Source organism: Cavia porcellus, unplaced genomic scaffold (genome assembly GCF_034190915.1).
Source record: "Cavia porcellus strain 051 isolate PalLab524CR breed Dunkin Hartley unplaced genomic scaffold, mCavPor4.1 scaffold_2, whole genome shotgun sequence".
In the NCBI taxonomy this organism is placed as follows: domain Eukaryota; kingdom Metazoa; phylum Chordata; class Mammalia; order Rodentia; family Caviidae; genus Cavia; species Cavia porcellus.
Window position 1 is genome coordinate 101,319,491 of NW_026947485.1, and position 72,089 is coordinate 101,391,579.

At 39.4% G+C, this 72,089-nt stretch overlaps 1 long non-coding RNA gene across 2 annotated transcripts; it reads right to left on the reverse strand.

Annotated features, from left to right (window-relative positions):
* Positions 1 to 35,826: 35,826 nt before the first annotated feature.
* Positions 35,827 to 45,205, reverse strand: LOC134475239 (uncharacterized). 2 transcript variants are annotated; one of them, XR_010046284.1, is made up of 3 exons: positions 45,083 to 45,180; positions 42,615 to 42,703; positions 35,827 to 36,305 (listed from the first exon to the last, which is right to left on the reverse strand). It is a non-coding gene; the product is annotated as an uncharacterized LOC134475239 (long non-coding RNA). The 2 variants fall into 2 exon arrangements; XR_010046285.1 differs by lacking the exon at positions 42,615 to 42,703 and having other exon boundaries at positions 45,083 to 45,205.
* Positions 45,206 to 72,089: the final 26,884 nt, after the last annotated feature.

The window sequence follows — 72,089 nt, forward strand, 5'->3', positions numbered from 1 at the left end:
TGGAGCTTGCAGAGTTCATGCTGACGTTATCCACGGAGGGGAGGAATTGCAGTTAGGCGCTTTAAAAGCACCACGTGCTTACTAACCAAGGTCTCACGGCTGGACTGCCATACCCGCTGGAATAAACAGCAAAGAATGATTAAGCAAGTTGATGCCTGGCTCAGTCTGTTGGTGAGCAAACAGCAGCAAGGCTGCCTTTCTTCTAAACGGCTCTGGCGCCAGTTGTGTACTCATTCTCATTTTGGTCTCTGTTCCCCTTCTAGCCATATCTACAAGACTGAGTTAGTCTTATCTGGCTTTACATGTAATTGTGATCTTCATGCAATCATAGATCAGGATTCTTGGGCACCTCCTCTTCCCTCAGGAATGTGCTGGGTCTGGTAGGGTCAGGACTGCTGTGGGTAATTCTTTTGCTCAATCTTAGGAAGTATCTACTTTTAGTAGGACATACGAATTTTTTTTTCAGCACTTGGGGAAATTAAAGGGTGGGAATACCTTGCTGAAGCTATGAAAATCCTCTGGGCTAACCTTAAATTTTTGTGACCATGCTCTTTAGGAACTAAACATAGGTAATACCAGAGAGATGGGGTCTGGGGTTCATTAAACAGGTACACATAACCCTCCGTGACTCCTCCTTGTTGATCAGCCTGTGAATTTTGTCCCTAATTCTTCAACATCCTCTTCCTGAGTGTACACCAGAAGCAGTGCTTTTTTGAGGTTGTGGTTCAGGCAAAAGAAATCTGAAGTTATCAGTGGGGTTCTTTCCTTAGTTTATCATAGGCTGAATGCTCTCAGTTGCTGCTTTTTATCTCCAAGGTTAACACAAGACAGGGCATTTCTCTTCCAAGCAAGAGCCCCTCTGGTGACGTGCAGTCTGCTGCTGGCCACCAAGGGAAGCCCTTTTCCCATGTCTCCTCCCCACCCCTGAATGATTAGCATCCCTCTGGAAGAGTCCCTGCGGGCCCTGCTTCCTGATTATGAAAATGTCACAAACCTATAATAAAATATCCAAGTAAATTCCAAAGACAAATTCAAAGAAAGAGAAGGAAAAAGAACAAGTGAGAGATTAGCATTTGTCGTGTAAGCCACACAACACAAAATGGTGAAACTACATCACTAAATCCAGCCTATAGTGTTAAGGGACTTCTATATTCATTCTTTCATTCATTCACTCAAAGATAATGTATTTATCATGTTGTACTAAAAATAGGTATGGATATAGAAGCATGTTTAAAACATTGAGTGCTTCAGGGTTTGGGGTTACTGCATCAATCTTAGTTTTCTTTAAAAAAATACCAAATATTTCACTACTAATAATGACCTTCCCTTCACTCATTCAGTTACTTCAAACCTCAGGATATGGCTGCCCCAACCTATTTTTTCCCTGCATGTCAGGTTCTTGAGAAAGTCCAGGAACAGAACAGCAGATGAACCCACCCTTTGGGAGCACAACCGTGGTGCACCCTGGAAACTGCCTTGGTCAGGGGGAGCTAGGCTTCTGTGTGGGGTATGTGAGATCCTGCCTTGCAGTGCTTTGAGTTGGAGAAATCTTCACCTATGCCTACCTCTTCCATAGGGCAGGTGTCCCAGGAGTCTCTAGGATGGGATAGGACACTGTATGAGGATCTGGCCTGGCAGAGGTATCTCTGAGAAAGTAGATATTATTATTATTATTTTTTTTAAATCGGTACCAGGGATCGAACTCACGACTGCCTGCTTGCAAGGCAGGTGCTTATGCCGCTGAGCTAAATCCCCAGCCCCGAAAGTAGATATTATTACCTAGCTTGTTTACAGCCCTCAGTGCTGTTACCCCTCCCACCTACTCCTTCACCTTGACGTTGGATCTTTTGACTTCAAAGAGCCAAGCTGGCGTCTTGGTGATATCTACCCAGGGACGCTTTCTCTGAGGATGTCATTTGAATTGTCATCTTCTCTGAGTGAGAGCTGAGGTGGGCTGCCCCACAGCAGAACCCATAACCCTAGGCAGACCCCTGGCCTGAGCTGTGTAGCCTGTCTAGTACTTGGCTGGGACTCCCTTTTGCTGGTTCACCCTCAGGTGATCTGAGAAGCTGTGACAACTCTGAGCAGGACAGAGTTTCATCAGAAGGGTGGGGGCAGCAGTCTGTGGGTGCCCATGCCTCCCACTTCTCACCAAAACCAGCTTTAGGATACCTGACTGTCTCAGGTGTTTGGAATCTGGGACTCCATTGGTCATCCCAGAACAGGTATTTTAAGCCAGGGTTCAGAGGAGACAGCAGACGACAAGAGATATTTTCTAAGGAAATATGAATTGAGAAGAGGACTTCATGAGGTCTTGGAGACATAGGAAGGTGGTTCCAGAAGGCTAGAGAGGCATCTATGCCTCAGGGGTGAGAGGTGGTGGAGCCAGGCAGTGGCAGGGACAGGAGCCTGGCAGGACTCTGCTGCTGCTGGGGAAGTAGCTTCTAAGTTCCTGAGGAGAAGTTGTATCTAGGGAGGCCCTGAACGTCTCCATGTTGCTCCATAGAACCTTGCTTACTGTGTTTCAGAAAGGAGGGGTGAAAAATCCCTAGAGCCCAGCAGTACAAACAGCCCATAGACTCTGGCTCGGCATGGTGCCCGGCATTGCTGGAGCTCTTGCACTTGAAGTTTCAGGGAATGGCTGCAAGTCTAATAAAAATCTGACATTGACCCTGACTTCCTCCAGCACGGTATTTACAGCTGAGCATAGAGAATTGCTGCACTATTGATTGGAGCAGCACTCAGAGATGCCTCCAGACCCTGTGATGAAGGGACAATGTCACTGGCTGACTGGCTTATTTCTCCCCTTCTGGGTTTTGCTGAGAAATATTGAAATGCAAACTGTAGCTGGGGATTTCTGAGCACCGGCAGGCACGGAATACTGATGTTACTTCAGGTGTCATCTGGGCTGGGTCTCTCTGAGCCCACTTGTACAGAGTGGGTGGCACAGGGAAGTGTACTCTGGAGCCCTCTGCATCCTAGAATGAACACACGGCCTTCTCTTGTCCTGCTATGAGTTGACATTTGTAAGTTCAGCTCCATCTAAATCAGTGTGCCTCCCTTCTGGGAAAGTGTCTCTCAAGGGCCTGAAGTGGGCATTTAATAAAGACCCCAGGGTGGGTTTTCTGGGCAGACTGCTATTTCTCCACCTTCCCACTCAGAGATGACAAGGGCCATGGAAGGAGCTGGAGAAACCAGAGCACAGCTCATCCTCTGGCATGCTTACCTCCTCACACTTCTTCAATTGTTTATCAATGCTAATCATTTTCCCCACAATAGGTGTCCCCTGGTTTCCAGGAATCTACATAAAATGAATAAAGAGAACTAAGGAGAGGGAAACAGTTCATGTTTTAGTTATCCAAGTGACTTGAGGATGAATTTTTTTCTTGTGCTGTAGAAGATTAAAAAGAAGAAAAAAGAGAGACGAGACAGTCTTTTAAATTTTCAAAACGAGTTTCTTCCTCCTGTGCAATTATGTTTACTTATAAATGAAATGACATGATTGTGAGTATATGTGTATTCATATACTCTGCATAAATATATTTTGCATGCATGCTGTAAATATATAAAAAGAGTGGAGGGAATGAGCAAGTGCTAGGGGTGTATTAAAAAATTCCCAAATGCTTCCTGCATGTCATATATAACAGTTACATTTTTTTCCCAGGGTTTGGAGGAGGAAAAAAAGTGAGAGAAAATGAAATCCAGATTTGTAATTCCTAACAGGAGAAATGTGATCCTTTTCAATGTTTAAGTAATATTTCCTGTAAAACATATGAGGCCATCTGCAAAGCCGTTTCCAGACACATTTTGAAGCAGCGAGGGCAAGGGCAGGAGACAGAGGGAGCCCCAGCCCACCTCGAGGTCGGGGCAGCACAGGCTTTGGAAAGCAGGCCCTGCAATTTGGGAAAATGTCTCAGCTTCTGCATGGTTCAAAATTTGTTTAATTTACCTCCATTGTACATACAAGGAGCAGGCCTAAAAGAGCGAGCAGAAAAACCAGGACAGTTGCAAAAAAGGATACCTTGCATCGTGTGTTGTCTCTTCTATTGAGAGTGGGACACACTGCAAGACAGAGAGCACATTTCCTCTTGGGGAGGCTCTGAGCTGAGCGGGCTGAGGAATTCCCTGTACAACCAGCGAGAATCTGTTTGGCTAGACAGCGTGTGCGCCGAGGAGGCTTTCTAACTACTTAAGCTCTCTATAAAATTTTGCTTTATTGTTGAGCTCCAGGCTCACCTTATGATTTTGTATTAGTAAAATGTTACTGCCCTGGTAGAATAATCACTTTGTTTTCTTTATTATTATTTTATAATTTCTTTGTAAATGGTCTTATTTTTACAAAATTGCACAGTGTCTCAATAGTATCTTTCTGCTAGGAAGTTTTGTTTACTTTTGGTTATTGTTAAACTATTAATCTATAGATCCCATATCCAGGCCCAATGGCACTGATTATTTTCTCTCCTAGAGAGTTAAATATTCATGTTGGTACAAAATAACTGTAAGTAAACTTTACATATTCTGCAAGATCATACCAATGCATACCAAGGGATAAGTAAGTTTTTTTCCTTTTCTCTCAAAATTCTCACATAAACTTTTGCCTGATCTGATAATGTGATTTATTTTTTAATGAACAGCAGGGTGTTATATAGATTACACCTTTAAATTTTTAAATAGACCCTTAGATATGGAAACATTCTGTCAAGTGGACACAGTCACAAAAAAAAACTTTGATGCATATACCCTCATTTGAAAATGATGTCTACATAAATAAATGCTTGTAACTTGAAAAGCTTTTCCTCAAGACAGCAGATCCTTTTGCTGGGGCACTAGCTTCTTTTACATATGCGTTCTTTCCATTTGTTTTTCCCCTTTCCTTTTGGCCTCGTCTCAGAATTTTGATGACATTTTTTCCTCTGCTCACTCAGTTTTAAGGAGATGAGTCGTTAGTTTGAATTTATGGACAACTTCGGAATAATTTACTTCAGGATCGGGGTTGCACCCTTGTTCCGACAGCCTTCTGAACCCGCTGTGCTGATGAACACAGGGCGGTTATCAGGTCCCAATGCTACAGGGCTGAGGATCTGTATCATAGCTTAACTTCTGCCCTATAGCACATCTTTAATAGCTGAGAAGTGTGAAAATCAGAAGGCTCGGAGCTGATAGAAACCAAGTGCAAATTTACTGGAGGACTCTCGCTCGCTAGAGAGACAGTTGTTTAACACTTTCTGGCAATAAAAATAGTGACACTTCACTGCTCAGAGAACTGCCTTCTGATATTTTTCCAAGCCGTCTCCCACATTTCAGACACCTCGAAGAACAGATTTTTTTCCTTAGGATCCAGGAAGTACAGCATGCAGTCTAGGCCTCTGAGGCTAAGGAAGCCTGTCCCACACAGTTCACCCCAGCTCTTTCTTAGAGACACACGGCGCAGAGAAAATGCGAAGCTCCCATGAAGGCCTAGCAAAGGAACTGGTAACTTTTTTAATACTACATTTTCCAAGTTTGGTAGCCACAGAATCCTTTCTTTTGTAGGTCATCTGCTCCCGTAGCACCTGTGGACAGATGAGGATGTTGATCGGAACATTTTAGATGGGAAAAGTGCAGCGTAGCGACACCTTGAGTGTTAGATCACTTATTCATACAGCTACGGTCAGCATAGCAGGTAGATAATCAATTTCAGTGAGAGACATGCTATCACTATGGGAAAAAATGGCACTGATGGTGGCTGATAAATTATTGGAAGGATGTAAACTGCGTGATTTGCCATCACACTCTGGAACCTCCTCAGTAGGAACCTGTGCCTTCTAGCCACTTGCCTCTGTCTCTAGAGCATCTTGTTTTTTCCACTCAGAGCAAGATTCAAAATGTAATTGTTCAGATGAAATAATGCCTGAGATGACAAATACAAAGTTTCTTTTAGAGCAGAGCTGTAAAATCTGGAGATTTTGCTTTGTTTCAGGAGGAGATTTTATGAATGCCTACTGGTGTACTTTTCCTCCATGGTAAGGAGGCTACCTGGTGGCTGCACACTGCTCTGACCTGGGTAAAGTAGCCCATGACCTTTCCATCGCCCAGCTCGCCCTCCTTTCCTGAAGCACCCTTCTTGGGATAGACTGCCAAAAAATCACACAGTAGAATTAAAACTCACAAGTCTGGCTTGCTCTTTTCAAGTACACATGTGAAAAAATCTAGAATACTTATTCTTGTTTACTTTTCTCAAGTTTCTTGCTTTGAGTTGCTTAGAAAAATAAAACAGTGATCAGGCTCATGTTCCTTGAACTTCATTCCCCAAGTCTTGGAAGGAAGAGTCAACATTACACTTGGTTTGTCCTTGCTAAGAGACTTCTAGCCTGTCCCCCAGTTGGGCTGGAGTGTCTTCAAAAGTGGGGATGGGAGTAAATGTCTGGAGCCCTGGACATCACTGAGTGGGCTGTGGCCATCTTAACATGTGTCAGACAGGGTCAACCAGCAGTTTTAATACAGGTGCAGAGTAAACAAATGTAAACGTTAAATATGGTGATTTATGGCTGGCTTTCATTAAGTTCTTCCTTAGGAGGCGAGCATTTTATGGAACACTGGGGACCCCTAGAATGGGTCAGATGTAGTTCTAAAACAAGACATATTATGGCAGTTTTCTCACACATCCAGCCTCATGATATAGAGCCCAATAGAAAAGTCTACTTTACTTAGAAGGTGTCACCTAATTACATGGGTGGCACTTCCCAGCCAGGCGGAGTCAGGTGCTTCTAAAGCTGAAAGTGGTCCCACGGGTGCTGGGCTGTATTGGACATGAACCCAGGCAGCCGTCAGTACCTGCCTGCCTAGATTCTAAATGTGAACTTATGGTAATTAATTTTTAATTCTATCTTAATTTAGAAACTTTCCTCATTTGCTTTCAGGACCTGGAGTCTACTAAGCAGAGTTATTCCAAATCTCCATGACGCAAACTGCTAGACACAGTCCAGAGATCTAATTCCAGATGGCCAAAAATAAACCCTCCAGACAGAAGCTAGAAGTCCAGTTTCCATGAGGGGACAGACTTTTACCCCATCTCTACATCCATGCTTCACCACTCACCTGAAAGAATGCTCGCATAATATATCACAGTCATTTTCTATTTGGATGGACTCAGCAAGGTGGAAATATCCCTTTCTCTGTCCCTTCAGGCTCTGAGCCACATTCCTCCCCAACTTTTGAGGGTGGAAAGCTTTGGCTTCCTGCCCCGTGCCAGCCCTGGATAGCCCCTTCCTCCAGGGTCCTCAGGAGGCCCACAATACTGGCATTTCTTGCCTCACCCTATACAAAGGAAGGATAATCTTAATTCCCTTTCTTCTTCCTCCTTGACAATGATTCTCTGAAAGAGGAAGCTTGTGGCATCAAAAGAATGTGTACAAAGTTCATAAATGCAGAACTGATGGTGGAGGTTGCTCAAGGGTGAAGGAGGGGAATAGAGTATTTCTCTAGTAGTTATCATCTTTATTAATGGCAATGGGAGGGGTGGAAATAGGGTGGTGGTTATACAACATAGTGCATGTAACTGACAATGAATTGTGCACTCAAAATAGTAAATTTTATGTCATATATTTTACCAAATTGTTCTTCAAAAGGAGTGAATTCTAGAGTCCCAGCCCATGCCATCCCTGACTTTGTGGAAATGCCTTATCCTGAACAAAACCCCCCTCTCCAAAGGAAGTATCTGCTAGGGTCACAGCTGTTCCTCAATGTATTGCAGAGAAGTCTGGCCTCTCTTCAGCCCACCTGTCAATCCACTCCACATTTCTGCCAGACCTATAGGTCAGTCCAAAAGGGTAGGCTGGGGCCTGCAAGGCCATGGATAGCAGCCGGCTCACAGTGTGGTGATCCAGGGCTGATGGGAATCTTGCCTATGAAGGCACAAGTGGAAAACAATTTAAAAAATAATATGAGACATCCTGGCCTAGAGTTAGGCAAACATTGCCTTGGAGAATAAGTTTAACAATAAAAGGTACTGAAAACCACTTTCATATTGTCACCGTTGAATTGTTAAAGTTTGGTCTCATTATTCCTAATAGATAAAATAGTGGGAATCAACATAGCCTTTGGAAAGCCTTTATTTCCATAGCCTTGTCTGGAGTCCCTATGAAACATGTATTTGTGACATAGTGGGTAATGTGGTGATTAGGACAAGTCCCCACATCTCCAGGGCTCTGGTCATGTACATTTTGTTTTCTTCTTTCTTCTGGTCTGGTAGCTTCCTTCCAGCATAACCTGCTGCAAATTTATTAAAGGCTGTGCCTCTGTGGGGCTGGTGCTCAATTTGTCCCAGGTAGGCTTATCAGTGGCAGATTGCAAAATCCTAAGAAATGCAAATTTTTACTTGCCTTTCCCATGCTGGAGTAAAGTAAGGAGAGGGAATAAAAAAGGATTGAGGTTATAGAATATTTGAATAAAGACTCTGACTCAACCAGAAACCAAGTCAACTCAGAAAATGTGGCATGAGATTAGGCCTCCTTAATTAGAATGATAACAAATAACAGGACTATTTAAAGTTAGTAATACCTTTAAAAATTTTTGTTTTCAATAGTTTGCTTTCCAGATTCCTGATGCAGAAGCTTGTTTTAGGAATTGTTTTTGGTCCCACAAGTCAGCTAACCTCTCAAATGAGATTAAAATCTTTGGGTTTGGTAAAGTTTGCATAAATATTTTACATAGATCCATCTTTAATTAGGTTATAATGTTAGAAAGTGCCTTGCCGTGTTCTCTTTCCACAAATTAGACCTGAGCCCCACAAACAAATTAATTTGTGTCTCAGGGTTTTGACTGGGCCTCTTGGCTCCCTGAGCCTTCTCACAAGTACTAGTGACCCTCTGGATTTCAAATGCCTGAGGGTAAAAAGCAATTATAAAAACATGACTCTCCCAGATCAGCTTTCGCCTCTGCCTTGTCTCTGTTTTATTGATGGGAGATTGAAGGAAGATTCAAATCAGCCATCCTTCAATTCTTCACCAGCAGCAAAATGCAGAAATCATTAGCTTTTCCTATGTAAAAGACTTTGTCCTGCCTTATTATTCAAAACTGCTTGCTTGTATGAGTCAAAAAGGGCATGTTGAATATTTATTTCTAATTTTCAGCACTGGTAAATATTATATCGCTTTGTTCCCAATGTTCTTTTTATTTTGCAAATTTTATAGCAATTAATTAGTGCAGTGCAGTTATTAGCAATATCTCCCCAGTTTCCACTACCTGCATTTAAGATGATGAAGCTTGTAAGGGCTTCTTTGGAGAAATTTCACAGCCATGCTGTGTTTGAATTATAAGATCAGTTCTAGGTGAATAGGAACTTATTCTTAGTGGAGAAAGCTTTTATTGAACTAGAAGGCTGTATTGCAAACCTAGCCTTGTACCATTATGTCTAATTTTATTAAATTTTACCCCCCCATAGATATACACAAAAGAAACGAAACTTTGTAAAAAAGTAGACAATCACAGGATTTTAAACAAAGTGAGTAATAATGGCCAGCACTGTGACAAGTTAAAGAAAAGGCTAATTTCTTTCAGAGGTTACCAGACTACACCCCCAAAAGCTACACGAATAGCAAGGATTGTTTTCATTATTTTGCAAAATGTTTCTGTTTATTCACAAGGCTAATTTTACATGCTACTTGTCCAATTTTATTGGTGACATAATTCTCGATTTCTTAGAATCCTGAATTCTGTTGATCAATAAAAAATGATGAGTATGTTTATGCTGATTATTTTTTCTCTCATTGCTGAGAGAAAAAACCCAGTGCCCAAAATTAAGGAAGGAAAGATTTATTTAGCTTACAGTTTATGGAGGTTTCAGTCCATAATCAGCTGGCTCCAAGGCAGAGTGGCACACGGAACAAGGCAATACTTCATGGCAGCGGAAAACAGCAAAAGTAACAAGAGGAAAGAAGGAGGAGTGTGGAGAGACGTTTTGTGTCCCTTATATTGTATGTTGGCTATGCACACTACAGTGAGTGTAGTACTCACACCCATAATCCCAACAATCAATCACAAATTCTGGAGGTCTACTCCCATGACCACATGAGGCTTTGGGGGAATATGCAGATACAATCCATAACAATGTTACTGTAGGAAAATGTAATTTTTTTTTTTTTGGCCAATACACTTGATAGCTATCCAAAGCTAAACACTGTGCATGAGGCAAAAATCTTAAGAATGAATATTAAAATTATCTTCATTTTCCTATATACATCTAGTAGTAAAGGGCTCATCCCAGAAACATTTGTCAAAGGCTTCTGTGGGAGCATAGTCCTGGTGACTGTAAGGTCTTTAGATACAGTGAGTATGGGGATGCTGTGGGCACAGAGCACAAATTTCCCAGGGAATCTGGAGGTGAAGGAAAAGCAGTATAAGGAAAGTGGTATAAGATTGTCTTGAACCTTGGGCAAGTATTTGAGTCTGAAGAAGACACAGAATTTTTTAGGAAGAGAGAAAGGTGAGGCTGATGAGAGGTGATGGGCCAGGGAAAGTTATATCTCCTCAGAAAAGATTCCATGGTGTTGAGGGGATTTGGTAAGGGTGAGGGAGCGCTCCATGAACGACATGATGCTGGGCTGTTTGTGCCCCATCGCCTTGTTCTTTTAGGATCTAAAGCAGCTTGTAATAACTAGACTCACATCTGTAATACCCTATTCTTGGGCCAGCCCCTGTGCTCTGAGATAGACTCCCCATAGCCACCCTGGGCATTATGGTCTGCTGGAGAGGCTCCTTACTTTTGAGGATGGTGAAAAAGGAGCATCCATCTGCAGCCCCCTGCCCGCAAGTCTGCACCCTGTGGTGCAAGCTGCCTGTGGGATCCACATGAACCAGCCCCCTATGCAGGGCTGCCAGAAGTGTCAACCTGCAAGAGGCAGAGAGCCCTGTAGTGGATGGTACACTACTGTTGTAAGGTCAAAAAAAGGCTCTGTTCAAGGTCATGCCAATTCCTCCTTCACAGGTCAGAGTATCAGGGCACAATCAGGGTGAGAGAGTGTGTGTGTGTGTGTGTGTGTGTGTGTGTGTGTGTGTGTGTGTTGAACTTGTAATTCCAGAGAAGGCAAGGGTAACAGATCAGCCCTGCCTGGAGTAAATGTCTTTGCAGCTGACATCTGTTTCCTGAAGGAGGGGTGAGGAGGGGGGTCTTTCCCTAGTCCACCCGAGCACAGCACACGCAGCTCCCTCTGTCTCGAGGGTTTGATCCAGAACAATTTTATCAAGCTGCAATTTTAAATAGCCAGTGCTTTATTTTTGGAATCCCAGAATGTGAGCCGAGTTTAATGAACCTAAAGCTATAATGTTTTACTTCTCCTTTGATAAAAATTTGTATTTCATATTTTAAAAATTGCACTCATTCTGCCAGTTGGTGTTATCAACCAAGCATGACCCATCCATGCAGCATTCACAAACTGTACATTTTCTTGGTCACAAAGTCTTTGTAATAGTTAAGCCATATGCTAAAAAATCAGAGCAGAGTTGGAATCCTTTCCAGGTGGAATGCTCATGAATTAGAGGCGTAAGTCACTTTGAATTCTTAAGTTTATGCAGGATCTTTCTGGCTCACTGGTAATTTATGTGTGTATTTGGAATGCTGAATGGAAAGATAGGTAAGACTCACCAAAGACAAGTATGGAGCTCCACTTCTGAGATGAAAAGGAAAGAAACTGAGTGATGTTTTCTCTACAACATGAGCCTATTTTCTTTAACATGTTGTTGAGGTTTAGGAACTTGTAGCCATTTTAAGGAGAAAATATTTAGTGTTCATTGAAACAAAATAGGTACATATTTTTCTTTGAAGGTATACTTTCTGATTTCACAAAGATGAAATATATTATACATCTTTATTGTAACAGTGTTTGAGAATACACTGTGATTCTCTTAATGTTATTATTAAGGAGCCCTTCTTTTGCTGCCATCTAAGCTTTTCCTTAACCACTTAGTTTTGTTCTCATGTGTGTCAATTTGAAGGACATAACTTCCACAAAATCTGTGTGTTTCATATTTCTTTGCTTGAATATATCACCAGAATTAACATTGCCTTTGGTCTTTCTTAGCAAAATGTCTTCCAAAAATTTTGCATCAATTTTCTATGCATGTTGGTAAATAACTATGTTCCAAGCTTCGTATCACCAGCATCTGTCTATCTATCTACCATCTATGTATTATCTATCATCTTCTACCTTCTCTATTACTTATCATCTTTGTTTCATCTTCTATTTGTCTATTTTATCTATCTTCCATCTTACCCATAAGCCTATCCATCTATTTTGAGAATTTGACAGTCTAATAGATGACAGAGCTGTTTCATTATGTTTAATTTTACATCTTTGAACATTATGAGCTTTTAAACAATATGTAATTCATCTAGGTAAATGCCTTTTACTGGCATCTCTGTTAAGGCTTTGGTTCTTTATACAGTTGTAAGACTTTATGTTTTTTATGTTTTTACATCTAAATTCTCTCAAGTGATGATTTGTAATTTTCTTATATTATTTTTTCACCGCCAACAATATGACATTTTACACAACTAAATATAACAATCTTCTCTGTTACCAGTTGAGGTATAGGTATAATTGTCACATAAATCTCCCCATTTCTCAGATGTTGCGAATGCTTTTGAAATATACTTGCTTCTATTTTATGATATTAAGATAAATTTGAATCCCTCTGGAACTTATCTGAGGTGTGTAAACTCTCTACATATCTGTTTCTTGAGTTATCTAGGTAAGCATTTGTGCTGATTTTTCAGATTGGACCATTTTTCCTGAAATTCGAAATCTTTTCATATACATGATATCTACTTCATAATAATCCATAGAATGCTGAGAATGTTGGGCCCTATGAAAATAGTCTAGTTCCTAATAAATAATCTTGAGAACTTCTTAGGGTTACTAGCATGTAACTTTGCAAAACTGAAGGGCAAATCTTTGATCAGTTGAAAGTGTTCATTCCAGAATTACTCCCTTCATCTCCACTGTGTTCCCGAGGACTTCTGCTATAACATTTCCTGCATCGCCTGAACAATACTTCCCAGCTAACAGGCAGCACTAGGGACACTGCATCAATTTGTACATGCCTAGTTCAAGCTCCTGTGTGTTCCTATGGTCACCTCAAGGAGCAGTGGTAGTCCAGGTACCACCATCATTGAACAAGTCCAGGACCCTGATCCCTAAGCTTACTCTGAGCTCTTCCTTTAGTCGAAAGCGTGAACCATGAAAGTTATACTCAGATGCACGAACATACTTCATGTTGGTTCTCAAAGTCCCTGAAGTTTAGATGACACCCATTCTTCTTTTCTACCATAGGCAGATTTTTTTTCCATTTTCTAATATCCCTTTGAACATCACACATTAAATACATGGTATCAGTTCGATCATTCAGCAGATATTCTTTAAACACTAATATGTAAAAGGAATGTGGACTGCCACCTTGAAATTTTAATTATCTAAAATCTGTAACAGGGAATAGCAAGTGGAATTGACTGCTTTTTGGTGTTTTAAAATGAATGTGTGAGTCTAAAATATTCTACAACTTGTAGTGCAATTATTATTACCCTTTAAAAACCTAAATATTGTCTAATCCTAATCTATGAATATCTAATTATGTTTTGGTCATGCTCTTTAGCCATGGACTGAAATGGAACTGTAGAAGAAGAGCGGGATCTCCTCATTCATCTTGTGGGTCTTACATTCTTACCCATTGCTGGTCTTCCTGCACTTCTCTTGGCCTCGGGGTCTTTCCAAAGTCCCTGATTTCCCACTAAGCAACAACAGTACCCTTTGTAAGAGTATTTCCTATGTACAGAGCACTTCCCCCTCCTTTATGTCTCATCTGTTCCTTTTGCCTCTGTCTGGATTTTACATCTTTATGGCATTGTTCTAGAGTATCTGATAGTTGTAAAAGATTTCACACATTATCCTCCTCTTTGCAGTCCTTGAAAAGTTAATATGGGAACCTCTATTATTCTTTCAATTAGAAAAAAAACACTGCCCCCATCTAAATTGTTAGTCTTCAGTTACTTCCCCTGGTGGCTTAATCTTCTCAATAAAATCCAGGGTGAGATCTCTTCTCTTTGGTCCTTAAATACAGAGTTTACTTTGCTACCATTCTGGCAAAAATAAGGGCAGCCCTTCAGAAGAGTGTTGAGAATGAGAGGAACTCAGGAAATGGCCATCTGTAGTCCACAAATGGGAGAGTGTAAGCTCAAAAATCAGCCTTCCTAATATTTGAATAGCAATGTAATGTCCATTGAATTTAATAATTCAAGTTGGTTTTTCATGCTTTCCATCTCTTTTTAATGCTTCTAAAAAAAATTTTTTTTAATTGTTATTTACGAGATTTCCTTTACCACCGAAAGCAGAACAATTTACAGAACACAGAATCTGTCTGCTTTTCCTGAGGGACTGGGGAGTAAAGCAAATTAAAATCTGGTCTTTCTGAGTCTATCGCATCAAAAAGTAAGCAAAGCCTGAAAATGAATTTTTTAAAAATAAATCATCCTATTGGACAGTCTTCCATTGGTTGAATTAAAAAGGTGAAAAGGTTGAGAAACCACCAGGAACAAACCAACTATACACAGTGAATATTTCTACTTCTGCAGAGAAATTTTGGGGAGTCAGCTGGAGCCCTGCCTGACAGAAATGAATGAACTTTGCATAACCTGATGATACATTTCTTAAATATGACCTCATCCAAAGAATATGATTTCTATTTCTATGGTACATTTCTTTGAATCTTTTCATGGTATGGAACTGTCAACAAATGTATATCTTGGTAGTGCATATTATGTGTTGGCTATATCAGATTTATTATAACTTTAATTTCTAAACACTGAGACCACCCCATTTTAGATTATGTCAAAAAAGTAGTTTCTTAAATTGTTAATCAAGAAAAATTTAATAAAAATTTTAGTCTTGCTATAATAGTTTAGATTCCTTGTATTATTGGAAACATTCAAGGAATCCACTTGAATTATTTTTCTCCAAACTGTAAGTATTCATATTTGTAAAACTGTACTTTTGGTATTCTGGCTTGGTTCATGAGAATAATTAGAACAATCAGAAATACATTAAAAATATTTTAAAAATTAATAAAAAGCTAGGAGATATAAATGGTAGCAAGTGTAAGTGGTTAATTAAAGATACCAAAGTATTTATGTGGGCCTTAAGTAGCTTAATTTATGGCAACTAATAGGTAATGATTTGAAAATGACCTATATCCTAATATTAGAAAATAAGAAAATTCTAGTAATCACTTCCTTTTGCTTCTCTTTGCACTGAATTGGTCTACTTATCCAAATGATATGGTGACCTCCGGGCAGCTTGCAGGAGGGTGTGACTGAGTTTTTCCTGAAGAATGATCTTGTCATATTTGGCCACCAACTGCATGGGATTACTAAGAGGCTGCTCCTGTCTGCCTAGCACAGGGCTAGTTTCAGGAATGTGGCTTCCTCTCCGTAGGATGGCCCATCTCCAAAAGCTGCTCCTGGAATTCCGGTCCCACCAGGAGTTCACCAGAATCCCTTTAGGCTATAGACAATTAGGATCAAAGCAGCAAGGGTTTTTGGGTGGGGTGTGTTTACAATGCTTCTATGAAAATGGAAGCAAGTGAGCTGATACCATTTGAAATCAGTTTAAACCTATAGTAGTTCAATGACAAACTTTGGGAGAGATGAAACTTAGCCTGTCCCCACAAGACAGAATTAATAATTCTCAAGTAATTTTATAAATTTTCAAGGTCCATTGATCTAGTTCCCTCTCTCTTGTTCATCAAAAACAGTTCTCTGCGTTATTAGTCTCTAATTGTGTTCCAGGAAAAAAACTCAGTGGATACCCTGTTTCCTGACTTGATAGTTAGAGCAGGTAGAGGTCATGGTGGGTAGGAGCTGGTGATACTCTTTCAGTTATATCTCACTGATAATGAGGAATATGAAGACACATGCAGGGGTTTCTCTAATCTAGGAAGGTTCTAGTTAATGCCATCTGTTCTAGATACCCTCTCATTTCACACATACCAACCCATGTGTATTTTACCTGTTGTCTCATCTTATGTTGATCAACTTCCAGGCCAGAGATCTAATACCCGATGAACTCTGCTCAGGTTTAAGCTTTGAGGTCAGATTGTGAGGGTTAACAGGGGTGATAACTGAAAAAAGAATCTTTGTGCCAATGAATTCAGCCGGATAAAGGACTTAACCTTTGGCTAGATAAGAAGACGTTTTTATAGCATGGAGATTCTGACACATTTACAAAGTCCTGCTGATTTCAGATGTACTGAAATTTATTTTTCCTTTCATGTCTGCTCAGGCAAGAGAGACACTAGTAGAAAGAAATCTTATCAGACAGCAAGTTAGTTACTTTCAGTTTCAATAATTGTAGATTTCAGAGTATCAATTTCTGGTGCTCTAAAGCATGTCCACCTTTTTGCTTCTACAAATTGATTAAGCTTTTTATTTGATATCACAGGAGCCTCCGGAGGGTTCTAACCTATATTTCAACCTTTGAAGAAATTCATGCCCAAGATATTGCTGCCGGACAATCTTCAAGGTCATTAATATAATGCTTAGAAATTTTCTGCTGAAAGTAGATTTAATCAGAGCCCTTTTCGGTGTGTCTCCTCATTGCATGATTCAAAAAGTGTTTTGCCTTTCAAGTGCCTTAGGAAGGCAGCTTTTATTATATTTGCTTTGCACGTTTAAAGACAGACTGCCAAGGGGCTTTTATGGACAAAGTAGGATAAAATTGGTATCATAAAATAATAACATAAACTAACCAAAAAAGTACAAGTGCTTATAGAAAAAAGTTGAAAAATATCATTTAAAGTTCTTTATAATTCTTCAAACAAATATATCCCAGAAACTTTATTCAGAATTAAAAAAAAATAAGATGCTCCTGCAGAAAACACCACAGAGTGGGAAGGTTTTAGTGATAGGTAAAATGATCTCTCAAGCTTTCTGTACTGGTCTGTTATACCAAGAAATGTACATATGAAACTGAAGACAATGCTGGGTTGCTAGTGTCATATATATCTTTTTCAGTAGCTCGGGATGGAGAAAAATTTAGGTTGCCTACATCTTGGCATCGTTTCATGCATAAATGAAGCATAAGAAAACTGGTATGACAATGCTTAAAATCAAACTACATCCCAAGGCAAAGAAAAATATAAGAGATAACTATGTATAATTGTGTTGTGTAACACAACATAACACAGCAACAGAAAAGATGGCTCATTCTTCACAGCGCATAACAATCTTACATATGCTGCATCTAATAAGATAATATTGAAATTCATGAATAAAGCGGACAGAACTGAAGGAGTTCTTTGCCTTGGAATGTACTTGGATTTTTCCTTATGTTTCCTTCATTAAGAAACAATGAGAAATGAGGAATTAAATATAAGTTTGAAAAGTTACAAACTATGTTTTAGTTTTTATAACTTTGCATTTCAGAGAATGGAGTCTTGCACAAGAGCCTGACCACCAGCTAGCTGCCAGGTGATGGTGTGGAAGGAGCCAGTGGTTGAGAAAGGGTCCTGCTAGGAACTGCTTCAAATCGTGCTCAGTCACTGAGTTACAGAAAAATACAGGACACTAATGTACTGTGAAATATCGCATCTGACTCTTCCTCAGTTACTTGCAATAGAAAATGAGGATTAAAGAAAAATTACATAAAAAGGCACATTGCTAAATAAGAAAATTTAAATTTTAATTCCACTGACCTGCTGAAAGAACAACTTCTTTGTCCGGAAATGTACATTACAAACTGATTTGCGGACTAAATCAGGCCCCCTCTGCCCTAAGTCACAGATATTTTCTTGAGAAATATTGCCTTGAAAATACTTCAAGTTGAAATACTTCAACCTAACAAGTTGCAATAAAAGTGGCTGTAGAGAAAATGAATAAAGTGACCTTTCAAAAGTAAATAAAAGGAGTAATGATAATTCATGACTTAATGCTTACTTTATTTTAAATAATAGTTATGTGTGATTTTTGGTTATGAATGGGATTTGTCCTTTCCCCTCTTTGGTTCTGTCAGTTTTATTTTTGAAATTTAATATTGTCTTATTATCATATGTAAGATTCTTATGTACTCCATGTGAAGAATAAGCCACCATTTTGTTGTTATGCAACGTAATAATTGTATGTAGTTATCTCTTACAGTATTCTTTGCTTTGGAATGCACTTTGATTTTGAGCATAGTCACATCAGCTGCCTTATGCTTCCTCTTCACATGGTATACTTCCTTCCTTTTTCTTTCTAGTGACTTCTATTTGTATTTAAGATTGATCTCCTGTAAAATGCATACAACTGGATTATTCTTTTCTATGTAGTCCATTCATTTCTGCCTTTTAATTAGCAGTGTTTAGTTCAGTAACTTTTAATGTTATTTTTGATGCCATTGAATCTGCCAGTCTTCTTGCTTTATTTTCTATGTTTTATTTCCTTGTTCCATTTCTGCCTTCTTTTGTATTAGTCAAAAATTTTTATCACTATTTTATTTCCTTTATTGGCTTAACTATCCTTTTGATTATTTTTAATATTGCTAATAACGTGCAAGTTTAACTATAAGAATCTATTAGTCTGTGTATATTCTTTCTTCAGATGTCATGTTGATACCTTTTTACTTTACTTTTTTTATTAGATATCTATTACTTCCTATTTCACTTTCATACTTTATACTGTAAAAATGTTATAGATGCTCAGCAATATGTACTCTTATTCCACTATATTGTGCATGAAATTACTATCATATCTTCTACTTATACCTGCATTGTAAACCCTATCACATGACATTTTTATTCTGGCTATAAATATGAAGTTTTCTTTTAAGTAAATTACAATAAATAAACAAAGTATTATTTTATTTTTGAGAAGTTTAGAAGTATATTTTTAACTCTAAGTACATTTATTAGAAAAGGAAATTATGAAATATTCTCATATCTTTCCTTGAGAAATTAAAAATAAAAGACAATAAAATCAAAAGTAGAATAAAATAATAAAGATCAAAAAACACAATCCCTTATCAAACTGCCAACATCATTTTTCATAAAGATTAACATTTTGATTCTCACGTATTTCTTACTTCTTACTTTTTATTTGATTTCTATAAAAATAGAAAAGCCTCAGAATAGTCTAAATAACTTTGATAAAGGAACAAAATTAGAGTTCCAACCCTCCCCAGCCCCATGAGTTATCACAAAGTTACACCAATCATGACGTAATAGTATTGATATCAAGATAGACAAACCATCAAAGTACTAATAGAAAGTTTCATAATAGAAAGCATTACTTAAAATATTTACCTACTTGTTTACCAGTTTTAGTTTTCTGTTTCCCTTTTGTAGAGCCAAAATTTGCATCAATTTTTCTTTGGTCAGCAAAGATATATTTACAGAATGTATTGTAGAAAGTTTGTTGAATTCTCTCAGTTTTTGTTTATTGGAAAGCATCTTTATTTTTATCTTGGAAAGATGTTTTCAATAGATGTAGACAGACATTACTACCGCCATTTGTTCAATACCTTAAAAAATGTTATTCCATTTTCTAAGGCCTCCACTGTTTCTTCATAATTTCTATTTCTCAGAGAAATTGGCGTAATGTTTTTATGGTTGTTTTCATTGTGAATAACCTATTTCCCCTTCTCTAGTTGCTTTCATTTTTTCTTTATCTTTAGTGTTAAGCAGTACGGCTATAACTTGTTTGGGTACAGTTCTCTCTGATTATGCTACTTCAGAACGCTTGAACTTCTTGAGTCCATACACTGGTGTATTTCTGTTCATCGAACTTCTACTTTGCTGACTCATTATTTTTTCAAATAATTTTTACTGCTCCAATATTACTCTCTTCTCTTAAGGGATGCCAAGATCCACTGACATTACCCCACAGAGCCCCCCAAAGTTCAGTTTATCTTTCTTCAGTATGATTCTTTTTAGAAAATTCTTAAGATTGTAAAATTCCTACTGCATTGTATAAGCGTTATCTGACCTTTTAGCTTACTATCTTCAATCTGCTTTTATGCCCAGCCAGTGAGTGTCTAATTTGAGTTACTTACTTTAAAGGCATATAATTACCATTTGGTTTTATCTTAGAGTTTAAATTTATCTATTTAAATTTCTTATACATTTATTTGTGACTCTATATTTTTCTTTAATCATTTGATCTTATTTTGCTTGATTCTTTGGACCTTTTATATTAACTGAATTATAGACTTTGTCTCCTGTAATTGAAATCTAGAGTATCTCTACTTTAGTTTTATTGCTTGGATTCAAACTTTTTTCTTTTTACATCTAGTGATCTTTGAACTCCGGATGTTGCAGATTATTTGTTGTAGCAAATGTAGATTCTGTTACCTTTCTCTGAAGAGTATTAATTCTTATTCTAGCAGGAAATTCGGATGTTGGCTTGGTTTTATGCTTTGTTTGCCCAGAACTATGGACAACATAGGTGCTTTTTAAGCTAGGTGTAACCTGGCAGGATTTTTTTTTTTTTTAAATCAAAACACTGTTTCCCCAGAGCTAATACCTGTGTTTGAATTTATAGTTTTGCTAGAGTGATGTAGAATATCTCTAAAATTAAGTCTTATGAATACTCTAAGATACAGTCTTTGCACAAGCTGACGCCTTTTTGGTGTCTCAGGTATATGCCACGTGATTACAAAGGTGCTTAGGAGCTCCCTTCACTCTGTCATGGCTCATACGTCAGTGTCTTCAGAATTCACGCATGTTCTCCACTGCTTGACCCCTAATGTGTCCATTTTGTTTTCTTATTTTGCAAATATTCTTCTTTCAGATAGAGACTTGCCTCTAGATGGATCCTGGGACTCCCTCGGTGCATCTTCCTCCTACCTGATGCCACTCCTGACCCATAGATCTGAGCCACATTAGTTATTCTTCACATCAGTTATGGTACCAAACTTAGCGAGACTGCTGCATTCTATATCGTGGCTGGGCAGGGGCCCTTGGTGGAATCCAGGGAGTTGTGATCTTTTTTCTCTGCTCTCAAACATCTTCCTCTGAGGCTGCCAGTCTGCTTGAAAACAACTGCCTCAAATATTCTGTCCAACATCGTGGTTGTCTGTTGGCTGCAGATCTCATTTGGTAGCAGTTACTCCAATGTAGGTGAAAGCAAATTAGCTTCATTATCTTTAGCAAGTATCTTAAAGTTTTAATATATGCATACTAAAATTTTAAAAAGTATAATTATAGATAAATCACAAAAGGCAATGATAGCTACGTAAAAGAGCGTGATTATTGAAAACATTGACAACATGTACAAAACAAGTTAGCAAAATTCAGGAGGTCAAGATAAAAAGAAATGGGAAAAATGATTTTACTATAATTCTTGATTTTTCCTGGCAATAGAATTCAATACATATTATCTGCAACTAAGCGTTGAGGACTGAGATTGTATTGTTAAAGTTTTATATTATAAAAGTAAAGAAGAACTAGTGAGAAAAAGGAAGCCAGCTCCAGGTAATGACAGTAAGCACAAATCCTAATTGTATATAAGGTCAAGTCAGCAGATAGGGTACATAATGGAAAAATCTAGAAATAAGAGTATAGCTACATTATTTAAAGTTATTATTTAAGTTAAAGTTTGTTCTAAGAGAACAAAAAAAATTAAACTACATCTAAAATGTCCAATAAACTCTGATTTTAAAAAGTGGCTATTTCTGGAGTACAAAAGAAGAAAGGTTTTAACTTTTATTTTTTCACTGTGAGTTAAAATTTCACTGGTACAATGCTTGTTTACCACATATTTATTAATGTACAGTAATAAGTATTTAGTTATGTTCTTATTTATCTTACTATATAGCATAAAGTATTATATTCCATGTACTTTTATATAAAAAGTGCTGTCGAATACAACCAAAACACTGTTGGGTTCTCAGCAGAGGTGAGGTGCATTTCTTTAAGTCAAAATTCCAGGGGAGTCTGAGTCCGGCACCTAACCTGGGTATATCCTTATATTTCAGAGTGTGATCATGTCAGTACAGTGTCACATACTGAAGAGAACCCCACAAGTCAGCTTTATTCTGGGGTTCCAGACACATTTACTATGAGACTCAGACATTTGATTTCAGGAAGTATAAAACAAGTATTAACTGAATTCATCACATTTCTACAAGACAGGGACAGAGTGTGAACACTTAATTGCATTTTCTTAGTGCCTTCTCTTCCTTCTTGCACATCACCTGGCTCTTTGCTCTTCCTGGAGTCTCTGAAATAATAATAAAAACGAATGAAGAATCAATTAAAAATGCCTTTTACTATGTGCCTGTCCTTGGCAGGGTGACACAGCACTCTGTGCTAAAGTGAGACTTTTCTAGAAAGGGTATGCAGGTTTAGAGGCTCAATTAAAAGTTCCAAACGGTACATTCTCTGACAACTCACTCAGCAACTCCTCCTTTAAGGTGGCATCAAACTTTAGGATTGGAAACTTGGATCTGGAGTATAAGTTGCTATTGAAATAAAATGGGAGCTTCGTCAGCTTTCTTAGGGAGGTTTTTTAGGTTTTGCCATTTGTTTCACCTTGACATTTATGCTAAAATTTAAAATGCTTGATCTTTCCTACTCCAGTTCCTTTTCCACTAAATGAGGAAAACCATAAAATCCTTGCAACTGTTGTGAAGAAGGAACAGAGGCAGCTTGAGAGCTGCTTCTCAGGTGCTCATTACGGGGGAATTGTGATTTGGGCCATAATTTAGATAATAAAATTAAGATGAAAATTATTCTGAACATATTTTAAACTGATCCTTGTCTATATATATTGCCTTTATTCTCATAAAGAAGGGGAATAAATACTATGTAGCTTTCTGTGGGAGAATATAATTGTGCACATAGGTAGTCACTGATCTGTCTCCACTTTGTTTTCTGGGGCGTGAGCTGATTTGAGCTCAGTGTCTGTCAGTGCGCGGTTACTGAACCCTGGTTATGCTTGGAGCTCCGGGGTAAGGGATCCTTCATTACGTATACGTGTGTCGCCACAGGTAGGAGTCTGGCTAGGAAAACAAGGCATATTACTGTAGAAAAGCTGCAGTTCCACTTTCAGAAGAATGGAGATGAAAACAGGCTGTTGGCGGGGGTACTCTTTAAAAGGACTTTATTATGAAACAAGAGTCCATGCTCCAAAGGATGGACTCCAGTGGATGGCAGTATCTTTTCTGTTGGGGTTAGACTTCAGTGAAAACCTACCAACTCAATTTGAAGACAGTAAGGCTATAGAATTCATGATAAAAATATTTCTAAATCACAAAATACAAAAATAATGCACGATGAAATTAACTTAGCTTCTTTCAAATTTTTCTAATTGTGGATTTCTTAGTTGCTCTAGTTTAGGTGCTGTCTTTCCATCTCTCTTTCTGTGATGCTTTCTCTGATGTCTCTTCCTGTCTCGGTCTCTGTCTCTTTCTCTTGTCTCTCTCACTCAGCACATGTGTGTCCGAGTTTGGAGGAAGCCAGAAGCAACTGTGAGTTACTGTCAATAAACTCGAATCAGAAATGGTGAGGTGAATCCGACATTTCCCAGAAGCGGTGCCTATCTGGAGACTGATAAGCGTTCAGAGCCACCGAGGGGACATTGTGCAGGTGAGAGTCTGGACTGCGGCCTGCTGTCTGCGGAAGGGTCTGTAGCACAGGAGGGTCAGGAAATGAAGTGTAATCTATTGCAGGGTTCCTAGAAGGAAGCATGCGGAATGTCCACTTCAAGGCACCGATAGATAAAAAAAGACATTGGAAAATAAGAATCAGAACTGAACAGGAAACGCCAAAAGGTTAGAAACAAAAGTATGCTTCTAATTAGAGAAACGATATCCCCAAGATCATTTCTAAAGCTTTAATAAATCTATGAATTAAAACTATCCTAGTTTTAGGATTGCTTTAATATTAAGTTAAACTGTAAAAGTAGAATGTGAACGAGCTTAAAAAGTCAACCTGAAGTAAAAAAAGACTATATCTGTCTTGATATCATTTTAATAATTTAATCACTATTCGATCTTTTTTCTTGTGCGAACTCTCAGAAATTATTTTTACATATTTTATTTTCTTCTCTCTCTCTCTCTCTCTCTCTCTCTCTCTCTCTCTCTCTCTCTCTGTGTGTGTGTGTGTGTGTGCTCTGTGTGTTTGTGTGTGTGTGTGTGCCTCTCCTTTTGACCTCACTGGAGAAATAAAAGTGTATGAATGAACTGTAATATCATTTGAAACTTGAAGTTTTAATATAACACCATACGATGAAGGTCTTTGCATTCACTTTACATAGATTTTCCTTGATTTAATGACAGTAGAGAAGGACAAAGCACACATTGGTACAATGAATTAGGTATTTTGGCTTTTGTTAGCTTTTTGCCTTTTTAAACAGTGTTGCTATCCTGTGTACAGTTGTGAATTTTAGCTATAGAATAAATTCACCAAAGTAGAACTAATGACTTAATTTAAGAATAATAATCCTATTTTAATTCCACCTGTCTTGCCCATTTGAGGGTGTGTAGGTAACAATTCTTTCTAAAATACTACCTCAATTTATATTTCTTTAATTATACAATAAGTTGAAAGTCTTAGGTTTTATTTATTGTATTTACTTTTCTATTTGTAACCTATGTTCATTTTTCTAATGGTTCATTTCTTTTTCCTAATGATCTGTATAGCGCTTTACCACTTACATTACGAAAGTCACTCTTAACTGAGTATCTTTTCATCAAATTATTTTTTTCTTTTATTTCTGTTACAAATTCTATATCACAAAATAAGTGATTAAATTGATAGAACTTTTCTGGTTCTAGATTTTTAGTTTTATAAAAAGTTTTATTCTTTACAAGATAATATTAAAAATGAAGACAATTTTTCTGATAGTTTTATATTTGTTTTTATATTTAAAAGTTTGATTTATCTGGAAATAATTTTGGTGGAAAAAAGTGAGGTAGAAATTCAAAATGTCTGCTTTTTGATCTTTTCCTTATGGATTTGAAATGCCACCTTTATCTCATTTAAAACTCCCAGATGTATTTTGTTTATGCTTGGCCTTTGAAAAATCTTGTACTTTAGTGCCCATTGCTGAGTTGGTCTTTAACTACTTGATTTTTTGCAGTTTTAAAATGCATATTAACATCTGTTAAGACTAGTGTGTGTTAGTATAGTCTTTGAGAATTTCTCTGGCTTTTCTTGTACTTTGATTCTTCTTTATAAATCTTGGGATAACTCGTCTTTCCCAAGAAAGTCTCATTGGTGTTTAGAATGGGATTGAGAAACATTTATTGGTGAAGTCAAACAGAACTGATATCTTTAGGATGAGTCTTTCTAGCTAATTAAAAAATATATATATATATATATATTTAAATATTTTCAAAATTTCTCTTATGCTTCCAGCAGAAGTTTGTTTTTATTTGTTGTTGCTAAATTTCTTGGTGATATTTGCAAGTATTATCTCCCTTACCTTTCCGGACTATTTTTCATGTACAGAAAATTTGTGACTCTTATAGCTCATAGTTTTACTAGCCACAGTAATATGTTTTCTCACTGTATTGGTTTTATCAGTTGCTTTTGTTAGCAGTTCCACATATACAAACTTTATCAGAAAGTAATCATTTTCACGCTCTTTTATTTTGATTCTATTTTTAACTATCTGTCCAGTGCATTGGTATTTTCAGAGCAATATGATATGTTTTTGCTTTTAGTGGCAAAGTAGGATAATGAAGAACTAAGGTGATGCAGTACATGACCGCATGCCATGTTCTGCGTGCCAGGACTGCACAGCGAATGCTCATCTCGTTGCCTTGCCAACCGTAAGGTATAGACATCCATGCAATATTGCAGCAAGCCAGAGAGAATGACGTTACTGCTATTTCAAATTGCTTGGTGAAGAAACTGGGCAGCCCTAACATTTTATGTTGAATAAAAAATAGAATACAGATCTTGCATTCTTTATGTCAGTGCCAAGTTTGTAGGGTAAAATCATGTGCTTATGTGCGAATTTGCTTATGTGTGAATTTTGATGTAGGATTGTGGCTCATTACTGGGTTTTCTTCTCTTCAGATTTGTTAAGAGAGGCAATTGTTAGTTTGTTAAAAGTTTGTATTTTTTATCCTTAAAGGCCATGGGGTTTATTGAATTTTATTTTCTTCTCCTAGTAAGGTGATTATATGTGGGTGATTTTTCTTCTGTAATTTGTTTTTGAGGTACCTAACTTTAACAGATTTGATAAGAATAAATCATATTTGTAATTCTTAGATAAGTCTTACTTTAGAAGGCATATTTGTCACTGGTATACTTGGGACTTTAAAATATGTGTTAACAAATACACAATTCAATTTTTCTCATTGCCAATGTTGTTTCCAATCTAGGCTTTAAGGGTATTTTAAAATCAAAAATGAGTTGGTGAACTTTTTTCTCCTTCTATTCTCTTGAAAAGTTTTTAAAAGATAAAAATTGCTTATTCCAAAAAGTTAAATTAACTATAGATTCTAAAACTGAACCTTTATGTTTTTAGAGTTTTTTCTTTATTTTGTATAGAATTTTTAAGGAACATGTGTGGCTGTTGATTAACTTTTTATGATTACTGTTGAATTGTCTTATGAAACCTAGATAGGGAAAGATTTAAAAGCAGAAATAGCCCTAACAATGAAAGAAATTCAATAAACATAACTGAATTGAAATTAAATATTTCTGTTTGACAAAGGATTTCATAAATAAATGTAAAGGTAAGTCATAATTTAATAGAAGGCATTTAAATTTGTTATGCATTGAATTATGTTGTCTCCAAAAAAGATATGTGGAAGTCCTAAACTCCGGGACCTTCAAACTTGGACATACTTGGAGACAGTGCAGTTACAAAGGAGATTAGTTATGGTGGTTGGAACAAGGTGGGTTTCTAACCCAGTGTCATCCTGATAAAGAAAGGGAGATGAGGCATACAAAAACTCCAAAGGAGAAAACCATGTGAGAACTGTGGAAGAGATTTAATGCTGCTGCCACCAGCCAAGAAACACCTGGACTACCATAATTGGGAAAGGCAAGAAGAATCTTGCCCGAGAGGCTATGCAGAGGCCAGGGCCCTGAAGACACTTTGACTTAGAACTTCCAGATTTCAAAACTGTGGAAATAAATTTTCTGTTGTTACAACAAATCTAGGAACCTAATGCAATAAAGTATATAATTTCTAAAAAATGTGTTTCCAGAATATTTTAAGAAATATGACAAGTCCATTAAAAAAGACTAACCAAATAAATATGGGCAAAGTACATAAAGTGGAATACAGTCGATGCAGACACTTTTCTGTTTCTTACAAACTATACCCCGTGAAACAGGGAAAAGAGAATTTGTGTAACAGTAATAACAATGGTGATTTATAGTCTAGCAGTTCAATTATATTATTATTTTATATATTTATCAATTATATTAAAAATTAATAATAATTTTTATTCACATGTCTGAGTGTCCAAATCATGGCTTCTGTTTTATACTGCTGAGATCTGCAGGTAACCCTGCAGGCAGCAGTGAGATAGGTGTTTGGAAACGCTGCCTTTGGCCTTGGAGTGTTCTCTTTACGCCAGGTCAAGTTGGGAGCTGGCTTAATACAATCTAGAATTTTTACCACAAGGCCAAAGACTCCTGTCTTCCTCCCAGCCCAGGCAGCCCCCTGGAGGTGGCCGAGCCCCAACTCTCTCTCCATGCTTGCTTTCCTGCTCTGCATTTGGAGCAGCACACAAGCCAAAGAGCAAAGCCAAAGTTCAGCATTCCCCATCGCCGGAGGCCAAGGGGCAGCAATCCGAGGCACTGGAATAGAAAATGTTCATACATTTGCAGTCAGGGATACTTCGCTGTATGGGAGGCTGCCAGGTTGATTTCCTCCTGCTTCCCTCACCTCATCCTCTGCGCTGTAAGCTCCATGAAGTCAGGAACACCTCTCCAAGGACACACCGGGCCTGGATGGCTGTCCTGCCAATTGTTCCTGCCAGCCACGCAGAAAACGGGTAGAACTGAAGCCAATTTCATCCTGGTTTTCTCATTACTCTGTATTCTGGGGTTCTCTACGCCTTCCTCCCAGGGATTAAATTTATCTGCTAAATGGCCACGGGTCGAGGTCAACAGTCAGTTTCATGTCAGCTTTCTGGAAGCAGAGAGGGTCCAGCCGGCCTCCTGGAGGCTTCCTTTTGCCCTCCACAGGCAACGGCCTGCTTGCACAGCCAGCTGGAACAGAAGGGAAGATCCAGGAAAAAGAGTCTGCCTCTGTTTAGAGATGTGCACCTGATACCCGGAGGACTCGGCAGGAGGTTCATGGATGCATGTGTATCTTATGTTCACAAAACACTCCCTCTTCTCATCTGTATGAGACAAGCTCAGCCTCTACTAAGTGCACAATTTCATGATTAAGTGTGCAAAGTCTAGTGGGGCGAGGTTGTAGGCTGTACTCCTCCAGTCTTGGTCTAGGTAATTTTCCACTTTTCCTGTGCATTCTAAATTCTCTTTGAAGCTTCTAATGGGCCAATGTTCAAAGGGTATTTTCGATAATTTATGTCTAGCTTTCAGGGCAAAGCGACAGGACTGGAATCGAGATGCTTGCTCACAGTTCATTGAGACATTTTCTCCTGGTAAAGTGGTCCCTGATGTGGAATCAACACTGAAAGATGCTCTCAGGCTGGAAGACCCTTCCTTCACTTCTGCTCTGCCAGAGGACCCTCTGCAACACAAGAGAAGGAGAAACACAAAAGGCCGCCTTTTCATTTGTTTTGTGCCTTTGGCTCTCAGTAGTAATTTTTCCTCAAAAATTCAAGCTCTGATACTAGTAAGTTCTATGTGATAATTTTCCATTTGATTTTTATCAATTAAACACACCTCATATGTAGATTTTTACCTTAGGCGACCCTTTTGATTCTTCTAGTCAATTGCAAATTTAACAGAATGTCATGTGCATATTTCTTCTTGGTAATTATCTGGTTTTATGCATTCCTTCCTGTTCCCTTCAGGACCTTGCTGGTGAAATTTCTGCTCTCCTGGGTTTCACGGAGGTGAGAATTAAACTCCATTTGGTGTTGAACTGTTGGTTAAGACAATGTCCTCAGGGCTGTGGGGTTTCTTAAATGTCTTCCAGATCTTTCTCTGTGTTTGGTCACAGGTATATTTCCTCCTTGATGTGCTGTATGGAGACTAGTGTGGATGTGAGCTGCTTGACACAGGTCATGTGGGGACAGCCACCTCTTTCTCCTGTAAGCAATGGGCTAAGATGGCACCTGGCCCAAATCTAAAATTAGGGGTAAGATGATCAGCCCAGACCTTTTTCTTCCTGTTTGTCCAAGGTAGTAGTTTGTAGTTTGCAGGTTGGCAGTGAGACATACTTAAAGGTGAAAATGTTCTAAGAGGAGGGATGAGGTACTTTTCAGTGTGAACTATGGGAGGTAGTCAGTTCTGGGACCAAGAACTGAGAGCTTCTTCCTGTACCACTCAAAAGACTCTTGTCTCTCATAGGGCAATTTGAAAATTTCCTCATCTGTCAATGAATGTGGCCCCAGGGATTCATTTTCATCTTCCTCATCCTCTTTGAAGTTCTACATTGTGCACCCTGCACTGCAAATAAGACCCAGTGTCTCATCCTCCCTCCCTGTCCTGGGGGAAGGGGAGTTGATATGGTTGTCTGGCATGGATGACTCTCCCCAGACCCTTTGTGTTGCCCACAATTCTCTTTCTGATTTTCATTTCCAATGGGGCCTCTCCAGTTTTCAAGACTGTCGTGTCCTGAGGATTGGCTTGGAGGACTGTGTCCCACTCCCCTTTGAATATATCTAAGGAAACCTGCAGAGCTGGTTAGGACCAAAATAAAGGTTTCCAACTGCTGTATATACACGCCTCCTGCTGAGAATCTCGTACATCACACTTGATGGAGTTCTTCATCTTTACATCACAAACAAGGATTCTGAGTCACAGAATGTAAGTGTCTTGCTAGTGGTGAGTACCCAAGAGCAACTATGTGACTAGGACTTGAACCTAGCATGGCTTCAGTGCCCTTATCCATACCATGACTTTGCAGATTGGGCAACAGGCATGGAATGAAACCCTGTGGATGTTTTCTGGTCAGATCCTAGGGCACACCTGGGGCTGTGGATCCCACAGGATCTCACCAAGTCAGGCCTATAGGTTCAAGTCCACTTACAGTCTGTAAGGCCCTTGCTCACTCTGCCTTTGTTCTTTCCCCCTTGTCTCTCTGCTTCTGCCACAGGCACTGGCTATTTCTTGTTGCCACATATAGGGACCCACTGAGACTGATGTACTCAGCCTGAACCTGTAGAAAAGATGCAGAGTGGAGTCTTCTGGGCTGTTCACAATGGTATGGTTAGGGTAAGTGTTCTCCAACGGTCTATGTGTTAATGTTTTGCTCCTTGTCCATGGCACTATTTGGAGATGATGGGACCTTGTGCAGGTTAATCCCTTAATCCTGATTGTCATTTTGACTGGATTAAGGACTCCTGGAGTGGTTATTGGATTGTGAGGGCATCAATCAGTTAGCTCATAACTGATGAGCTGTTGGGAGGTGAAACCCAATTGGAGGAAGTGGACCATGGAGGCAGGACCTTAGGGACTGTATCTGATTTCTGGGTCTTCCTCTCAGACTCTTTCTCTGATCTCTGCTTCTAAATTGAACAGATTTTGCTGCTGGAGCCTAGTGGAAGAAGGTAGGTCATTAGAAGGTACCTTTGAAGGGGACTTCTAGGACCCCAACCCTTCTTCTCCCCTTTGTGTGCTTCTCAGCCTCCTTTAGATAAGCAGCTTCTTATGCCACACAGCCTCTGTCATGATCCACTGTCTTGCCTCAGGCCCAAAACTTCCCATGGGCTGAGTTCTGCGAAACTATCAGCCCAAATACACCTTTCCTCTTTATAAATTATCTATCTTAGGTGTATTATCATAGTGCCAGAAAGCTCTCCCATACACCTTCTGAATCCCTCCACATGGGGACTTAAAAGATCACTGTTACCACTCCTGTGGATAGATCTCATTTTGCTCCTGAGCCCTGTGTGCACATGATATAGGAAAGACAGATGTCTTTAGAATACCAGTTTCACATGAATCCCTGCAGGGGCTAGTTCTTGAGCAAAGGAGACAGGATCTTTTCTTCAAAAGAAACTTACCATGGTTCTCTACACATGACTTTAGAAGTCACTGACCAGGGTAGAGACACAAAATGAATAAGTCCTAGCTGAAATTTTCAGGGAAGCCCAGGGCAGGGAGTGGAACTGTGTATAATAAGTTCTTGCACAGCACACATGCACCCATGTGTGTCCAAGTGCTCAAGCATACATGTACACACGAGCACTCACAAGGACACACACCTGTGCACCAAAGAATTGCTTAGTCTCTAGTCCTGCTCATCTTTTTTTTTTTTTTTTTTTTTTTTTTTTTTTTTTTCGTTTAACCTCAAAACTGGAAACTGTTTGGGGAGGATCAGGAATTCTTTCCAGTCTACTTCAAATATACAGGTAAGTCCAGAAGGAATGAATAGGATCTATATGATCCTGTATAGCTAACCCTTGGACACTTCATCTTATAGTATGAATTTCCAAATTTTGGCTTTCCTGGGCCACATTGAATGAAGAGAATTGTCTTGGGGTACCTATACAACATATGGCATAGTTAATGTATATGAATAACACAAATCCTATTTTTTTATAATTAAGCATATTAGCCCTCCTTCACACAGCTTGTCACCATGCTCAAGCACTGTACATTCGTGTTGTGAAAAAATGTTGCTGAAAATTATATGATAATGTGAAGAGCTTATGTAATTGTGGGGCTAATGTACTAGCTGTCCAGGGCTATCCACTGCACATTCCCATTACCTGCCTCACAGGACTAAAAACAGTTGCTTTCAGTTGCAAGTATTTGGCCATAGCGATGGAGACCCAGGGTTTTGTTCACTGCATGACCTCATTCCACCATGCTCCTAATGTGGACCTCAGAAATGCACAAATGCACAGCTAGAGGCCAAGACAGGAAGAAAGTCTTATCTGGAAAGCAGTGTAAAGGAAGTGCCAGGGTGGACCAGGTCTGCCCCACCCCTGTGTCAAGAGGTCTGATGCTGGTGCCATTTTTCCTGCCTTTCTCCCCTGTCTGCACATATGGTACCTCCTTCTGCTGAATTCACTGGGTCAATTTGTACTCCAGTTATAGAAAATCAGTCTATGCAGTTTAACATCCAAATGGTGGCTTAAAACGAGATTTTTCTATTACTGCTGAAAGTGTAATAAAGTAATTCTTCGTGCTGACAGTCCCTGTGTAGACCATTTGGAAAACATCAAAGGATGAATGCTAAGTGTTCATTCCTGGTGGCCAGTGTGCAGAACGTGCCCCTGGATAGTCAGTCTTGCATTTTGCAAAACTTACCAGCAGCACTACCAAAGCTGAAGGGGAGCAAGCATCTATCAGGCCCTGTGTGATGTCCTGAACAAACAATTGATCTGGGAAGTGTCACAATGCTCTTCCTGTAGATGGATCATCCAGTCTCAAGTCTGAGGCTGTTGTAGCCCCAAGGTGTCCAATGGTATGCAGACATGGCCTACTTGTCTTGAGAGCTGGGGGTGACTGCATTTTTAGATAACCAGAGGCAGATCCAAAGCAAAAGAGGTGAATCGCATTTCTAGGGCAACTGCTGTACCACTCTCCCCGCAGCAGCCCTCACAGTCCTTCTGTTAGCTTGTATCTTGTCTTTTCCAGTGGCTTATGTGTAGTCCTATTGATCTGGATTTCTCATGCAGGGTGTTATGTGACCCAAGAATTGATGTAGGAACTGTGCTACCCAACAGGTCTCTGATTTGGTAGACAAACCCAGGCTGATGGATGAACTTCAAATGGAACATCAGGATGCCAGAAATTTGATTTGCATTCATTAAGAAAGTAACAATTAGATGGAATATTACTGAGGTCAATGGCTTGGGATAAGGAAAAGGTTTGAGGGAACAAAGAAAAAGTCAAAGGGATATAGAAGAACGGATCATGAAGATGTTTGGAGGAAAGGCTCCAAGCAGAGGGTAATGCACATATATCAGATACTATCAAGGAGCTGAAACCCTGTCATTGCCTTTCCCGTGGCTCTGTATTCTACATTTCCCTAACAGTCAGAAACCTGTGCTAGGGCTGGCCTGGCTGGCTGTGCAGATCCCAGCCCATGGGCACTCACTGGCATTGTTTTAACACCAAGAGAATCCAGATATCATGGCCTCTATTGAGTCACCATTCTTCCTGCTTTCTTCAAAAATGTGGATGGAAGGTTCCTGAATAGTGTATTGATCCAGTCTAGGAAGCTCTTCCTATCCTTCTTCCTATCCTATCTTCCTATCTAAAAGGGACTCCTTTTAGAAGAGATGTGAGTTGCTGTTGGAACCCAGAGAGCCCAACTTGTACCTGTACATCTAAACACTTTGGGGGCCACCTTTCTCTTCTTGTGCTGCTGCTTCCCAGCCTATGATCCAGGAAAGCAGATGAGTGAGAGTGCACACAACAGTGGGCTCAGGAGCCCCAGTGGCAGAGCCAGCTGGTCAGATGAAGAATAGCTACCACTACGGCCATGTCCAGCTGGGATTGCTGCCCAATGAGATGTGCAGAGATGGCCTCTCTCCGTGTGTCTCTGTTTCTTTCCCTCTTTCTCTCTGTCTCTCTCTGTCTCTGTCTCTGTCTGTGTCTCTGTTTCTCTCTAACTCTGAGCTGGTGAGGCCAAGCCATGTCCAGGACTGTGTTCTTGCAATTAGGCCTTGATGTCTCACAGAACGTTCCTCCCCGTCCTGGTCACTTTTTGCATGTCAGACTTTTCCCCAGCCCAGAAGGAAAGTTCTCTGAGGGTAAAGGTGGTTCTGAGACTTCCAACAGCGTGGTAACCAGGCTAACTAATCAAAGGAAACTGTGCCCATCCTGGTTTTGGGGACACCTTCAATCAGATTGTACCCCTACCTAGACACTCTACCTCAAAGCTGTACATTTCAGACTTCACCTTGGGGTCCTGGGTATCTCTGCTTGCCTTTGGCATTCATGATGAATATGAAGTTCAGAGCAGAGTGCAGAGACATGCATGGAGTTCATGTCTGTAATCTCATCACTCTGGGAGACTGAGACAGGAGGATTATAAATTTGAGCCCAGTCTGGCAAATTAGTGACTTAGTAAGAGCTTGGCCCAAAATTTAAAAAAAATGAATTAAAAAAGGCTGGGGGTGTGGCTCTGTGAGAAACCCCTAGGTTCAATTCCTGTTACAGTGTACACACACACATGCACACACACATACAAATTCACATACACACATACACACACAGAGAGACACAAACTACAAAAGCAGTGGCTTAAAACAATGCAGTGTAGGGTCAGCGATATAGCTCAGCAGTGTGGCACCTGCCTGGCAAAAGCAAGGTAGTGGATTTGGTTCTTGGTACAACAAAACAACAAAACAAAACAGAAAATACAGTATCATCTTATGATTCTTGAGGACAGAAGTTGGAAACTCATTTCCTTGAAGTCTATGTGTCAGCAGGACCATGTTCTGTCCATAGAATTCAGGAAGAGAAAATTTCCCTTCTTTCTCTAGCTGTTTCTGGAAGCTGCTCACACTCTGACTCTGGCCTCAGCCTCTTTCTTATGAGGATCCTTGTGATGATCACCTTGGACCTGTCTGGATTATCCAGAATAACCCTCTACCTCAATATACTGAACTTTCTTTCCCCTTGAACGTCCATTTTGCCATGTAAAGTATCAGATTGTAAGGATACAATGTCATAACTTTGGGGGCATCTTTTTCCGACTAGAAAATAGGAAGTCAAGCCAAGATAAGTGGGGTGCACCTGTAATCCCAGCTTCATGGAAGCCTTAGGCAGGAGGATCAGAAGATTGACATCTGTCTGCCTCAAAAAGAGGGGCTTTGGGGTAGAGTTCCCTCAAGTTCAGGCCTCATTACTGAAAAAAGAAAAAAAAAAAAAGAAAAGATGAAGGTAAAGTCAAAGGACAGAGGGCAACAAGGCAAAGAAATTGTCTTCCTTGGGCAGTCAATGGCCAGAAAGGCTAGCTAGGGTATCAGCATGCAGGGCTAATATTGTTGGCCTTCACCTACTTACCTCCTGTCTCCTGCTTTTTAAATTCTCTTTGTTTTTCATTTGGAATTTTGAATTCTCAGATGCACACAGACACACACACACACACACACACACATACACACACACACACACTGAAAAGCATGCTATTTCTTTCTTTCTTTCTTCTTCTTCCCCCTTTCCCCTTTCTTTTTTAATTTGGCATTTATTGAAGCTGATGGAGTGAACTGGATAAGAACACCCCAGAGTAACTGATGTGCCACTTAAAATATTGAACATCCATTTAGGAAAAAAATGTACTGAACATTCAGTCCCATCACAGCCCACGTGGCTCTGCCCCCGCACTCTGGGGTCTTAGCGAGAGAGCAAACTCCCCCAACTCCAACCGAGGAGAGCTGGGCCCGTTTCTCCACTGGAGAGATGGTAAGTCCCAGAGAACAAGGTCATTAAGCAAAGTTAGTGACAACAAGAGCAAAGGGAAAGTGACAGCAACCATGGGTCCCAGGGAGAGGAGGCCTCTTAGAGAGCAGTATGTGGGCCTATGCTGGATCCCAAGATGCCCATAGTGAGGCCCCGAGTGAGTCCAGGGTCGGGCTGCCTCTGATGACAGGAATTTCTGCAACTGTGGTTGTCTATTTTTCCATTAAGATCCAATGGTACTTGAAGCGTGCTATGTAACTTTGAGATGGAGAGAAGGTTGTGCAAGTATTTTGTTTTTAAACCCAGGGATACAGTGTTTCAAGGAAAAAAATGAAGCCAGCTTCCTGATGGTAGATGTAGTTTGTACTTTTCTGAGATTGTGGTTTGCACCTTTATTTTTGATGCTTAGAATAAAACCAGTAACAGTTATTTTATGAAATGCCTGGCAAACATACCACTTGGGGGAGCGGGTGGCCTCGGGATTTGGGGATTGACCCGGAGTTTACTAACTGCCAGTGCCTCGGATGCTCAGGTATTTCTAAATCCTTGGAAGTCCAGTTTTTGACTTGAATTTCATAGTGCATGAAAAGAAGTTTCTGATGAAAAACCTGATATTTCCTCCATTGACCAGCCTGGAAGCACTTCAAAGGCAGACTTCTGGTGTGTTGCTCACATTTTCAGCTATGATGCACAAATGCAGACCTTTGCTAGTGAGTCAGGCCAGCAAGAACAGGAAGATGTGGTCAGGTCTGGGAAAGATGAGGTGGAGGCAGGAGCACATTGTGGGTGGAAGTCAAGCCATGACTCTCATTTCATTGGAACGAGGTTTCCTGTTACTGTGGCAAAGGAAAGGCAAGCAGATTAGTGATAGAGTCTCAGGAGCTCAGTGCTAGTCTCAGGGGAGGTGATATGGAACTGATACTGCGAGGAATGGGAGGTAACAGGATAAGGGAGACAGAGAAGCAGCTGGCTTCTAGGAACTTCCATACAGAGCTTGGGAGAGTTAATTTCCAGATAGAGGGACTCAGGCTCCCTATTTGTTGTCATTGTAAGATTATCAGGTTATTAGAGGCTTTATATCTTAATATTCAGCCTGATTAATAATTCTCATTTTGTTGCCTGGTATATGGCTATTCCCTCATAATCAGGCTGTCTAAGCAGTTTTTAATCATTATTAATAAAATATTAATGCACTGACTTATTTTGAAACTCAATCAATGACACCTTTCATCTTAGATTCAACATTTAATGAATCCAGCAATTAAACTCTCCAGGGAGTAAGGAGTGACCAGTAGAAAGTTCCAGAAGCTGCAAACTGATTCTATCAAGCCTGCCTTGATGCCCTTTTGAATCATGGAAAAAGTTCCCCTTAAGAGTTGTCTTGGAATCATTAGAGTCATTTTCCCACCTACAAACTTACCCTTCTGTGCACAGTGCTCACAATTAAACTACGTTTGCTAACCTTGTGCTGGTCTTCACATCTTATACTGTCTTGATTACTGTAATATAGTGTTCAGAACAGTTAGCCAAAAACATGTCACTTATTCAGTTCTGCATCTCTTTGTTTAAAGTTTTCTGCTTCCCTGACTTGAATTGTGTGTCAGTCTCACAGTCTAGTTCCCAACGCCAGGTGCTCACCCAACTTGCTCAGATAGATCGCATCAGTATTTTCCTCTGGGGCTGAGGCCAGACACTTAGTAGCCTCTCTAGTGGTTCTGTGGTGATCTGTGTGGGCAGCCTCTGCTCTTTATCTTTCTGTAGCTTTTCTTTTTCATATCTCTTTGAACTGGATTGAATAAATCAAAACTGAAAATACACATATTTTGATTAGCTTTATCGATGTATGAAAAAGCAGACCCTTGTCCCACTTATGACTTTCCTGTCATAGAGCATGAACTGGCTGCCCTTCCTGCCACCCATGGGTGCAGATCCATGGCTAGAGGTATTATACACAGAATGTATGCAGTTGACCCTTGAAGAGACTTGCCAATATTTCTAAGAGTTTTGCTTAGAATGTTTTTAAGAGTGTAAGATTGTATGACATGATCCCACATGAGGCTGTTCATATTTTCCCAGTGATCAGAAAGAATCCATTTACAAATGTTAGTAGAAGCAACTGAAGGATTTTTCAGTCACTATCTAGTAATCCATCCACTTTCTGGGTTGCCCATTTTGCTCTCATTCTTCATACCCTGCAGCCCAACGTGGGGAAAAAAGTGAACTTCAAATCAGCTGAGCTGAGACTGAGCACAGCTCAGAGCACGTCAGCCGAGCAGAACGAAGCCACACAGTGATGCTGTGGGCTCCATCTCTGAATCATCGCTCCTGCTGCTCAGGCCTGCCCTGCATAGCTGCCAGAATCCTAGCCAATGACCTCAGTTTTCCAAGCTCTGCTCCTTCATCTTTAACATGGAATAAGTAGCAATGGCCATTTTAGGTTAATTGTGAAGATAAAGTATTATAATATATGAAAATACAGACACAATGGTTATTCAGTCCTTAATATGCAAAAGCTCCCTGTCCTTGCATTCCTCTGTGCTAATGATCTGAATGTGTTCACTGCTGTTAGGATGTAGAAAAACAGACCCAGTTCATGTCTGTCCACAAAGATAATAACAGTCCAGCTCCCTCTAGCCTGTTTTCCACATCTACCCTGCATTGCACTAAGGACAGTGGTCCAATTTTAGTATATGTGCCACCGAGGCAAGCACAGGGCAGTGGTCCAAATCTGCACAACAAACACAGGTAGCTGTTAGAAGATGCTGTGGCTATGCTGGGCTCATTGTCAGCTGGAGCGCGGTGCCCATTAGATCCTGAAACAATGCCTCTATCAATGACCTGCAGCATTAAGTTTATTAGTTTCTTGTGGCTGTGTAGCAAACAACCACAAATTTAGGGACTTTAGAAAGAGAGATTTCTTCTCTGCAAGTTCTGGAGATCATAGGTCTAAGTCCAGGTGCAGCAAGCCTGGCTCTTTCTGCAGGCTGAGGAATAATGCATTCCATGCCACTCTCCTGGCTTCTGGTGCATTCTTGTGATCTTTGTTGTTTCTTTGCTTGTAGTCATGTAACGCCAAGCTCTACCTCCATCAGCATGTGGCCTTTCCCCTCTGTGTGTCCTTGTGCCCCTAATTTGTCTCTTGTTTCCTATAAGAACCCTGCCATAGGCCTTAGGGATCAGACTGACTTAAGATGATCTCTTCTTAATCACACCAGAAAAGACTGTGCTCCCAAATAGTAGCACATACAGTGGGACCTCAGTCCCTGAACTTAACGTTTTCCATGATCCTGCTTGCAAACTGAGTTGCTTACGAACCAAATCAAATTCCATGGTTAGGTTCCATGCTGACCTTATGGAGAAATTTGATTCTGTTTGTGACCAATTCAGTTTCCAACCAGAACCAAGGAAAGGATCAAGTTTGTGAGTGGAGATACTACTCTATAGGTGCTAGGATATTTACATATCTCCATCTTTCTTGGTTTCTTGTGTAAGAGTTGAAGACAAAATTCACAGTAAAGAAGAGCCTCTGGAGGAGGAAAGCAGCTGTGTGGCGGAGGGGGCCTCAGCTTTGGCATGCTGCCCCCAGCCCTCCCTCTTGAGGTCCCAGGAGCTCTGAAGACTGTACTTTCACCGATTTCTAGCTAAGCTACTCACAGGGGTGTCCCCGTGACCCCATAACGACTGTTCGTCACTCTGGTTGGCGCTTAGGTGCCACTGTGCAGGGATCATTACCAAAAGATGCCTTTCAGAAAATGTTCTTCCACAATGCTAATGGACTCTTCTTTTGTGACAAGCATAAATAATCCTATTTCTGAAGGTAGCAGTTCCCTTCTTTGATTTGTATTATAACCAGCATTGTTGTTATGCTGTACAAGGTGTGGTCGAAAACTATGGTGAATGTTTACATTTTTTAAATTAGCACAAGAAAAGGCACTTTGCCATTAATCCTTCCAAAATATTCCCCCTTGCTTCAAAAATATACACTGTTCTTCTTACAACTTTCTAAAGTTTTTTTTTATTAAGTTTACTAGTACATTTTATTTTTATTCTTTATTTTATGGAAAAAGTAAAACAAAATTTCCAAACAGAATAATAGAATAACAATAGTTAACACATTGCTTGTTATCTTCAAAGTAGTTGCTCATAGTACAAAATGTGAGCATAGAGTCCTCCAAACAATATTGGTACAAATCCTTCTTTTTGATGAACCAGGAGAAATTAGTATCATTCTCTTGCATTGTTTTTCCTTTCCTCTTCCTTCTTTCCTTCCTCCCCCCTTTCCTCCACCCTAGTTCCTCTTTCCTTTTGAACAATTTCTTCTCATTTCACAATATCTATTGTACAGTTTGGATCTTTCAGTTTCTTACACCAGAAAGGCAATGAATCTGATTTATTTCATTTTTGAGTGTGGTCTCAAATTGCACCCATTTACCTATAAAAGACTCCAGTTTATCCTTCTTTATGACTGAGTAGTGCTCCATTGTATGAAAAGGCCACATCTTTTTCATCCATCCTTCAGTTGATGGGCATTTGTGGTGTTTCCTAGATTTAGTTATTACAAATGTACATGGCGCACATTTATTGCTGTGGTATGAAGATTTTAATTCTTCTGACAGTATAGCCAGATACAAAATGATCACATTCATCATGGGGCATTTGTACCTCTACATGATATAGCATAATTCTCTTTTTCCTCATTCTTCTACCCTCCCTTCCAGCCCTCTTTCCCCTTATTTACACAAGCTTTATTTTCAATTTTTACTTCTTTTCTCATATTTTCTTTTTAATCCTTCTCACAACCTTCCCATTTGAAAATGTTCTTTTGTTTTATTGGTTTTGTTCTGTACTGTTTTGTTCAATTTTATTATACCTGATGACATAGGAAATTCTTTTCCAGATAGCAAGAGGCATTATGGTAAACACTGTTGATCACCTTGTATTCTGTTTTTACATCATGTACTATATCTATCCTTTCGTTTTGACTGTTTTGTTTTGTCACATTGGTTTTATTCTCTTCAAAAAAAAAAAAAAAAGAACTGTGGGAGTAATAAAATCCAAAATGTGTAATTGTTATTGTAAAAAGGAGAGGAAGAAAGTGCTCTAAAGTATATAACTGCATGTGTATTTAAGTGTGTAAGATAGATAACTATATTACAAATTTTTTTTTGGATCATTGAACAGAAGTGTTTGCAGTCTCACTGTTTGGATGTTCACTTTGTACACTTTAATTTTGTAACTTGAACAACTATTTGTAAGACGACAATATGCTATCTATTAACTAGTGATTTCTTACTGTTTATTTTTTTTTGAAATTCTGTACTACTTGTACCCTTTTACTGTTTTGTTTTTTTTACTTAAATAAAATTTTTTTTAAAAAATGTTTTTATTACACAATATCCATTGTAGAATTTGGTCCTTGCTTACACTTTTGATTTCTCACACCAGAGAAACAATGTGGTATTTACACGCATGTGCAATTTTATTTCACTTAAGAGTATGTCCCAAGGTACATCCATTTATCTAGAAATGTCTCAAGCTTTTCCTTCCTTATGGCATAGTAGCACTCCATGATACTAAGAAAACACATCTTGAAGTTTTGGAAATGCTTTCACATCTTTACAAGATGTGAAAAAAATGGTGAATGCTGCTGTCTAGGACCATCCAGTGGAAAGACAGGCAGGTGACAACATTGCAGTGTGTCCTCAGCCTTATCACTGAATCTGGTACTGTGTGCTTTCTTGTCCTTCCCCAAATCAAAATAACGATGAAAGATGAACCTTTTGAATGGGTTCATGACAGTACAACTAAAGACTGAAGGCTTCCGGAAGCTTCCAGAACTGCTCTGAAAGTGACAAGAATGATGGGATGTATGCCTCGGAAGGGAAGAAGAGTATTTTAAGGGGCTTAATTGTGATGTGATTTTTACTATCAGAAAATTTTAAAAGTTTAAACATTCACCAGCTTTCTCAGTCATAACTCATATATCAAATATGACATTGCTTTAATTTTATGGCAGGTATATTTAGCCATTTCAATGTCTCTTTTAATGGGAGAAAAATCCATGGGGCACATTTTTGAGGCCTTTTCCCCTAAAGAGTTTGAACCGGCCGGATGATTTTAGACTGAATTTCCTGTGTTTCCAGTTGCCCTGGACTGTATCTGATTCTTGATGGGCAGTTCTTTAAAGCTGTTTGCACCTGTTCACTGCAAGCAAGCAGGCGTTTTCTCCTTTGCATTTCCCTCTGGAAATGAGAATGGACTTAGGATTTGAGTCTTTGTGAATTCTCAGTCAGTCACTGAAATGGCCAAGTTAAAAAGTACTTATCAAGGGGAGATGGATCTTATACTATTTTAGCAAATATATAAGGTAGGGTTAGCAATGCAATGCTACTTGAGAGGAAACACTTTAAGAGCACTGCTTGTTTGGATAATCAGCTAAAAACTTTAAAAACAATAAGAAGCAGGGAATACAGAAGAAAAGACGGATAGAACTCAAGTCCCAAGAGGACTCTAGTGAAATAGTAGGTGTTGTGGGAAGACAGAGAGCAGGACAGTGGCTCTTCTTGTGTGTCTGTGCAGTATCCAGAGCCCAAGCATAAGAACTGCACCTGCTTATAGAAGAAACAAGTGCTAGATTTTGTTGCTAGAGCTTGTAAATGATCTTGAAAAGAAAATCAATAGTAAGTATGGTACACAGCAAATTTAAAGAGCTTAAAAATAAGATCCAGCACAATATGTGCTCTGACACTATACCTGGAAATTGTTTCTTGGAGTCTCTAGGGTCTGCCATCACTCACCTGGCCCATGGCCCCAAAGTTGGGGCCACTGTGGGTTTCAGTGGTGGTCTCCCCATTGTAACCATCTTCTGCTCCTTTCAAGTCACAAAACAGCCTGCCTCATAGACAGAATTTTGTCAGTGTGAACCAATTCACAATGACAAGGAGTCATAACTTCTACCATAGACAGAATCAGAGCAAACTATTTAAAGATTGAAATGAGACGATAAAAAAGAACGAAGTATTGATATGGACAACACCTGAGTAAATCTCAAAAGTGCTATGGTGAGAGAATAGAGCCGGACAGAAAAGGTTATGCATGGAATGATTCCATTAGATAAAGCTCAACCTCAGAAAAATGCAACTTACAGTGCAGAAGTCATAGTGGCTCCCTGGGTACAGCAATCAAGAGGCCAGGAAGGGGACTCCATTGGGGTTGGAAAACTCCATATTTTGATCTGGATTGTGATTACACAGGTATATGTGTGAATGAATTTCATTGCATTTTGTACTTGCCTGTTCCCTCCTTTATACTCCTAGCAATATAAAAAGATGATTAGCCAGTACCACTCTATCAACTAGGCTAAACTATCATTCTCCTACTTGAGCAAAGTATTCTCAGGAGTTGAGATGACATCCCTGTGTCTGCTCTGATGTAGATAAAAATAAAGTACATTTTAAAAACATACTAAAATTTGAACTGTTATGGTAAGCGGCACACTCTAAGAAGGATGCCACTATTTTTAATAGAGTCAGTGAAGTCTCACATAGAATGGATGCTCGTTGTAAATAAATCACTCTTCAATTCCTTCAATGAAATTAATTTCACATTTCTATTATCACCTGCAATTTGATAACTGCTAATGCTAGTCCAGCAAATATCATTTTGCTAATGAATACAATCATTAGTGTTGTTTTCACTTTACAGTAAGCCATTATTATTATGGTCTTTCATCTGAATGAGTATAAAGTTACAATAACTTGGTTTCTCTCCCTATGGAATCTAACCATCACAACCAACTTCTGACACTGAGCTCACCCAACCCAGATATGGGTATCCTCAGAGAGAAACATCCACCTGGGTACAGTTCTCAGTGGAACACTTTTTGTTCTTCCCAGGCCGGTATCCTAATGTAAAATGCTGGGAGAAATACAGTTTGCTGAGTCAAAATTTATTAGGTCATTTCCAAATGTTCAGCAAATTCTTCACCATTACTTTCTGAGTGATTCAAGAAATAACCTTTACTTGACCACAACAATTTAGGGAGGAAAAAAGCTATTATTTCCTTTTACTGAAAACTATAACCAAACAGAGAATTGGTTTGCCTTTTGTTGTGGGGCTTCCTGTTGCCCTGAACCCTGGCATTGTTGGGGCACAGGTTGGGGGTCGTTCTATCTCATGCCTCTGACCTTTGACAATCATCAGGATGCATGTGCAAGGAAAGCAATACTTGGCTCCTATGTTTCCTGCTAGCCATGCATGCTCTGCCTGGCCTTGCCTGTGGGAAGACTTAGCATTTATCACCTTCCTTGGGATGAGAGAGGCACTGGACTTTCACAGGAACTTACACATGGGCCCTAATGTGGCCCATGCAGTGAGTCCTCAGTGTCTCCTGTGAATTAGGTTTCTTGCCTATTCGAGGATTCCAGTCCTGAACAAGGTCGTCCTAGTACCTTAATAGCCCAGATGATTTGTAGTAAAGTGGTAAACTCAATTGGCAGTGGGCCACAACCTTAGGAATGCTTCTAAGCACCAAAAGGGTGATTGCCTATAGGTCAGAACTGTCCTCATCAAAGATGACAGAAAGCTTAGCCACAGGAGGCAGTGGCTGTGTTTTTGAAGGGAACCTAAATGGCCTAGGGAGTGATGCAATGAGCAGAAACATGAGTAATGTAGCCCAGAGCCCTCTGGAAAGGCTCCTGTCATCCATGACCCCCACTGGATTGCCCGGCTTCTGATTTTCACAGTCACGCATGGTCACATGAGAAGAAAACACAGATGCTAGGGCTGGAGCGAGGGGTTTGCTTTTTGCCACTAATTGGTGACTAATTAATTTGGTTTCCTGGGCAGAAACACCACTGCTGCTGGTAGAGTGCCTGTACCATGCAGAGATCTTGGGCATGAAGAAGGAGATGGGTTGCCCTAAAGAGCAACACCAGAGGCAAAGCAGGGACCAAAAGGGGTCACAAGATTGAAAGCTGGTGACCCTGAGGCAGGCATAGGATACCATATTCACAGAAGTGAGATTCAGTTCTACCAGGGTTAAGGCAGCCTCTCACCCTGTTTGGTGGACCAGGAGGTCACAGAATTGCTCTCCTAATTACTAGGAGATGGGGCCAGCATCACAGGTGTTCCTGAAGACAAAGTCTCTCAAAGTCCAGGGAGTATGACTTTCAGCGCACACACGGAAAAGACGACAGAGAGGAGCATGGTTGGGCCCCACGTCAGCAGGGAAGGTGCTAACTAACTTTGACCTCCCAAAAACTGCAGGACATTTTGAGTCTCCAGGAGGAAGTTGCAATGGCACCAGTGAACTAAAAGCACAGCCCATGGGAAAGGGAAAGGCTGGCGGGGGAGGAAACAGCACCTCAGGAGCCCTGTAGATCCGGGTGATCAAAGTTCCACCTTCCCCTTCTGCAAGTGGCTGGTGTTTTGGGCCATGGCTCCCTTATCCCTCCCTCCTTTATCCCTCCCTTATGCCCCAGATCTACAGGATCAAATACAATAATAATTTCTTTTCTTTACTGGCTACAACAACAATGATGACGATGACGATGACTATAACAACAGAAAAGGAAAAATGAGGGAAAAAAATAAGAAGAAAGAGGCTACTTACGGATATTTAGCAGATGAAGAATATTTTTAGTTTTAGCTTTGTGAGTTCTGAGAATCAAAGAAACTGGCTGGCTGCACTCTGTGTGAAATGCCACTGCTGGCAGCAATGTGACCGGTGGCCGAACGGGAGCTGCAGATTACATTTTCAGACCTCCTGGGCTTTTGTTTTGTTGAAAAGGACAAGAAGCTTTGTCTAGTTTAACCCCCTCTGGCTTAAAACTTCACAAATGCCAAATACTTTATGGAAGACGCTACATTTCCTTGGGTGCACAGCCACCAGACCTTGGTAATATTTTAAAGAGATGAGAAATTTTCAGAGAAATCAGAGCTGGTTTTCATTGTTGAAAAATGATATTCTAAGGATGCAATGTGACAAAAGTACTATTATTATCAAAGTAAATCTACTTCAAAGTCTCCTATTTCATGGGAAACTCCAACAATCAAGAAGGAAACTTCAGTTAGCAAGAAGAAAATCAGTGATGTCAGAAATAATTAAAGTGTTCCATGGTCTGTAGGTATGAACATCACCAGAAATCATTCACGTAACAAATGCTCAAAAAAAGCAACATGACAAATGTGTTGTCTACTGGAAGACTTCTTTTGTGTGTGTGTTACTGTGTGTACTTAAAAGTTCTTCAGTTCTTAATCTTGTAAAACACAGATTATTTTTCCATTTGGTCTTGTGTCTTTATCCTTAGCATTTAACTTTTTGAATATATTTCTCATACCTGAAAGTCTGATGCTTCTATAAACCTGTTCACTCATAATATTGGTGGGTCCACGTTCTTTCTTCCTTAAACCCTGATCTCACATTAGGGACACACAGCTCAGTGGAGCTGACCTGGGTCCTGTGCATGCAGCAGTGCTGGTGGGACACCTGGCCTGCACTCACAGCTCTGAAGCACCAAGACAGCTCCTCAGCCAAGTCTGTACAGGCAGAGACAGCACACAGCAAACTATTGACACTGGTCATCTGGACTCAAGAACCACAGCCTATGAGCATTTCCAAAGTGCTAAATGTTTCTGGGTACAGTGGAGTCCTCTGCCCTTGTTTCTTTTCCCCTTACCCATCCTTTTCCTGACAAATCTGTGACACATATCTAGGAGATGTCCAGTGGCTGGATTATGGCTCCTTACAGACCCTCAGCTTTGACCAAGGTTATAAAACAGGAACAGAACACGTTAATGCTTTACCTGACTCAGGAGATTATGCCAGACATTATTTTAAAATATATTTTAATAACCTATAAATGCTTTTATTCTTAAACTTCTTGCCTATTGAAACAGGAGTGTTAGATCTCTAAAGAATGGACAAGAGGAGACCAGCTAGGAAAACAAAGTCATTTTTCAGTTTTGACTGGCAAATACAATTTATGAGTCCCTAGCAAGAAAGGTTGTGAAAGCCGTGGTTTTGATTGGGGGTAGAAGGACTTATGAAATTCCTTTAGTCTCCATGTGAAGGGCTGCCTGCTGGATTAGATTTTGGAGTTCACTACAAGCCTGGGACTGAGTCATTTCCGCATGCCAGGAACTGACATTCTTTACCACCAGGAAACAAGAGGCATCTTTCCTGGATAAGTTTGGATAAGGTAGACCCAGAGAGGTGAGCATGTAAGATACCAGGATTCTGACTTTTTCCTTTCTGTGGATCTAGCGTGCACGTAGGCAGTGTGCTGGGACATGGGGACTGAGTGACATTCTAGAACTGACCCTTCCTAAAGACTGTTTTAGGATGTAGCAGGTCAGCAATATGGTCCATGCAGCTTGAGTAACATAGTGGAAGAAGTTTGTTCGTGAGGGACCCTGACGTGATAATGCCCTGGAGATATGGGGACAGCATCAGTCAATGGCCACCTGGAGTTGAGGGTGGATAAAGAAACTTGGGTAGGGACTTTAGTAAAGCAGGTGAATGCACATCCACAACCACCCGTTGAGGTAAACCCCTGTGTGGCAGGAAGTAGGAGACCACAAGTCTCCCCAATATACTAAAGGGCCGACACTGTCCTAGACCCCACCGTGCCACATGTATGGGGAGAGGAGAAACAAGAATCATTAAATTTAGAGCTCTTTCCCAAAGTTCCTGGGCCACCCTGGAGGAAGAGGTCTGTGTGGGGCAGTCTTACCTCTGACCTCCTGCCCCACATGGAGGAATGCTGGCAGTGGAAAACAAAGTATCAGGCACAGTTTCTTTTTCTGTCTGCCTCTTTTACAGGCAACCCTCATTCAAAGTGATGACAACCAACAAGATCTGAGAGGGTCCTTTTTATCTCCGTTAGCTTTAAAACTTAGAATCTGTTTATTGCTCCAATGACTTTGGTTCCATCAGGAAGAGTGATTGGCTGGTGGAATGTATCAAAGTTCCTTGAACCTCTTCGCTTTTTAACCCAGGGAGAAAGTTACAGTGAGTGGCTTCTGAGCTGCCTGCTCTCCCTTAGTCAGAACTGCTGTTTGCAATTTAGCAGACAATGCCCATTCCTCAAGGCAAACTCAGAGGATGAGAATAACGAGCACATCATTTGCTCTTTGGTGTCATGACCCTCCTCTCTTATGTGAGAGTTTTGGTGCTTCTGTGAAGGTCAGTAGCCACACAAGTCTCAGTATCTCATTTAGGATCAAGGACCTACACCTGGGTCTAGGAAGATCTAGGAAGGAAAAGATTTCTATTTTTCTGCAAAGTCTTTTACACACTATTATCCCAGTAGCATATGAAGGGCAGGGAATGGGGTGTAGGGGAGAAGCTGCTGGAACCTGAATGAGGCAGGGATTTCACTACCTACTGAGGGGATCCCCAGTTGTCCTCCCATGGAGATGGGGAGGTGACCTCAATTATCATTTACTGCCCAGACTAATTGCTTAGGTTTAATTGAAAGAGAAGAAAAGTTTTCAGTCTTTATGCTGCTCATCTTCTTAGTGTGTAGTAGCCCCAAAAAGAAGGTTGAGAAGACACAGAACTCAGGATGGTTCTGCTAAAGAATTTGGCATGGAGTGACCACATATAAACTAGTGACCACATATAAACTCCTTTGGAGCCCCAATAAGCAAGCCAGAATGCACACTGTTTTGAAAGGTGTATAGAACCTTACCTTGCCTGGAGTGCTTCAGAAGCACCTGGCAGAGAAGGATGTAGGCAGGGTCACAGGATTCAGGATACAGATCTTTTTTCTCTCATTAAATCTCAGGTTGGCTTCACAAGTCTCTTCAGTATCCAAAGATTTGGGTACTGGGGATATTTGTCCAGTTTACTATTTATCAAGAATTACATGGAAGAATGTGTTGTAGGGAAAATTTGGAATGGATCAATTATATGATAGATTTACATAGGAAATAATGGTCAGAGTTAGTCTCAGATGACCCCAAATTAGGGTAACATTGCATCATTAGAATTTGAGGGAGCAGAAAGTTAAATTAGTTACCTTTCCTAGTGGTGACTTAATGAAGTAAAGACAACTGAAGGTTTTCAAACAGAAAAAAAATTCCCCCTTGAAGTTCTAAAATCAAGATGTGACCAAGTTGTTTCCTTTTGGGGGCTCAGCGGGAGAAAAAGTTCCATGCTTCTCTCTTGACTTCTGGTAAGCCCCGGCAATCTTTGGCTTGCAACTACATGATTCTAGTATTTGCCTCTGTTTTCACAGCATTCTTCTTAAGAACTACAGGGCCATTGAGTTTAGGGCCATTGCACTTTAGTATGACTTCATTTTAACTGATTCCATCTGAAATGACCCTGTTTCCAAGTGGAATCACGCTGTAAGATTTCAGATAGACATGACCTTTAGGGACACTGTTCAACCCAGTGCACTATTCCTGTGACCATAACTGCTCTGCTGGGTCCAGACAATCTGGGATTTATGTTTGTGAGTACTTATGAGCACAGGGCCTCAGTCATTGTACGGAAGCCAGAGTTCTGCATGGAGCTGTCTTCCACATCTGGAAGTGGAGCTCAAGGAGTGTGGGAGACAGGATCTTTCATGTAGCCAACTTGTCTGTTCCTGCAGTACAGGGTCTTTGGGATGGACCTCCTCTCACCTCCACAGAATCCCAGTGCTGATGCTATATGCTTGTTACACACTTTTTTTCCTGTGGGTCTTCTGGTTTTTGGTGACACTGGGCATAAGCTGATCTGGAAGGGTGACCACACACCTTGAGAGTAATAACTTTAGGTCTGAGCCAAGGGAGATGCAACATTCTGTGAAGACTGCTGTGAGGAGATGACCCTCTAAGGCATGGGTTCTGGAGACCAGTACAAGAGATGAGTGGCCTTTAAAGCAAAACTTTTGGTATATTCATAGCTGCTCCCCATTTCTCATGTCATTATCTGAGCCCTACCTCCTGTGAGATCAGCAGCGTGGTTAGATTCTCATTCACCCTATTGTGAACTTCACACAGGAGGCATCTAGGTTGTGTACTCCTTTGAATCATCCTGAAACCATCATCTTCCCCTGTACCCCTTACCCCATCCATGGAAAAATTGTTTTCCGTGATACTGGTCCCTGATGCCAAAAAGTTTAGGGATAGATGATCCAAGGACCTTCTGCATATATGTAAACATGAGCAATAACTGATCGACAGGGTGTCACATCTCAACACCCACACCTGTTGGAGACTGGAGACTGATGGTTCATAAGAGATGAGTTTTACAGTAACTTGATGAATAAATAGGCTCAATGAACAGTTCTGGTACTTTATATAAGGACATGAGCAGACAGATGTTATTCAAGATGAATGTGTAGCAATTAAATAGCATTGAGTTTATGTAAAAATTCTTCAGTGGAAAAGAAGAGAAAGCAAAGCAACATGAGTTGGAAAGATAAAACACTCTGAGTTATGGTATAACTCAATAAATGGAGGAAATAGAGTCTGATTCTCAAGGAGTTAAGTGAAACGTAGATTTTGTGAACAAGATATGAAAGATGGCAAAGAGACCAGAAAACACAGTGATCAAGTAAAAAAATAGAAAAATTGAGTATCATGGGATACATTAAAAGTTTAACATAAACACAGTGACCAGAATCAACAATACAGAAAGGCTCACTAGTGACAGGAAATTGAACTAAGGAATGTCATCATCTTGCAGAAAAAGGACTAAGAGACTGTATTCATGTAGAGTGAAGATGGCAGAGAATTTTGTTGAGGTATATAGATCATGAATATTAGTACTTTTGAAAAAAGTACCAGTTATAATATCCTGAATGTATTGGTTGAGAGTGTTCATTTGGGCATAATGGAAGGAACTAGAAAAAGGGACCAATTGGATACATGATCAATAAACCTGACAAAAGAAATAGGTACAATAGGAACAAAAAAATAAAAAATAAAAAATAAAAAAGCCAATCTCCAAATAAAGCACCAAAGAGTAGGCTGGCCCTGAGGTGTATCATCTCAACTGGACCCCAGCCACAGTGAAGAAAATACTCAGTATTTCCCAAAATATGGCATCTGGGCCCCAAATGTTAATTTTAGACATACAGTTTATGCATTAAAATGCTTAAATATGTATGAACTCTTGAGGTAGATAAATTAATTATTGATTCAATAAATATTTACAGAGAAAACAATTCTGAAAATTTGACTCAAGGAGGTAATCTTACTCACCAAACACAGTAGAAATCTAACTGGAGTGAGCCATTATATGAAGGGGCTGGCAACAACTACTTAGGATGTAAAAATATATATCAAATATAGATAATTTGTGGGACATGGTGGTACATAAGTATAATCCCAGCAATCTGGGAGGCTGATGCCGAAGGGTCACAAGCTCATGGCTAGCCTTGAAACTTAACAAGACCTTATTTCAAAAAGTGAAAAGCAGGAATACAGCCAATAGAAAGCTTCTGAGATCAACGCCCAGTACCACACATGTGAACACACACACATACACACAAATATATCTATTTTTATCTAAGTATCCTCTACTTATCCATATTCTACTTATTAGTATTGAATTTTGATATTGTAATTCTTTAAAATCTACGAAATACATAAATGTGAATCAGACTTAAATTGCTCCCTCAAGAGGTATTAGATATTTCTTCATTTATGTTGATGAAAATAAACAAATATCTATTTAGGCATATTATTTCAAGTCATGAAAATAGCCTCTACTAAAATTAAAAGCAATTTATATTATACTGGCTTCCTGAGTGGTGGGGAACAAACTAATTAAATACAACTAACCCTAATCACTGATAATAAAAGCAACATTTAAACAACACACACCCAAGGAAATATTAAAAAGACGGTTGACCCAAAAAGGTGAAAATGGGATAAATACACTCATTAAAAGACAAATACTTCCAGATTGGAATCAAAACCAACCATATACATACAAGGACATGCCTAAAATAAATTAACCCATTTCTTAATTTTGAATGTACCCAAGCCATACATAATAGATCAATAGGTGAAAAGATATGAAGTCAAAGGGAATTCAAAATTACAAGCATTAGACAGGTGTCATCAAGGACTGGGATATAGCTTAGTGGCACAGCACCTGCCTGGAAAACATGAGGTCATGAATTCAATTCCCAGTAACCAAAAGAAAACAAACAAATAAGCAAAACAAAACATAAAAAAAAAAACCTCAGTGGTATAATAGATCCAAAAATGAATAATAAAGTTTAAACACTATAATTAGCAAAAGTATATTCCAATAAATGAAACATCAAACTCTGTACCCTGGAAGAAAACTCATTGTTATTGAGCATTTTAAAAAGATGAATTTCAATCATTATCAAAAAACAGAAAAAATTTAGTCATTAATCTCTCATTGCAATGCAATCATGTATATGAGAAAGATAGACATGAACAAGATAAGAAACAAAACACTAACTGGAAAATTTAAACAGATGAATAAATGATTTTTTAAATATTTCAATTGTTAACAAAGCAAATCTGTTACATAGGTCATGGTAATAATGAGGATATAAGAACCTAAGAATTTTCATATATGTCCAAAGCTAAATCAATTAATAATGGACTACTGAAACTTATTGAAGTTGCTATTGACTTCCTCAAGAAAGAAAATGATGATAAAAGAAGAAATTAGGGAAATAGAGGATTTGAAAAAAGGAAATTTTAGAAAGCAGTAAAATTGAATTATATATCTAAGTAACCTTTAGAAGAAAAATGAATAAGTAGGTGGATCACTCACTTATGTTATAAGAAAGCTAAAATAAAAAAGAAACATCAAATATAAACATGTAAACTTAGGATACGTAAGTTAGTTATAATTATATAACATGCCTATATATAACTAACATACCTATATATAACATATATATGGTAAGACCCATTTCTAGTGTATAATGTATAACTCTACATTATTCACCCATGTAATAATTCCACTTATTGTTAGGTGAAGTTAGAAAATTTATCTGATATTTTATACTTTTATTATATTAAGAAAATATTCAATGCATATGAATTTTTTGTGTGCTTACTAGTAGTTACTTTGAGAGACACTATATTCTCCTAAACATTCACACACACACACACACACACACACACACACACACACACACACACACATTGTGATGGTTTATGTCTGTGGCCCCCAAGGCCTCATGAGTTTACAGTATGCATTTGTGATTGGTTCATTGTCTAGTGCTTGGATTGATGGTGTCAGTGCTACACCCACATAGGGGTGGAGCCAGGATGTAATGTAATGGCAGGAAGAAGGTGTGTCTTGCTCTTTGCTGGTTCCTGTTTGCTGTTTGCAGCTGCCATGAACTGTGGCCCCGCCGTGCCACCATGCCTTGGAGCCAACTGAGTATGGACTGAAACCTCCAAAAACTGTAAGAAATAAATTTTTCCTTTCCCAACTTTGGGTTTCAGGTATTTTGTCTCAGCGATGAGTAAAAGGTAACTAAGACACACACGTACAACCTCATTGTTGAGTGGTTAATTGTGAGCAATCTGTGTCCCATGAAAGTACTTAGCATCTCTATAGCTAGAAGGCTAGCATTTGCCTGGAACATTTAGATACCACAAATTTTCCTATTTTGAAAGTCATCCCAGAATCTAAGAAACTTCAATAACATTTAAATTATAGCATCCATTGTTTTTATTTCCTTATTAGTCGATATTTTGTGGGGAGGTAAGGAATTAGAACCCTTAGGACTGGAAGACAGAAGCAATCATAGCTGGTTCATAGGTGAAGTCTCGGTGGGCTGGGCGGTAGAGAAAAAGACTCAGCTGGATATGGGTGAGAATGCAACATTTTTCAGGGAAGTAAAGTAGAGAGATGAAAAATAAAGAGATGTGCTAGGCAGCCCTAGCAGAGCAGAGAGTCATGCTCAAACAGAACACAGTGTGGTAGAATAAAGTTGGGTCTGCCCATCAATGAACAACAAGACCAAGCTGAGAAATGATTTTGGTGAATGCAGGGCATGGGTAGTGGCGATGTGTGGGGCAGAGAATGCTGCTGAGGATGATGATCCATGTGACAGTCCAAAATCAGTGGATGGAGGCAGAAGTGATCAGAAGTGAAGGTGTATTTGTGAGGGAAGGAAATAGCAGGTGTCAGAATCAGCATGAAGAAGCGGCACAGGGATTGGCTGCTGACTGAACGTAAGAGTAGAAAGGAGGAGGAAGAAGAGAAAGGAGGGGCACCTAGCTTGTTATTCATACAGGTAAAATACACAAGTCAAAGGGCAAGTATGCTCTTCAGGCAAGGGGTAGCCACACTGCCCAGGGAAACAAGAGGAGAATTTCGAACTGGACAGTGTGGTAGGGGACTATCTCAACCCTTATTGGTGGTGAATGGAAAGCAAATAGCTCCATTCCTTGGGAATATCTACAAAGGTCACTGAGTATAATGGTCATATCAGCATATGCTAAGAGAGTTTAGGAAGAAAGACATGTTTTGTATTTGATGATCTGATTGAGTAAAATTGGTCTTTACCACTTTGAAACATCTCACCAGACATCCATGACACATTGTAAGCCATGGTGTCTGGTCTGAGATGCCTTCAACAGTGACGGAGCCAACTGAGTATGGACTGAAACCTCCAAAAACTGTAAGAAATAAATTTTCTTAGATGCAAACCTCCAAAAACTGTAAGAAATAAATACGTGACTTTACAGCCACAATTGTGCTCTTTAGGAAAATAGAACATCTCATAGAGAACCAGAAAAATCTCACAAGGATTCACATTCCAGATATGACCACTTGGGCTGAATTGATCTATTGTGTACCATTCACATGCTTTTTACTTCTTCCACATTTTTTTCTTCTACAAGTCTCAAAATATGAGGGAAATTGTACTGAATTTTTAGTTACAGATACAACTAATTTTTACTTTAGTAGCCAAGTATGGTGGTGCATGCCTGTAATCCCAGCATTTGGGAGGCTGAAGGAGGAGGATTGTTATGAGTTTGAGGCCAGCCTGGGCTATATAGTAATACCCTGTCTCAAATAAAATGCACTAGTAATCATCAGATGTCTATTTTAAAGGAGGAAAAAGGATAGTAGTGTCTGTTTGTCAGCAAAATAACAAATTCTTCAGCCCTGTACTTCTTAAATGCCGGTCCTTGCATCTAAGATAGGAAAGGAGGCTAACTCTAAGTGCCCTTCCTGGAGAGAAATGTATATTCCAGATGCACGTTGAGCTTGCTTGTGAGGAGTCCTCCTGTCTCACTACGAGAGTCAAAACCTCCTACAGCATTCAGCATCTAGGGGAGTTTCTATGGGGTCTTGATTTTCTTGATTTTCTCCCTCAAGCCCTTGAATAGGGAGAGGTATATTCCTAGGCGTGGGAGGAAGGTAAGACCAGCAGAGGGGAGGGGTTGAGAGCAGGAGAAGAGCTCTGAGGGAGGTGAACTGTGGCTTGGATCTGGACTGCTTATCCAAATTCTCATCTGGATGGAAGATGAATTGATCATTGATGACTGGGTCACGATTAGGAGATGGGACCTGGCAAGAAGTGAGTCACTGGGGGCATGACCCAGAATGGCATATCTCCCTCCCCTGCTTCTCTTTCTCTCTTTCTCAGATGCCATGATATGAGTAGCTTTCTTCTGTCCATTCTTTTACTATGCTGTTCCTGCATGTAAGTCTGCTGACTATGGACTGAACCTTCGGAAACTGTGAATGGAAATAAACCTCTCCTTTAGGCTGTATCAAGGTGAAGACAGTGACTATGACAAAGGGTGAGGGCAGTCAGCTGTTCCATGGGCTCATTCTCATCAGTTCACCCTGGATAAGTACTTTTAGATTTCTTCTTTTAAATGCTCTTCATTGTGGAAAAATACATATGGCATCAATTTCTCATATTAACCACTATCTAAAAATCTGTGGTCTTGTACATGCCAGAAAAGCACTCTACAACTGTGTAACATACTCAAGCCTTTTCACAATTTTTATTTTGAGAGTCTTACTAATTTTCCCAGGGACCTCAAACCTGCGTGATCATCCTGCCTCAGCCTCCCTAGTTAGAGTGACTACTTTTAAGTGTCTAGTTCAGGAGCAGTAAATACAATCACAGTGTTGTATAAACATCATTATTATATCTGAAACTTTTTCATTTTCCAAAATAAAACTCCTTATCTCTCCCCCAGGTCCTGCACTCCACCAGGCCATGGTAAACTCTATTCCACTTTCTGTCCCTATGAATTTGCTATTTTACATACTTTGCATAAAGTAAACATTTTGCCTTTTATGTCTAGCTTATTTCATTTAGGATAATGTTATCAGAGTTCATCTGCATGGTAACACATATCAGAATTCACTTCCTTTTTTTGGCTGAGTTATATCTCATAGTATGTATATACATTAAAAAATCTATTTATTTGTTAATAGACACTTGTGGCTATCGTGAATAATGCTGTGGTGAACATTGATGAACAGTATCTTTTTTATTTTAAAATGAAAAAAATAGAAATGATACAAAAGATCAAAACAAAATAATAGGAGATTAACAATGGCTCATATATTGTGTATTGCTATCTTCAAAGTGGTTGCTCAGATTACAAGACATAGGCATGAAAAAATGATCAGTGAAAGCACAAACCATTTTGATGAGCTAACAGATTAGCAGTATAATTATCATGTATATATGTGTACACACACACACACACACACACACACACTTATATACTTCTCTCTTTCTTTTCTCCTTTCCTCCAACCCAGTTTCTTCCCTTCCCTTTCACAATCTCTGCTGTACACTTTGGGAGCAATGATCTTTTTAAATCCCTGCTTTTAATTCTTTTGGCTATTGTTGCTGATTATCATTTCTTACTTTTGGAAGAACTACCTAACAGTTATCATCCCTCATTGTCACCAGCAATATACGGGGCTCCAATTTTGTTATATTCTGGCCAGCACTTGTTATATTCCACTTTCCTTTTTGCTCAGTTTAAGATTTTTGATTAAAAAAACAAAACTAACAGACATCAGGCAATGACTCCTGGTAGCTTTAATTTGCATTTCCACAATGACTAATAATACTAAGCATATTTTCATGCACTTGTTAGTGACATCTTGGCTTTTTATTTGCCATTACAGATAAATAGGAAACAGTCCCTCATGCTCTGAACTTTGCCCCGTGAATCATGCATCCTTTTCTGTCCACATAGCCTGCAAATGGCATCAGCAAGTCTGGAGGAGGTGAGATGAGTCTTCTTCAAGCAGGTGGCTTTGACATGGAAGCCAAGAAGGTGACCCTGCTCTCTGCAGCAGTATCCAGTTAGAAAGGAAATGCTGGCTTTCAGCTCCTTCTCCTCAGCTCTGCCCCTGTGAGCATGAACACTGACCCAAGATGGCTCAGTTCCTGGGCCCTGCCTACTGGCTCTGACATTATCCAATGCAAAATGCCCAGGGTTTGTGGATCATGCCCTCCTGGCAGATGAAGAGGAGTAGAGGAGCTGGTGTCCTGGGATCTTGGGCTGGCATGGCTCTTGGTGCTTTGCAGTACTCCTACCAAATAGCACAGTGGATGTTGCCCCCTCCTTGTATGAATCCTGGTTCAGTTGTCATCATCTGTGGTTACTCTGTCTGAGAAACCAGGGCCCTATATGTGGACCTGAGAGGCAGCCGCTCATTTCTTGTTTTCAGACCAGCTTATCCTGGCCTCACCTACACTGACCTTGGCCAGAAGTAGGGATGGGGGAAAGAGTCTGTTCACAGAGAAGCTAGGACCTCTTTTGAGGCCAACCCTAGACATTTGTGAAGTGTTGATAGTTAATGTTGGATAATTTAAACACTAATGCAATTTGGGATGCAAATGCTTCCAAGCTTTAGAGTTCATAAAGCCTTCTCTGGAGATGAAGAAGTTCAGTGAGCCAAAAGGACAGAGTATTTTTATATGTCATATGCTTCTGTAAGATCAATGAAGCTTGTACTTTTATTGGTCAAAATGTATTAGGAGGCAAAGTTCAGGTCCTTGGAGGATGCAGTGTGTGCTCAACGGGTGTGGATTCCAAGGCACTAATGCCTGGAGAGACCCACACTCTCATTTGCTTGTCCTACCCAAGGAGGGGCTGTGTCTCTACAATATCTGCTCAGGCTCGGAACTCGGGTACAGCAACTCCTGCCCAGCAGTCTCTGTTACTATTTGTGTTGTCATGGTTTGTGTAGGACCAAGGTTTAGGAGTCATTCCTCACACTGCCTGGTGGAGGAAACATGAACCCTTAATTTTTTAAGCTGAGGAGTCCATGTGTTTATGTATTTAGCACCTCGAGACAGCAGGAAATAATTAGTGGTCTGAGAACATGTTAACAGAAACCAAGAGCTTTTTCAACTTTCGGACTCATAATATATGTAACTGTAAAGTAATGAGCATGCCAGAGGGAACAATGCTCTTTTGTGATGGGGAGGTCCCTCCTCCTCCCACCTCCTCACCACCTGGGATGCCAGTTCCTGTCCCACCCAGGGCCATACAGGGACCCCTCATTTCATGTACAACGAGCGGCCAGGACAATCTGGCCAGAGAGAATTTCTAAACTGGCCATAGCTGGGGAGGGGGAGTTTCCCATAAAACATGATTTTATTTATTTCAAAGTGATTTCCTGGCACACTTTCCTTCTAATTTGGAAGCAAATGTTTAAACAAGCACTGTTTACAGGTCCTAAAACACAGGCAGGGTGTAAGAATTTCAAGACAATGACAAGAGCAGAGCAGCGTTTGGAAAAGAAAGCCAGTGAGAAGTTCGGTTTGGATTCCAGCCAGTCAGTGGTTCTCTTTTACTTATCTATCGATTATATGTTTGTTCCCAAGGTCAAAGAGGGCTTGGCAACAGCTGATCTTTATACAGCTTTTCATGTTCCTTCTTGCCTCATCTTCAAGTTGGGAGGAATCAGATGCTTCCCTATCGGAACTTGTTCTTTTTCCCAGTGAATTTATGAGAAAAGGAATAAAAATGTCTGGATAATTTTCAGCTCTTTAAAAAAAAAAAAAAAAAAGCCCCTTTAGCAGTGCTGTTGAACTTGAGGCAGCCGTGGCCTGAGGGACTGGGAAGGGAGGGGCATTCTTGCTGCATTATTCATCTCCACTGGGAAAAGGAGATGCTGGATGCCAGGACCAGGCAGTTTTGTTTTTAAGAAGTCAAATGAAAACACTTCAGACGGGCTTGATAGATGAGCAAATATTTTGCAGGACGTTTATCTGCTTACTTTGCAGTAGCCACAAAACGCCTGTAGGGGGAGTTTTCTTATTACTCTTTTTGAGTAACAAAACACAGAAAATAATTCCTGGGTTTTCTCTTTCCCTAATCTGCCTTTACTCTATCTTGCACTGAGCATAACAGAACTTTCTTTGCTTTATGTTTCTAAAGTCTGTCTTCAGTGTGCCCAAGATTATGTGAATAATAAGTGTTTGTGGGTATCAGAGGATTCTCGGGATATAGGTGGAGAAATGGAGAGTTTTTAAAAAAATATCGGGACATCAGCAAGATTAGGACAAGGGTACAACTAGTGGGGGCCTCTGTGTATATTTTATAGGGTTGTGAGGGAGTGCCTTCCTAAATGTGGGGGTGTCCTTTCACCTGTAACTGGCCCAGGGGGTGGGCACCACGATTCTAGCTTGAAGTCCCCCACCTGAACCCAAAGAGGCCACAGGGCATTAGGCATTAGGTAGGTACATGGGAAGGTGCTGAACTTGAGACTCTGCTCCCCTCCTGAGTATAGCTGGGTAGGGGGTATGGAAAAATGGTGAGGCCCAGAACCCGAACTTACTTCTATTTAGTAAACCATGACTTACAGTCTAATGGCCATTTGCATCATCAGAAGCCAGAAGATTCTTCCTGCCTAGCACCACTTAGGAGGCTGAAGGTGGCTGGGAGGAGAGTCTGTTCAGGTGGGGAGAATGAGGAAGAGCGGGGATGTCTGGTTTTGGGCCAGTGATTAAGAGAAAGCGGTAGAGTTCCAGGGCCCTGGACTCCATTTAAGGGTGGATGGATCACCAACCTGGCAGAATTGGCACCTGCCTGAAGTCAAAGCCTGAGGAAAACACTCTGGCCTTCCAGCTAGCTCAGCAGCCTGGCTAGTGAACTGGGCAGTCATGCACAGTGACAGCATTGGGTGGCCCAGGGACCCAAAATCTCTTTAAATCCTGTTTCACAGTGCTCAAGGAAGGCCATGACCAAATCTGGAGTCAGTGATTTTAGTCCTTCTCTCTTACTATGACAAAGTCACAGGATAAGGAACATATTTGGGAAGGGAAGTAATGGAGGCCATTGATGTCACTGACCATATGAGTGCTAGCAAGATGTGGACAGAGCGGTGCTCTGCACAAGAACACAGGAAGAACAAGTGGTTTGCAGGTAATTTAGTCATACTTGTCAAAATATACAAATGCACATCCTTTGCAAATAGTTTAGACTGTACATAATGTTACGGTTTAGAACTAGATGTAACCCCTCAAATCTCATACCCTCATAGGCAGGGCATTTGGGAGGTGATTGGAACATGGGGGACAAGTACTCAGTAGTGGATTTATCCAGTGATGAGTTTATAGTTAAATGTGATGTTGGGTAGTGAAGCCTGGTCAGAGGAGATGGGTCTTTGGGACCATGGGCTTGAAGGGTGTATTTCCCTCCCTTCTCCTTGAGCCACGAGGTGTTTCTCCCTGGTCAGGCCCTCTATCTTGGAGACCACTGAATATGGACTGAAACCTCTACTAACTGTAAGCCAAAATAAATTTTTGTTCTTAACGTTGTACATGCCAGGCGTTATGTCTTAGTGATAAGAAAGAAACTAAGAACTTCTAAAAGAAATTTAAGAAAATATTCACTGTGGAAAGGTTAGTTAAAATCCAAATAAAGAAAAAATCTGAAAATAATAAGGAACTGTCTAAGTATTACTTATCTATGATATATTTTTATAGTTATATGTTAGAATATAAATGACAATCAGAAAGGATCAGGCAGATTACCATATGGAGATATGGAATGATCTTTATGCTATTAAAGAAAAGCAAGCTGAAAAGCACTCTGCTTAGCATTACATTATTTGTATAAAATGATGGATATGCTTGGAGATATAAAATAAACTGTTTATAGTGGTTGCTTTAGGCAAATGAGACAAGATGGACAGGAGAATTTAGTTTTCATATTGTGTTTTCCTGTGCTTCTTCATTCTTTTAAACCACATGCATGTGTTATTTTCTAACTAAAGACAAATTTTATATTGCTTTTGCATTTATTACCAAGCTTCAAAAATCTAGAAGAAAACAATGGATTGAACTTTTAGCAGTTTTTAGTTTGAAGTCTGTGGCTTAGGTTTCAATTACTCTATGAATTTTTGGGAGCTAAATTTAGTCAATATACAGAAAAGAATTTAGTGATTAATCAGAAAGCACTCCCTAAATTCTACATTGCCTAACTCTTAGGAGCTCTGTTTATGAAGTTAGCATATGCACATCTCCTTTTATTTAGAAAGCAGGGAAGACGTGGGGGAGGATGGCAAGCAAGACCTTGATTTCAATTGCCCTTTGATTCCTGATAGATAGTTCGCAATTGCTCTCCATTTCTTTCCCTTCCTTTCTGTTTAACCTCCACTGTCCAGCAGGCTTCCTCTCCCAGCTCATGGGCCTACGAGAGGCCATTTCATGGTAAAGTTTCCCAAGCCAGTGGCAAGTTTTCTCCCTCTTTAAGGTATTGTTAGAGGGTATTGGTAGAAATGTTTTGCTTCAGTTTCTTGAAACAACTTCACTCTTAGGTTGTTTAATTACCTTTGGGGTGTTTTGCTTTGTGTGGCACTGAGAACTGAATCCAGGATCTAATTCATTCTAGGCCAGTGCTCCGGCCCTTTTTTGTTAATTCTCTCATTGCTCATTTTCTACCAAATTGCACACTGGAGGCTCTGCAGGGAACCTAGCCCTGGTCCTCCCCTCCCATCTAACCTTTCCTTTAAATACCATGTATGCACCAAAGTTTTTTAAAGTTTTATTTGGTCTTTTTAAACTTTGGCACAGATCTAGCTTCTTAGACCATGCTTTTTTCCTTCAGTTTTCCACTCCTTGTCTTAAAGGGAATTTTAAATTTCTTGGTAAGATAAAACCAAAGCTGTCTCTAATCTAATGATATTCTGAACAATTTGTTTGTACCTTTTGATAATGCAAAAAGGACTCACATTCAATAGAAACTGACCATATGTCAGTCCTGAACTTGGGTCTTTTCATGTGCTCAAAATATGCAGAAAGATGCTCTCCTATAATTCTGGGCAATAGCACTGAGGTCCAGCTCCCAATCAACCTCACAACTACCAGGGAGACATACCCTGGTAGGTAGGGTATGATACCCTACAGTGTGCTATGTTGCCAAGCTGAGATTCTTGGTAGCTTACATATATTAATGCACTTTCCACTTGTGGCAGGTTCAGTTTGCAAAACCGAACCTCATCATAAATCACGTGTATAAATTTTCCAACTCTATGTTCTTCACCTCAAATTTCCATTTCTTAGTAAACAACAAGGCCGTCCACCCAATTTCTCAGGTAAAAATCCCAGCAATATGCTTGATGTTACTTCTTAATACACACACATGCTATTAAATATTTTTATTTCATCTACATTCAAATATGTCTCAGACTGTTTAGAAGTCACTACCTACTTTGTCCTTAGTCCTGTTCCTGGTTCCTGGTTCCCTTGTCTTATGCTCCTTCCAGGGACAAGTGATTATAATGTAAAGTCTACATGCTAGTAACTTCAAATAATATCCAAAGTCTTTATTAGGATCTCCAAGACTCTTATGTGATCTGCCCTTTAAAGGCATCTTAGCTCAACTGCTGAAAATCAAAGGAAAAGAGAAAACTAAAGGGGAAGAAAGGGACCTATTATCTTTAATGAAGCAACAGAGGGCCGACTTGCAACAGAAGCTACGGAAGGCAGATGATGACAAAATAGCATCGTTAAAATACAGAAAAGCAAAATTAAAAATTGAGATTTTCAGTATTCAGCAAAAACATGTTTAAAAACTAGTGTCAAATTAAAGATGTATTGGGAAAAATCACCAAATAAAAAATTAAACTTTGAAATAAACGTTAAATTCTTTTGGGAAAGAATTTATCAGAAGTACAAAAAATTATCAAAAAGAGACAGATAAATAGAAATGTACACATAAGTAGATATTAATATGAGCAATGCCATGTGGAATTGATGGCATGTATAGAAGTAAATTACAGAACACCAAGAATGCAGAAGGTGGAGGAAATAGAGTTAAATGGCTTTAATTGTCCTGCTTTGCTCAAGAAGTGGTAGGACTACTAACGTAAAGTATTGCAATACTTCATGATAAATATGATATCTAGGGTATTCACTAAAAAATGCAACTAAAATCCTAATGCTTAGCATAAACTGTAATATAGAAACATTTGATTAATTAAACAACAATAGTAAAGGGCAGAAAAAGAAAAAAACAAAGGACTCAGTGGAAATGGACTGTAAAGAAAACAAATGGCAAAATGCTACACTTCGGTCACCATTGTAATGAAAAGACAAAGACGTCAGGCCGTTAGAAAAGAAAACAAGCTAGAAAGAACAACTGAATGTTGTTCTCAAGCAATATTACATTTATATCCATGGAAATATTAAAAATAAAAGGAAAATATATGCATCATAACAATCAAAAGAAAACAACTATGACCTTATTAATATCACATATTACAGATTTGAGGTAAAAAGCATTATAAAGGTTGAAGAGATCCTTTGGCCTTTATAATGATTAATAATGATTTATAATAAAATTTATTTAATAATGATCTATTTAATAATGATTAATAAAATCATCAACTATCAGTAAGGTATAAGAATCTTCTACCACAGTTAGTATTATAATCTCAAAATACATAAAACAAAATTTGATAGAAATTAAGGGAGAGCAGTTAAGGCAAATCTGCAACAATAACTGAAAATTTTTAGCACAGTTTTTTTGATAGATGACAGGTGAAAAATCAGTAGGGAGTAACGCGACTAACCAACTAAACTCCCTCCCTGGTCCCCATTCCAACACACACAGAGTACACATGTTCTTTTGAGTTTCTTTAAAACGTTTATCACAATCTGTGTTCATGTTGTTTCCCACAAATAAATCTCAAGATATTTAAAAGATTAAAATCACAAAGTTTGTGTTCTGTCACTCACTCACTTGGAATTAAACTACAGCAAAACAAAATTGGCCCTGTTAAGACAGAGTATGCATATCCAAGTGTATCTGTCATACTGAACACAACTAAAAACTCTGGAAAGAATGACCCCAAACCACTATTTGAATGTGAAGCTGTTAAAAAAAAATAGCAGAAACAAGACAGGTATGGTTGCACATGTCTCTAATCCTAGCACTCTGGAACGCCAAAGCAGAAGTGATAGATTCTGCTAGCTTGAGGCTTAGCTATCTAATATAACATTCACCCAACTTAGTACCAGACCCAGAGAAGGAACTTAAATCTCTGTCAGACTGACTTTTGTTTTCTCCTCCTAGTTCTGAAATAAACCTCCGGTTTCCTTTTTGAGCATGTGCTGAACCCTCTCCAATCCCAAGACTCTGTTATCACCCAAGCACTATGCTCTCAGCCCCCCAAAAATATTTCTGTTTCCTGTTTTGTGCCTGCGGATGCTCCTTCAAATCAGCTGTTCACTCGGGAGGCTGAGCCAGGAGGATTGTTGCATGTTGGAGACCAGCCAAGCTACAAAGTGAGCCCAAGGCCAGCCCAAACTGCATAATGAGACACTGTCTCAAAAAAAAAAAAAAAAAAAAAAGACAAATCAGCTGTTGATATGTCATTTTACCAACCTCACAAACTCCTCCGCCAGCCGGACCTTATAAAAGTAATCCTACTTCTTTGTTCTCATCTGAGAGTACTTGCATTTCTTCTGCAGCCCTCCCATGCCAGTAATAATGGCCTCTTTTCTTTTTTCTTTGTCTCTCATTCATGCCAAAATCTTATCCAGAAGGATTGCAAGTTTGAGTCCAGCCTGGGAAATTTAGGAATCAACTCTCAAATAAAATATACATCCTAAATCTGCACACCTCCAACTTGAAATAAAATATGAACTAAAAGATAGACAAGTCCACAATGATAGCTGAAAACTTAACCCTCCTTTTAAATAAACAGCAGAAAAAGTAGATAGTAAGCCTTTAAGGAGAGAGGAGATATAAGGTGTATCACCATGGAGGAATGTATTCATAATGACATTGATGGCAGGCTTCACAGGTGACTGCAGAATACACATTCTTTTGAAAGGCATAAGGCACATTCACCAGGCAAAACCATATTCTGTGTCATCAATAAATCAGAGCAAACATAAAATAACTGAAATCATTCAGAATATAGAATTACATTTTAAATCAATACCAGAAAAATATCTGGAAGATGATTAAACATTTGACAACTAGACAACACATTTCTAAAATTGAAAAAGAAAGCCATCGAGGATAACTTGAAAACATTTTGAGCAGAACAAAAGTTAAAATGCAGCTTAGGTAAATGTGTGAGATGCAGCTAAATCAGCATTTAGAGGGACATAGATAGCATAATTAAGTTAAAGAAAAAAGGTTCACATCAATAGTTTAATTTTATATTTTAAATACTTAAAAAGGAAAAGAAGACTAACACAGGTAAAAATAGGAATAATAAAGATAATACTAATTGAATATTTGTTAAAATCAATTTGTTCTTAGGCCATAATTTTGGTCTCAGGGAGTTTCAAGGGCTTGTGAACAGACTACACACTGGAAACACAATTTTGGTGTATTAATCATTAAAAAGATTTCCAAGAAAACATCTCACATGATTTTGAACATTTTGAAAATTCACATTTAAATAATGCATGATCAAAGAAAAGAAATTAGAAGGAAATTAGAAAGAATTTAGAGCAAAAATATAGTGATTGTTTTACTCATACAAAAATATGTGAGGAACTGGATATATTGGTGCATAAATGCCTATAATTCCTGCAGCTCAGGAGGCTGAGTGAGGAGGATCATAAATTTGAGACCACTCTGCCAAGTAAAAAAGATGGGGGAATGCAGATGAAACTCAGTGTGAAAGCCCTGGTTCTGATCACTAGTGACACACATAAGACACACACACACACACACACACACACACACACACACACACCCCAAATTTATGAAGCACATCAAGAGCAGTAGAACAAAATGAACTTAAGTATTTTGATACCTTGAAAGAAATAAGGATGGACTGGATATCAATGAACCATGCTGTCGTATTAAAAGCTGGAAAAAGAACAGCATAATTGATGCAAATTAATAAAAAGTGAGAAGCAGCAATTTTAGAAATGAATGGGATAAAAGTTCAGAAACTTCAGAGACTGAACTTATAATAAAAAGAACATTAATGAAAACTTCAGATAAAATAAAAACATTGAATAAAACTGACAAAATTTTAGAAAATATAACTTGTCAAAACATGCAAAAATATTTAACTCAACTAGTCCTTTGCCATCAAAGAGATTAAATTTTTACCAAATAGACAATGCCAACTCCAAATCTCTTTATAGTAAATTTTACTAAAAGTAAAGAAAAAGAGAATTCTAATATGTCTTTTTTTTTTTTTTTTTTTTTTTGGTCTTTTTCCTTTTTATCGGTATCGGGGATCGAACTCAGGACTACCTGCTTGCAAGGCAGGCGCTTATGCCACTGAGTAAATCTCCAGCCCCTCTAATCTGTCTTTCAAAGACAATTTGAACATTTCAAAGGATAGAAAAAAATACCCTGATTCATATAATGAGGCTAACATTACCTTGACATGTAAACTGGACATACATCCTATGAAGGAAGGATGCACACAGAAACCCACCATTGCTTGGATCCACCTGAAAATGAAAGAGGCAGGAAGGACCCTTTCCAGGGGCTATGGAGGAGTGTAGCCCTGAACTTGCATCTCAGGTTTCAGACCTTCAGAACTAGAGATAGGTCACAGCAGTGACCTAATACTGCTCTATTTTTTTTCTTTTAATCTTGATTTTTAGGTACATTTACATTTTTACAAAAACTATAAAATCTCTGTGTGTTTGAGTTCTAAAATTCGCTTGGTGGATTGTAGCATTTCTAAACCCTCCATGTACTTAAACTCATCAGACAAAACTGGTCAACTGGTTTGACTTTCATCAGTGCATTTAAAGAATGTGAGCTTGAGACAACTCACAAACCTTTCCCATCTGACTTCATTCTTACTACAGTTGCTTCCCTTTTCTCCACTCTGTTCCACAGAGGTCACATCAGAATCCTTCTCTAGATTTTATTGACAGTTGTGCTCCACAGTCCCAGGAAGAGACACCCCAGGGGCCATGGATGCAGTTGGCCCTCTCATCTCCAGGGCTACATGGAGACTTGGACCGCAGGTCTAGCTGGATGTGAAAGGAGCACATGAAGAGATTTCCCTGCCTTGATGTTGATTACTCTATCTGTGCTTCCCAGAACCAAATCCCCGAGATCTTTTAATCCTTTAAAATGTAGCTAGTGCAATAAATGACTAAATTTTTAAATTTTAAATTTGATCTAATTTTCATTACTTTGAATTTAAGCACCCAGATCTGGGCAGGTTTTTGGAGAGAGCCTTGGTGTTCTACCTTGAGCTAATCACTTTGGTAGCTCAGAGATGTGGGTTCCTTCAAGCTGCTGTAACAAAATATCTTATAAACAACTGATGTGTACTGACCATGATCCTGGAGGCTGAGATGCCCTAGATCAAGTGCTAGCACATCCCATGCATATCTAGAGCCACTGCCTGCCTCACAGGAGGTGCCATCTCACTGTCTTCACACGGTAGAGGGTGAAGGATGTCACTGAAGCCTCATATAAGGTCACTAATCCCACTGGTGAGGGTTCTGTCCCCTGGCCTTATCAACACCCAAAGATCACATCTCATAATCACCTTAGGGGTTAGGATTTCAGCATACAGATTTTAGGGAGCACAAGCACTGAGTTCACAGTACCAGATGTTGCCTGAGACATTTCTGGATCATGGTCTCATGCACTTGATATGAAATTTAGTGTCCACCTTGGGCTTAGCTATGAGTCTCAGGGAATGAATCTAGAAAAATTAACATTAACCTTTAATCAAAAGGCCTCATGATCTTACCCCATGCTTTATCTTAATAATAAGGGGAAGACTATGCTATAGAGTTCCAATTAAATATCTCTTGCAGTAAGTTGTGCCCTTCAACACTATCAAAAGATATGGGCTGCTCATGCATGTTTTCTAGGTGAGACCTTGTCACCCACGTAGAGCCTGAGTTCTGGGCTCTGAGGATTGCTGCAGCCAGGTACTTATTAAACAAGCAGCATGAGACATCACCTTTCACTCTCCATGAGAAGTGAGATGGCATACAGAAAATCCCAGAGGAGAAGAGTCAGAAAGATGCAAAAAGGTGGCACCATCCCTCCTCTGTATCAGATGGCAGGTTCTTCCACAGGAGGCACACCAAAGAGCAGGTTGTAGCACAATCAGTAGTGGATTTGGCTACGTTTTATATAATGAAATCATAGGGAACAGAAAATTTCTGTTGTTGAGTAATTTATAAGAGTTGTTTTTGAGCCGAGTATGGTGGCTCATGCCTGAAATCCCAGCACTCGGGAGGCTGAGGCAGGAGGACCGTTGTGAGTTCAAGACCAGCCTGGGCTACAAAGTGAGCTCAAGGCTAGCCTGAACTGCATAGTGAGACCCTGTCTCAAAAAGACAAAAAAAAAAAAAAAAAAAAAAAAAAAAAAAGAGTTGTTTTTAAGTCACAAGAAGGTCAATTCAATTTAGACTTTACTCATGAATTGATGGATTTACCAACCTGAATATGACTTTCTGCCTCTCCATGTAACTCCAACCTGCCTGGCTCTCCTGAGGAGCATGTGATCTCAGAGCCCAGGGGTGCTGTGTGATTCCTGAAGAGTGGGATGATGTTGGCTTCTCCTTTGAGAATAGGAAGAGTCTGAGTTCTCCTCTTGGAAGAGGAGCAAGAGAATTCTGCGAAGAGCCTGGCTTATGATGTCATGTGGTGTTCTGAGGAATGTCAGTGTAGCCCGGAGTCCTTCACTCACTGCACACATAATAAACCCTGAGAAAAACTCATAGTGGGGCTTTCTTTGTCCCCAGCTCTGGGACAGTAGGAAGACATAGAGGGAAAGGTGACTGTCCTTTTTCCCTCAGAGCAAGATAGACAGTGGAGACAAGTTTGGGAAGACTTCTACTTCACCCCAGGGGTGGTGACAGCAATGGAAATGAGGCTCACTGAGCTTCCAAGATCAAACGACAGCCAGCTGAGAGACAGACCTATGGCTCAGAGTCCACAAAACATGTCCTCAGTTTGGCATGCTCTCTAGGAAATGGCACTGTGTCCTTATTTGAAAACGTGAAGCCCCAAGGGCCAGCTCTTGTCCAAGTCCCACTGTGCCCTCTTGGAATTCTGATGCTGTGGTTCTTCAAAGAAATGCCCATTGTGCTCTTGAGAATCTCTCTATGTTGAGCAAGCTCCTCAAGCACTCAGTTTCTCCACTTGCCTTGATGGAAGCACAATAAAACTTTCCCTCAGCAATCCTAAAAGGAGGCTGTGTGCTTGATCTCCTCTTCTGCAAGAACATGTAATTCAGGAGGTATAATTGCTGCAAATATAGAAATATGCAAGAACAGACAAATGATAGCAGAAATGCTGAGACAGTTGTTGTTTCTGGACTAATATTGCAAGTGAAAAAAGAATACTTAATAAAGATAAAAGGACCAATGCAACAGGAAGATACAGCAATACTGAATGCAAATTTACCTGTAAAATAGCTTCAAAATATATGACTCCAAGGTATCAAGAGCTACAATAAGGAGAAGAAAAAACATAGTCATATTTAGATAATTTTAACACCTTTTTTATAGAATAAGAGAATGCTTGAAAGAATATTAGCCAGAAAATTGGAAAAACGCAATCACCTGGACTTATAAACACAGTGTTATCTCAGTTCACAGATTCAGTTTTTGGATGATTTTGGAGAAGATGGCTATGGTCCTGTTTGCTTTCTGATGCAGTTTTCAAAGAAAAAGAAAAACAAAATTTTGCCAAGTGCTTCTGTTTGCAAACCAAATTGTCTATGAACCAAGACACCGCTATTTGGAACACAAAATCCCAAAAGATACAGAACGTGCATTTTAGTGACCATTTAGCAAAATAAGTTACATTCTAGGTTATAAATCCAGTCTTAACAAATTCCAAAAAACTAGAATCTTATAGTGACAATTCTCTGACTATAAAAACTCAAAAAAAAAAAAAAAAAGAAAAAGGAAAAAGACAAAGTAGGAATCTTCAGTGTATACAAATTTTTAAAATATGATTATAAAAGTTTATGTGCCTGGGAAGAAAATAAAATGGAAATTGAAATATATAAATATATACACACTACAAATGTATATACATATATGTTATGTACACATGTGTAACATACATGTATACATATGTCTACATGCATTTGAGTCCGTTTGTAAAATTTCCTTTTAAGAAGCCAGAAAAAATAAACATTTAATTCCCCTAAAACAAAAGAAATAAATAATAATGATAACAGAAATCAGTAAAATATGAAAATACATGGAATAGAGAAATAAACAAAACTACAATGCTGATTCTTTGAAAAGAGTAATAAAGTTGATAAATTCCTAGGAAGACTCAAAAAGAAGGTAATAAAATTTAACTTACCATTATTAGGAATAAATAAAACATACCCCCTCTAAACTCTAAAGAATATTACATGAATTAAAAATTTTATGCTATATTGTACCAAAATCTCTAGAATCATTCATATTAGCACCTACACATGACTTCCTTCTTTTAAATCTTGAATAATATTATATTTTGCACATATATTGTATTTTCTTTATCTATCCATCCACTGATGAGCATTTAGGTTATCGACCATATTGCCTATTCTGTGCAAGGCTGTAATGAATGTGGGACCACAGATGTCTTGTAGACATATGGTCTTCATTAACTTTGGACATATACACAAATAGTCAGATTGCTGAATCTCATCATATAAAGTTCCATTTTAATCATTTTATTATGTAACCATCATTTTTTAAAATATAGAGACTACAATGTTTTACACTCTCACCAACCATTTGCAAGCATCCAAATTCCTCCACATTCTCACTGACACTTAACTTTTTTAATGTATTAGTTGTCCTATCTGGTATGAGATAATAACATGTTGTGATTTTGAATGGTATTTTTCTGATAATTTGGTATATTCAATATCTCGTCATGAGCCCATTGGTCATTTATATGTCTTCCTTGGAGAAATATATATCCAAGCATTTGCCTACTTTTAAACAGATTGTGGGATGTTTTGTTTGTTTGGTTTGTGTGTGTATGTGAGTTCCTTATTTCTTATCAGCTATATAGTTTTCAAGTACATTCACCTATTCTAAGAAAATTAAACCAGTAATAGAAAGATAAATACTCATGACTCCACTTATATAAGGTGTTTAAAATCAGAGAGGTGGAAAGCAGACCGATGATGTATTTAGGGAATAGGGCTGGGAAAGGCAATGGATTTTTAAATAGATATGAAGTTTCAATACAGCAAGGATAGTAAGGTCTGGAGCTTTCCTTTATATCAGGGTGCCTATGGTTGATAATCCTGTACTGTGTACTAAATAATTATGTTTAACAGGGCAGATATCATGTTGAGGGTTGTGAGTGTTTTCAAGATCTTGAGACCGGAAAAAAAGAAAAAAGAAAGCTGGACATGATGAAGTTTATGTGTTATTCCAACACTTGGGATGTTGAGTTGAGAAAGTTTGAGGCAAGCCTGAGATACATAGCAAGTGCAAAGTTAGCCTAGACTACGCAGTACAAATACTGAAAAATAAACAAAAATAAAAAAGAATAAAAGAGCTCCAACTGTATATTATGGATTGAATTATGCCTCCCCAAGTATGTTCATTTTCCAACCCACAGTAAATATGTAACAGGTGCACTTATAATGAAAGGAGATTTGGCAAAAGACACAGGTGAACCTAGGATGGAAGTGGAGATGGGAGTGGTGCTGCTGACACAGGCTGGGCATGGCAAAGCTGGAGAGGGAAGCGGGCGTGACATGCTAATCACAAGGTCTTGGAACACATGTGCAGAACAGTTCTCAGAGCTTTGCATGTGGACTTCTAGAAGAATTTGAAAAGGCTTTCAATGGGACTTGACATCAGCCTGAGGCACAGGATCCCAGAGCCACCTCTCAGAACTACTGTGCAGGAGTTCTCACTGATTTCCTCAAGGTTTGGGCAGTAGAAAAAGACAGGTCCCAGGAGCGCTTACTATCATGGCCTTCCTCTTGATCATCCACCCTGCTTTCTCCAGGGTGTTCTTTTGCCTTGATTTTTCCTCTTTTACTAGGCCCAAGCTTGTCTGCTCTGCAGAGCCAGTTCCTCCCTCATTCTTCACTTTTACTTTTTCAAATAAACTTTTCTGCTCCATTTTGCTCATTTCATTCAATTCTTTGAGATGAGAAGAATGCAGACTCTAACCCCAAAAAGTGAGGGAGCAGCCTAAAATCCAGTGATATTTCATTGGCGATTCTCTTTCTGAA